Genomic DNA, 72,089 nt, shown 5'->3' with positions numbered 1-72,089 from the left:
ACACCCGAGCATAACCAAGCGTAACATGACTTGTCTTAGTTCTTACTGGATCTCTTCTCCACTAGTAACTCCACATATAACATTTTAGCCTAGTTTTTTATTTTCTGACGAAATTGCCAATATATTTTTTTTAGCTATATGTTGATTAGTTGATTAGTAGTCATCATATAGTTTTTATTTAGTTTTCCTCAGTGGAAAAAAGGTATTGTCGACGAACATTTTTCATCGCATGCAGTTTTTTAGTCGACGAAATTAATACACTGACCTGAAGGAGGTCTGGCGTCCGTCAGACCACACCCAGTTGTCTCGGACCAATCCGATCCACGCTTCATTCCCATTGGCGGCGGAGATGACCGCTCTGTTGTCTGCCTCAGAACTGATGGTGGCGAGGTCAGTGTAGTAAGTTCTGCAGTAGTCCTGGCCGCTTCGCCATGTCCGCTCTCCTCCCTCACGCACGTACCTCCGACTGCCATCACTCAAACCTTGAGAACATTTTAAAACGTATTAAGTCAGTATTTTACATACTGCATCCTGTTCTACAAACATAGACCGTATACATGCTGCAATGCTGCATGCATATATAATAATCTATTATATATAATGGAAACTTCCACATTCTATTTTTTATACTTATGTACTTATAACTTAAGTATTAAGTATTTTCTATCAATTACACACCCCATGAAGCCTTGAATTCATGGAGATTTTGTCGCATTCTTAAGACAATAATTTGATTGGTCATCGGTCAATAGGAGACTCAGTTGGAGACTCCACCGGTCATCAAATTATTGGCTTAGGAATGCGACAAAAACTAAAGAATCTCCATGAATTCAAGGCTTTATGGGGTGTGTTTAGAAAATACGTATTTTTTTGGGTGAACTACTTCTTTAATGTCTTACTGTACCACGTGCTATTTACATTTACAACTAATAAAGTATTCAATCAAAAAACAATAAATACAAATAAAATAAAGGCATAACACCTTAGGTTGAATAGGTTTGGGTAACGCTGAATGCTGGCTGATAATCTTTATTATTATACCCAACTTCTATATATGCCTTGGAGTGATTAAAGGACCTGCTGATATGGATTTTGATACCCCACTCTGTCAGGGAATCCCAGCAGGACTGTACCATTTCATTCACTGGGGCAGTTCCTGATTAACTGCAATGTTATTACATCTATTTATTAAATTAATTAAAGTCTTGATCAAATGCCATTTTCTGATTGTCTTTAATGAATAAGGCACATACGTATATAAATGGTATATTATGTGATAAACAACGCATTGTTTATCACAGGCAATGACAAATGTCAAGATGTAGTTTATTTTTGTTTTAGTTTTTTTTAAATAAATCTTTATATTAAAGGAGTAAATGAATCAGTAAGCAACAGATTTCTCAATTTAAAAAAAAGTTGTAGTTATATGTGTATATCCCCAGGTGAAGGAGTTTACGTATCTCAGGGTCTTGAAGGAGCAGGCTAGATCAGCCGGAGAATCAGAGCAGCAGGAGCGGAATTGTACCGCACTGTTGTGACGAAAATAGAGCTGAGCCAGAAGAAAAAGCTCTCGATATACCGAGCAATCTTTGTTCCTACTCTCACCTATGATCATGAAGTGTGGGTCATGACCGAAAGAATACGATTTTCTCACACGGGTGGCCGGCCTCTCCCTTAGAGATAGGTTGAGAAGTTCAGTCATCCGCGAGAGACTCAGAATAGAACCACTACTCCTTCACTTGGAAAGGAGGCAACTTAGGTGGTTTGGGCATCTAGTACGGATGCCTCCCGAGCATCTCCCTACTAGGGAGGTCCTCGCTACACGTGCCACTGGGAGGAGACCCCCTGGCAGACCAAGGACCAGATGGGGGGATTATATCTCCACACTGGCCTTGGAACCCCACGGGATCCCCCTGGAGGAAGTGGCAAATGTTCCTCGGGAAAGGGAAGTCTGGAGCTCTCGGCTGGAACTGTTGCCCCTGCAACCCGGTTCCGGATAAGCGGTTGAAGATGGATGGATCATGCAGAAATTTGTATTTTTCTCTTCTCTAAAAATAGATTGAACTGAAATAAATTAAAATAATGCACCGTGGCAGAGCAAGCTCATACAGTACGTCAACTCACGTGAGTAACACAGCGACCTCTTGGTTTCGTGGCATTTTTCATCATTCCACCGCCCGTTGTCCTTCAGAATTACACAATTCTCATTGCCGTCGTTGTTGGGCTCACCCTCTTCCCAACTAAAATACACAGCTGTGCCAGAGCCGTCGGACCACACCCATCTCTCTGGCCCCCTCTTCTGCAGACCTGGGACACATGGAGAAGTTCTCATTCTACCGCTCTGCCACCAACATGTGCAATGCCCTGACACCATCCATTAACGACCCATCAAGACCTGAAGCCGATTCTACAAATACCTTCTAAATCAGTAGTTCTCACAAAACCTTTCTGTGCCAAGGACCCCCAAAATTACATATATTTGGCCACAGACCCCTCCATCTGAAAATGGTGCCAGGGACCCCCCCTCCCTCCCCCCAAGAAGAGAATATTTCAAGATGTTTCCATTACAAAAAATAAATAAGCTTGAAGTGACCCGCTGTGAGGTTGTTAGAACCACTGTTCTAAATCCAAAGACTTTTTTGAAAAACGTATGTTGCTATATAAATTATATATATATAGAACGAAAAAGGGACTCCTGCACATCCAAAAAAAAAACGTTGGAGGTGCAAGTCTAGTCAGCAGGCATATAAATTGTAAAAAAGGGATGGACCTTCAAGGAAGGGACTGCACACTCCAGGGAACAGAGATGGACAACTTACTACTGCATTAAGTATTTTATTAGCACGACGCGTTTCGCTGTGAGCTTCGTCAGGTGCTATACAAAAGTGATATATATATATATATATAGCTAAACTCTAAAATGACACAGATGCTTTCCCGGTTTTAATGGGTTAAAGGATGTGTCTATCAGTAGACCAAAACCAAAACGCGAGGTAAATGTTTTTTTTTTTAATGTAAAATGTGTTTGTATTTGTTGATGACATGTATTATTGTGTTATGTTGTGTATGCTATATGTTGATGCATTGAATACATAGGACCACGATGTAAACAAGTCCCCAGGACTTTTTTTGTGTTATTCTTTTAGCTCTAATGTCTTGCTGTACCACGTGCTGTTTTACACGTCTGACTAATAAAGTATTCAATCAAATCAATCAATCAGACCTATCCAGAAGTTCCCAGCGATGGCACTGCTGAGCTGGTCCATGCTTGTCTTGTTGTCCACTGTGGTCAGGTCGGTGTGCTTCACCCTGCAGTAGGCCTGCGCGTCGCTCCAGCTCATGGCTTGGTCGATGAAGTGATAATGGTGGGAGGCTGATGATAAAGGAGACACATTAAGGTGCAACCTACAGTACCTCACCATTCAAAGGGAGATTTCTCCCCATTATTATGCCCTTTAAAAAAAAACACTTTCATCCCATGTCATCCCTATATTTCAGGCATGACAATATAGGCAAAAACGTTGCAAACATAGCAGATCTACAAGCTCACAACGTGCCACGTTGCAATACTTTGTGAGCTTGTATATTGTCTAGTTTCGCCACTTTCGCACAACACTAAGTATAGTACAAGGCTTAATGGCTTAGTGGTTATTGATTTGATGAAGGCCTGAGTAGCCGAAAGGCGTCTGTTTGTCAGAGACTGCTGCTGTGGTCAATTGCTGTGGTAAATTGTGGACTGTTTCTGCAGACTGATTGTACATAACCCCTTGACAAAACAAACCTCACTTGATGTTTATTATTTTCATATTTAGACATTTAATTTCTGACTTTTAGGTGAATTTACAGACAAGTAGGCAATTTGAAGATAGACTGAGTTGAACTCATTTTTAACAGATCTCAGATCAGATCTCTCCTCTGACCATGTGGCTGCATGGGCCACATGACATTTTGGTGAGAGGTGACAACAGCCTAACTCTAGTTACCGCACAAGAGAACTATATTTAGTGGTAGACGTTTAAATATGTTACATTTTGGGCAATTCGAAGATATACTCGTATCCTGAGCGACAAGTTAGATAAGGTATATAAGGTATACCGTTGAGGATCGTGTGTGTTTTGTTTTGTTTAGTTTTGTTTTGAGTCCCCTTTTACTACAGTATAAGCTACTTGCCTGTTTGAGTGACAGTCCATTTATTTGTCATCAAAGATATCAGGAATATCCCTGCAATTTAGGAAAGAGACATATATCATCTTACACAGCAATCACATTGATCTTTAGAAACATTATTTTTAAACCTTTGAAAAAATGTCTTAGGCTTTTTTTTGGTACTGAAATTGGCCCTATAATATACTGTATTATCTTATGTAATACAATACAATATAGTTTCAAATACATATTAAGGCAAACAAGAATACACTGTTAAGTCCCTTGAAGTAACCTTTTATTAAGGCATCACAAAAGTCAATTCAAGGGAGCTACAGTGTGCAGTCCGTCTTTTTTGACCTTTGATCTCGGTTCGTTTTGGGACCAGCACCTGCCTTCAAAAGGTTTTTGGATGTGTGTGACCTATTACTTTCATCTCAGGGCGGCTACAGTTGAGTGGGTATAGAGAAGGTCCCCGGGTTCACGTCCCGGCCCCAGCCTACGTGTCGAAGTGTCCCTGAGCAAGACACTTAACCCAGAAGCGCCCACTGCTCCTGTTACTTAGGATGGGTTAAATGCAGATACCTCATTTCACTGTATGCAAATATACAGTGACAAATAATGCAAAGGAGTGCAGACCAAATTATTATAATATTATTAATTATTATCTCTGTTTGTTTTGGGACCAGCACCTGCCTTCAAAATGTGACTTATTTCGATGCTGTTCAAATAAATATTTCAGGCTATACAAATATTTTTCTCCCATAATGGATGGACCAAAATATCTACTTTTATGCCATTCTGTTTTTGGTGTTTATTTTATAATTGGATAATTGGATATATTTGGAGACTTATTTTCCTTCATGGAACGACTTTGTTATCTTTGTTAATTGGCTTACCTGTAAAATATTCAGACTTACACCTCAACTCCATCGCTGTTGAGATCAAAATGGTGTCATCATCATCAACAACCCAATCATCATCATCATCTTCATTATCATCATGACCATCACCATCAGATTCACAGATATTTTTACTGCTCATTTCAGTTTTAACATCAATCAACATAAATGTATCTCTCTCTCTCTCTCTCTCTCTCTCTCTCTCTCTCTCTCTCTCTCTCTCTCTCTCTCCCTCTCTCTCGCATGCGTGTGTGAGAGAGAGCAAAATAAACAGAAAATCATTGTTACAATGGACATATTTTTCAGAAAATCTATGTTAGCTGATGGTCCTTTGCTCAGATGATTACTTATACTGTGCATTTACGGAAAGAGCGCTAATTACCTAATGCAACAACAGTATCAATAATAGCATGTTAATCCTTACTGCCCGCAGTCGATTTGAGTATAAATTAACTAAAATAAATCTATTAATAATTATTTAAATAAAAAGGATAATGATGACGACAATAATGTCACAGAGTGCCAGTTCTTATTAATAAAACCACACAAAAAAACTATAAATTGTAAGAAAACAAAGTGGATAAAACTAGATGTATTTACCTAATATGATGAGCAGTGTTTCCCCTTCTTGTGTTTTCTCTCTACCTCGGTGGGTGTGTGAGAGGCTAAAATCTACAATATCATCCCAGACTTAAAGGGGTGTGTGTGTGTGTGTGTGTGTGTGTGTGTGTGTGTGTGTGTGTGTGTGTGTGTGTGTGTGTGTGTGTCACTATACTTGTGAGGACCAACTGTCCACACAAAAAGTATAGTAGAATTTGAAAAATGCTTGTTTTATGGTTCAAAAATATTTTTAGAGATATGTTTACAATTAGTAAAAGATTCAGGTTGGGTTTAGGATTAGGATTAGACATTTAGAGGTCAGGTTTAGGGGTTGGGGTTGGATTTCACACACCGGAAAATAGCAGATCTATAAGCCCACAACGTGTCGCAATGAGGCTTTAGGCTTGTTGTTATGTTAGAACATTTTAAGAATGGCATTCGTAAAAGTGGCTTCCTAAAATGTTGATGTCCTCACAAGTAGTAATACAAACGTGCGTGTGTGTGTGTGTGTGTGTGTGTGTGTGTGTGTGTGTGTGTGTGTGTGTGTGTGTGTGTGTGTGTGTGTGTGTGTGTGTGTGTGTGTGTGTGTGTGTGTGTGTGTGTGTGTGTGTGTTTGTGTGCTTGTGCGTGCGTGCGTGCGTGGTAGCTACAGCTTATTTGGATACCAGTGTTCCGTACAATTTTACAAGAGTTTACATAAACTTCCTGCTGTTGACCTTCACACATTTAGAACACATGCAAATGCTGCACTATAGGTGCTGCTCTGTGTGAGTACAATATTGTCTCTAGGTGCTGCTGTGCGTGCGTAAATTAAAGTAAATAAATGAATACAATTGCGTGGCTATGGCTAATCTATATTTTTGACTACAGCCATGCTAGTCTACAACAGTGGTGGTTCTCAACCTTTTCAGGACGCGACCCCCCAAAATAAACATATTTGAACTGGGGACCCCCCACCCTGACAAACACTTGGAATTGTAAGAGTTGAGGCATTACATTTAGTTTGACTCGGTTCCACAGATAAATATTGTGAAAATATTTATCTGTGGAATATATATAACTATTTGTGAAAATAGCCGATCAGCTATCTTGTAGATAGTGATAGCTTGTAGATCAGCTATCTTCTTACTTATACTTTGCCTCTTACTTATATTATTTGACAATTTGTCTAATGTTTTACCAGTTTTCATAGTATAGTTTGTTGATTACTTTTGATGCAGTAATGGTCTTTTTTACTTAATTTCCCCTCTTTTTTTAAGGTATTAAAAGTCCTTAAATTGTCGTCTGGGGACCAACCCAAAATCATGTGGGGACCACCCCTGGGGGGTGTTATAGTAATAATTATCTGTGTAATAATGATGAATTAATTATTTTAATTGTTTAGTCATATTTAGAGTGTGGTGGACAAAGGAAAAGTTAAATTTCATTGTGTATGTAAGCATCTGCATTTTAAGCGTGCATATACAGTAGGACAATTTTGAATCTGGAATTTTCAGTTCTACACATTAAGATAAACAGCGCCTCTCATCATGTTTAAGCAGCTCTTTATGTTCTTCAATGTTTTGTCAGGTAAGTAGGCCTACAGCGTTCATGGCTATTTACATAATGGAAAAATCCACCCCAAACCAGAATTTAGGCTACATGGTGCTATTCCAATGATCTTGGACTACAATACTGTCTCCCTAAACTCAAAATCAGACCACGAATACTTTATGATTTATGATTACATCAATTTGGACTTTTGGAGTTTAGCCTCTCAACACACTCCATATTTGGGCGCAGCTGCATTGGGAACTCCTTATATGGTTATGGCTGAGTCACGGTGACATGAGCGTGATGTCAGAGCTCCGACTGCCTGCCGGCTGGCCAGCCCTCCCTTAAGCCAATTTGAATATAGGACATAACTTTTGTTTGAGATATCATGTCCAAATCAGTGGCAAATTAATATACAGTAAGTAGGCTTACAGCTTTGAATTAAGCATACAGGCTGCTTCTTCCATGTCAGCTTGACGTCTCAAAACACGCTCGCCCCGGGTCAAATCCGGCGACCTCGGAACGGTCGCCACCAGGTATTCCTAAACCTAACCTCAGTAAACTATTGGCTAAACCTAACCTTATTCCTAAACGAAACCTCAGTAAAACTTTGCTTAAACCTAACCTTATTCCTAAACGAAACCTCAGTAAAACTATGCCTAACCCTAAACTTATTCCTAACCTTAACCTCAGTATAACGAATACAAGAATACAAGAACCGGGAGGATGCCTCCTAAAAAGGGGTGTGTCTTTAGCAGAGATTGCCAGTCTGGTGTATGGCTTGTTCATCATCATCATCACCATCTTCATCAATATGGCCTATGTAAAACGTCTTATGATGTTTTACATAGGCCTATAGGATTAGATCGTTTTGCAATTGAAACGAGGGAGGAAGGGAGAGGGAGATAAAAAGAGTCAATGTCATGCAGAGTATAGCTAGTATGTAAACAGCGTTTACAACCTCACTGAAGTTGCAAGGAATCAAGGAATCAAATGATGGATTCAAATTCACGCTTTAAACAGGTAATAGTTGGTTTATTACACAGCTAGTTATGTTATAGACTCATAGAATGCTTCTATTTGTATTAGTAGTAATAATAATAATAATATCAATAATACTGTTCAGAATATTGAACTTCACTACCATGAATCTTGCATTCATGGTAGTGCTGAACTGACAAATATAGGTAATGTGTTCTCCTGGAATTTCGAGGTGCCATGAATCTTGCATGGCACCTCGAAATTCCAGGAGAACACATTACTATATTTGTCAGGCTATAATAACTTAAGCAGTGAAATGAATTGGGAACGGATTTATTATCATTCTTTATGGCTAATCTATATTTTTTACTATACCCAAGCTCTCTAAAACATAGATAAAAGGTTTTAATGAGTGTTTATATTTTAACCATTTTGTTGTTAGTTTTTTAAGTGAAATGTAATTGCGTGGTGTAAACACCTGTATTTTTACTCTGCATATAATTATGACAATACACTTCTTGAATCTTGAATTACAGTTCTGCACATTAAGACTGCACATCATGTTTGGGCAGCTCTTTATGTTCTTCAATGTTTTGTCAGGTAAGTAGGCCTACAACATTCATGGCTATTTACATAAAGGGTAATATTATTAGGCCCGATCACCTTTTGTTTTGGGATTTCGAGTAGAGCTTTGTCTGAGGACCTCAAATTGCGCTTTGGTACATATGGCTTGAGTAGGTCGGAGATATATAGGATGGAGCCAGACCAGAGATGGCCTGAAAGGTAATTAATACAATTTTAAAATCAATTCTGAAAATGTAGGGATGCCATGAATTGGTGAAATATGATCGTACTTTTTTGAGCCGGTCGGGACCCGGCTGCAGCATTCTGAACCAGTTGTAGACCTTGTATTGATTTATTGGAGAGACAGGAATACAGGAATTTACAATAATCAAGGCGTGAATAAATGAATTCGTGAATAACTTTCGTTAAATCGGGGGTGGATAGGAAGGGCTTGATTTTCACAATGTTTCTGAGGTGGTGGAAGGATATCTGAATGACCTTCTTTACAAGGCCTTCAAAATTGAGGTCAGGATCAAAGGTTGACACCCATGTTCCTTACGGAAGGTTAGAGAGCCCAGGTTTTTTTTGGGGTGTAGGGGGGGGGGGGGGGCTCAACTCAGGGGCTTGCACATGGAGGTACTTCATGACATAAGACCCATGAAGGCTACTAATGCGCCTGCTAAGGGAGCCCACTATGTCATCAAACCAGAGGGCCGGAATCGGAAGTACGGTGTCCCTAGGCACATAATGTGCTGGCTTAGCAACTTTCAATGAATAGGGCGGGGATTTTCCGTCCATCCTCTATATATTATATAGCTCTATGGTTTATCTGCAACTACCTGTTGCCTGTTGTAGCATAACAATGTAGCGTGATGTCACATCTGTACAAATAACATTGTGGTGCCGATCACATTGGCCATGGACACACCTGCTGCAGCATTGAGTTGTATGCACTGTAGCACAACTGACGTCAGCACTTGAACGCAGCGAGCGGACAAGTCAACCGTCTTGGTACAAACATTGAACATTGAATTAAAATGAAACAAACTTTATTCATAGAATACAAAACAACCTTTCCCATTAAAGGAGTAATTCACCCAACAAATGACTTATTTTCTATCAATTACACACCCCAGGTGCCCAGTGCCCACCTTTCCTGTTACCGGATAGAATGTTCAATAGAACTAAAAAGTCGACTCCGCCCCTCTGGTTCCTGAAAACAACCAGAAGACATGTTCCTATTGGGTTTTTTTCAGTCACTCGCTATGATGATATATTTTATGTAATAAGCAGTTAGGGGTTAAGGGTCTTGCCCAGGAACACTTTGACACATAGATTGGGGCCAGGGTGTGAACTGGGGAGCTTTCTATTTCCCAGACAGCCTCTCTGCCACAACACTGTTCCTTGACTTCCATCCATCTACTTTTCCCTGTCCTCAGCATCAGAGACACCTACCATCGAACCCGAGCTGACCTGCTACACTTCCGATGGCAAAAACTATCGGGGGACGGTTGCCAGGACAGTCTCTGGCAAAACCTGCCAAAGCTGGTCGGCCCAGACACCTCACACACACAGCTACACACCCGACAACTACCCACACGAGTAAGAACAACCTGCCAAAATATCTATCTATCTATCCATGCCTGCCTGCTTGCCTGCCTGCGCCTCTCTCTCTCTCTCTCTCTCTCTCTGTCTGTCTGTCTGTCTGTCTGTCTGTCTGTCTGTCTGTCTGTCTGTCTGTCTGTCTGTCTGTCTGTCTGTCTGTCTGTCTGTCTGTCTGTCTGTCTAGCTATCTATCTATCTATCTATCTATCTATCTACATACTACTGTACCATACCTACATCTTTGTCAGAGGCCTGGACCAGAACTACTGCCGTAATCCAAGCAGTGAGACGATGCTATGGTGCTACACCGCTGCCTCAGAGAAACGCTGGGAGAACTGCCCGGTCCCCAGATGTGATGATGCTCCCAGGCCAGGTAGCTGTACTCTTTTTTGTAGATAAACTGAGTTTAGCCGCCTTTGTAGATAAACTGAGTTTAGCTAGATGTCTACGTTCCCAGGCTTACCGTTTACTGTTCTGTCATTGAGCATCAGTAGCGTCCAATCTGGATTAGTGCAACTCACCGTACACGTGTGTGTCTCAACAAAGTCTGTTCAAATTACAACTGGTTAAAAAATGCTGCTGCTTGACGTAGAAGCAAGAAATAATTTAATATATTATATAATATAATAAATATACTTTTACTGCTCTAGTATTGATATATTTTTGTATAGTATTGTATGTCTTTATTTGTCTTGATTAATTGAATACACAGGACCACAATGTGTTATCCTTTTAGCATTATTGTATAAAATGTACCTCTGTACTTTTCGCAAACTCTTACAAATATTAATTCCTTTTCAATCAAACAATCAATCAATCAAAGTGCATGGCTTTCTAGCCATAGTTGTGGCTCTGGTCCGAGTAGGATAGTTCAATATAGAGCTTAGAAGTTGACCACCCGCCCCTTTCCCTTGCTGGCTGGCTGAAAACAACCAGAAGACATTTTCCCATTGGGGTGTTTTCAGTTGCTCTATATGATGATATATTTTATGTACTAAGCTTTAACATATCCATGATACAAAAGTGATAATACACACCATTGTGTTTAAATCAAATACAAAATTGATAATGACCAGAGTTTAAGCAAGATAATGGTGTCTGCCGATAGTTGAAAAACAAGCACAGAAGTCACGTCTGTGCTTGTTTTGTTTTGTCTTCAGGTTGTTTTCAGCCAGGTTGTTTGTTCTCTTATGAATTTACCCATAATAACTATTAGGAGCAGTGAGCGCTATTACCAGAGCAACTGGGGAGCAGTTAGGGGTTAAGGGTCTTGCTCAGGATTCAGGAACACTTTGACACATAGACCGGGGCCAGGGCACGAACTGGGGACCTTTCTGTTTCCCAGACAGCCTCTCTACCACAACACTGTTCCTTGACTTTCCTCTCTCCATCCATCTATACTGTCCTCAGCATCAGAGTCACCTACCATCAAACCCGAGCTGACCTGCTACACTTTGGATGGCAGAAACTATCGGGGGACGGTTGCCAGGACGGTCTCTGGCAAAACCTGCCAGAGCTGGTCGGCCCAGACACCTCACACACATGGCCTCACGCCCGACAACTACCCACACGAGTAAGAACACGCTGCCAAAATATCTATACATCTATCTATCTATCCATCTATCTACGTATCTACTTATCTACCTATCCATACCTATCTATCCATGTCTGTCTGTCTGTCTGTCTGTCTGTCTGTCTGTCTGTCTGTCTGTCTACAAACTACTGTGCCTACCTTACATTTGTGTCAGAGGCCTGGACAAGAACTACTGCCGGAATCCAGACAATGAGAGGAAGCCATGGTGCTACACCACTGCCTCCGAGACAAGATTTGAGGACTGCCCGGTGCCGAGATGTGATGATGCTCCCAAGCCAGGTAGCTGCACTCTTTGCATATAAACTGAGTTTAGCTAGATGTCTACATTCCCAGGCTTACCGTTCACTGTTCTGTCATTGAGCATCAGTAGCATCCAATCTGGATTAGTGCAACTCACAGTACACTGGCCCTCATTTATCAACGCGGTGCAGCCCAAATAATGGGTGTACGGCGAGATCACCGCACCTTTCGGCATTTATCAATATATCCTGACGTGGGCTTCATCCTACCATACGCTGAGATCTGGTCGAGACCAGTTGTTGACGTTGGCTGCGCCCGTTTATTCCATTCTAGACCTGCGGAGCAGCATTGTCTGACTGTCTGACAGGCATCTGGACACATAATCCACTCCTAAATGTATATCTACACTAATAAATAATCCCTGTGAAAATATAACATTTTATAAAGTAATTTAAACAAACTGCTTTAACAGTCATTCAGTTGCATTGGCTATTTTAAAATAGCAGATCTGCAAGCTCAAAAACGGGTCGCATCGCGACGCGTTGTGAGCTTGTAGATCTGCTATTTTCAAAATATACGAGCGCTTTTGCGTCGGGACTCGGGAGTCCCGCGGTCGGGACTCCCGACGATCTTTTCATGGACAGTGAGGTGTACAAACTTACAGTAGCTTGTCATATGTTATGGAGTTATGTCATAGAGAGTTTTGAAGACTACAACCTGGCTGGGTTAACGATATAAACCTGATGCTCCAATCTCTTATTAACGTGGCGGAATCACTGCCGCCCGTCCAAGTCTCACGGGGAATATCCTACATGACTGCTTGTGCACTGCTCGGTATGGGTTAAATAAATTAATATACAAACGTATTCCATTCATGGCGATGTGATTGGTATCATAATATGTCATTCATGTAGGCTACAAGCCTACGTGACAAAGATTGTACCGCTACGGATTACATGAAAGACACAGTTGGGCGTGGGCGTGTGTGTGTGTGTGTGTGTGTGTGTGTGTGTGTGTGTGAGTGAGAGAGAGAGAGAGGCGTGTGTGTGTGCGTGTGTGTGTGTGTGACTTGACAGGCAGCGAGGCGAGGCGATCGGGGGAAACTCTTTCTTATTGGCTTTTGATGTCTTTGGTCGTATTCTGGTTCTTCTTCATGTCGTAAAATCGGGGCGTTTTGAGAATATTTAAGGGCGTGTTATTTAAATGACGCTCGTTTTCAGACGTGAGATTTATCAAAGCTCCGACCTGATGTACGCCAGGATTGGCTGTGTAGGATTCGTTGATAAATGTGACTTCGACGTTGATGTACGGCCGAATATATGGAAAAATATAAGCCGGTTTATACGCTGCGTTGATAAATGAGGGCCAGTGTGTGTCTCAACAAAGTCTGATCAAATTACAACTGGTTAAAAATGCTGCTGCTTGACGTAGAAGAGGTTTAGCATCATCAACACAGTCTCCATAGAGTCCCCCCTCGTCTCCACAGAGTCCCCCCTCGTCCCCAGAGAAACGAAGCAGGTGTTGAAACTGAAGCTGACCCCAGACGACCCTACTGTGGACCTGAATGATCCTGCTGTGATGGAGGCCGTCTTGAAGCAGGTTAGTCACTAGACTGTAGGTTCAAGTCCAAGTCTAACATCACAGCTGGACCAGAGAGGACTAATGTCTGTTGAGGTGAATAACAAGACTCTTTGTCTCTCAGATGAAAGAGAAACTGAAGCAGAGAGGGGTGAGTGGAGACATCAAGCTGACATGGAGGAAGCAACCTGATGGAAAAGTCTTCAAAAAGGAGAAGGAGAAGAACAGGATGAAGACAGAGCTCTGAAACTAAATACATAAATAATAATAAATAATAAATAAAACAGGTAGTTCCGACGAAGCAATCTGATTGGTTGAAATAGGCTCTCTACCCGTGCTCAAACGAGCATGACAGCACACCTAATCAAAATATAAAAATCAGCTGTGCTGATCAGACGGAGTCTCGGCAGAGCACAGGTGGCTAAGTGGCTAGTCTATCAGTTTGCATGGGAAGTGTGTGGCCAATGGCCATAGTAGCTAAATCTGGCATTTATTTATTTATTTTTCTATCGAATGTCTTAAATACAATGAGATTGAGCTAACAGTTAAATTTTGTTTCTCTATATGTGTCCAGTCTGACAAAAGTTGTCTAGCGTGGCTGAGTAAACAGTGACTCTGTCTGTCTCTGTCAGACCGGACCCCATGTATTTCCAGGATAACAGAGATAACACTTTCTGAAAGGTTGTTATTTTGAGAGAGAAATGTCCCACAATATGAATACATTTTGATATGTTTCATTTTGATGGTAACTGTTGTATAATCTCAATCGAGGGTGTGCTTCATTTACCGTGACATGGCACTTCAGTGATACTTGCGGAACTCGGCTCTGCCTCGTTCCTGACCGCATCATTGGCGTGCCAATAAAATCAGTCCAAAGTTTTCCATTTAGGGCGTTTAATTTTTTCATTTAACTATTTGAAAGTACCCGAGTTTGTAGATCGGCTAATTTCTGAAACAAATCTAGAAAAAAAAAAATATTTTTTGAAAGATTTTAAATACACACATCTTGTATGGGGGTCCCTGGGGGGGGGGGGTTGTCGTTGTTGTTTTTTACCTTTATTTATAGCAAGGTTATGGTTGGTATAGGCTACATTAGCAATACATCGCTATCTAGTGTAGTTAGGTTGTTGTTTCCTGTGACCAAAAGGGAGTGGCTAATTCTCAAGAGATGATATGTCACTGGGAGATGACGCTTAAATTATTTATTATATGTTTTTTAAACAGGGTATACAGTATATAGTAAGTATATTGAACATCACAAGAATTTCACAATGTTAAAGTATTTTGGAAAGTTTGGAAAATAAAGTCTGCACACTTGATTATGCACCACAAGAGATTTTCTAATGGATTATCTTAGCATCATTAATGGAGCATTATCCAGTGTGCAGAATTTATTTCCCTATTTTAGACCATTCTTCTGTCCATTTGTATCGTTTTGGATCTGCATACTATGTCTACTTCATTGATACAATATTTAAGTGACACAAACTAAAATATTTAATATGGAAAGTTCAAAACAGATCACAATAATAATTTAAAAAAATGAACCAATAATACAAAGTGATATAGAGAGTCTGAGATCAATCAGTTGGATCATTAATCACAGTCTTTCACCCCCTACACCTGATGGAGCTCTATATAATAATCATTTAAAATTATAATTCATAATAATAGTTATTATAATCTATCCTTGAGTCCTCCGTTCTGAGCCAGTTGAACAGTGATGCTCTGGGTACAGGTTTTACTTCACTACCACCCCTCACACATCTGTGAGGAATTCACAGGAAATCATGTTTGGCCAATCACTGTGCCCAGTAGGCCTATTAGCCTGGGAACCAGACCAATCTGCCAGTTTAAAAAAGAATTGCCCTCGGCGGCTGTGATATTGTCTGGCCACGTGAGGCTAGCCCAGTATTTCAATAACACAACGTCCTTGTTTTTGTAGTTTTGTTTTTGTAGGTTTTTTTAATCAATAAATCAAATGTTTGGCAGCAGTGAAACAGGATGGATGCAGCTTAATAGTGAAGTGAATAAGTACAAATCAAAAAATAAAGCTTGTTCCAAAAAAATAAATAAAGCAGCACAACAATATTATTATCTCTCTACTTTCTCTTCGCCGTTCTGTTCGTCTCTTTGAAGAGCTCATGCCCTTCTGGTCCTCCAGGACAGCGAAACATCAGTCAGGCCCTGCGTGTCCAATAGAGCTTCAAGCTACAATTAAGCAAGAAAACACACACACACACACACACACACACACACACACACACACACACACACACACACACACACACACACACACACACACACACACACACACACTTTATATATAGTATACAGTATGTCCTGTGTGCCATTTAGAGCATGTGTGCATAATGCATATCGTTGCCGTCGGGCAGAAACCTCTTGTCTCCATATTCAAACTTTTTGTGTTTTTTCGTAAATGAATGCCCAACTTGATCATACTGCAGCGTCACACAAAAGTAGTAGATATACAAGCTCGAAACGCGGTGCGAAGCGACACTTTTCAAGCTTGTTGTCGATCTGCTATTTTAGCTGTTTTTGAATTTGAATCCTGAAAAGTAACAGTTTTGGACATATGAGGTTTCCACCCGACAGAGACGATATACAGTATGCATGTGTTCGTGCGTGCTTGTCACTCTTCCATTCTTTACCTGTTGTAAGACTTGCTGTTGGATGGTAGAATCCAGTAGATCAACGTTAGTTAGTACCTTCATCATCACCAAAGTCCTCTTCTTCTTCACATCTGAAAAAAACGTTTACATGTTTAACAACTAACTATACCTGCAATTCAGTCCTGCTCCATGTTATGAAGAAACGTCTTTCTTTTTTCCACCTCTTTTTACAGACCATTTGAATATCCTAGCGTTGTTAGTCTGGTGGTGAACATTTGCCAAAAACAACTATTCTACAAACTAGTGTAACCCAATTTTCGCTGAAGAGATTTTTAAGTGTCAATGGAAAAAAAGGATTGGGTCAAGCATTCAGCCCTACGGGACACTGGTCAACACTGGTTTATTTGTTTAAATGTTGACTGTGCCACCAGTCAACTCATGTTGTGCCATTTTCCGCTCAAATGATGGATATCTCTTGTTGAAATTGATTGATTGATTGATTGATTGATAAGAACATTTCTATTACTATGTACCATTTCTAACCAACATAAAGTACCAAAATGTTGAATGTGCAAAGAAACTCTTCAATTACATTATAGAGACTTCACAAGAGGGTTCTTAACTGGCAAATATTAACCAGAAAAATCTCACCACTATGACAGAAGAAGGGCAGTGTGGTGTCACACCGCAGGTCATCCCACTGGCCGCCATATTCCATCACAGCCGCCACACAGTTGTGACTGTCATCATCGCTGGGCTGATCTGGTCCCCAGAGTCGGAAAGACGAGGAACCGCTTGGGTCGGACCACCTCCATGCGTCCCTGAACATGCCGATCCATAAAGTCTCATACGACCCAAAAGCTTTCTGCAGTCGCTTGTTAAGAGCGTCACTCAGTATGATGGCCAGGTCTCTGTATTTCGCTCTACAGTGTAACTGAGCGTCACGCCATGACTTGGGAGATAACACTGCGGTGAACTTGAGATCCTTATAGCTTTCTCCTGTAAATCAAATCAGTGACAAGAAGAAGATGTATAACATTTGTTGATGTTCATTGTTCAATATAATTACATATTTTGTCAAATGATAGAATAAGGATGCTAGGGGTTCAAGTGGTTCATGTAAAATATAAATAAATATGAAAAAAGAATTCTTATAAATATTTGGCAGCCCCCCTGTAGTAACTCTGAGGACCCCCCAGGCGTCCCGGATCCCTTTTGAAGACCCATGCTATAGAAAATGATAATTTGGCGATACAGCAGATTCCCCACTAGACCAGGGCACCTACCCCTAACACAGATGAAGTTATTTTCCTTCCAACAGAGATCATCGTTCCATTTCCCGTTCCCTCTCATCGTCACACAGTTCTCCTGGCCCAGGGTGGGCTCTCCCTCGTCCCAGTTGCTGTAGCCGGTCTGACGCAGTCCAGGATCCGCCAGAGACCAGTGCCACTCCACGGTGTCTCCTCTCTCCAGTCCCATCCAGGCGGTTTCGGTGAAGCCAACGCCAGAGGCAACGATGAGGCCGTCTACGTCGGTCATGTTGTCTACACTGGCCAGGTCAGTGTGTTTGACTCTGCAGTAGATCTGGGCCTCAGGCCAGGATCTCTTCAGGTTGATGAAGTGGTCCTGGTGGTGAGTCGGTTCTGTTGGTTAGAGACATGCAATGGTACTGGTGGTGAGTCGGTTCTGTTGGTTAGAGACATGCAATGGTACTGGTGGTGAGTCGGTTCTGTTGGTTAGAGACATTCAACATACTAGGTCAGTGATTCACAACCTGTGGGTGCTTGGTAGCAAGATGTATAGACTGTCAAATGTGTATTTATTTTATTTATCTTGTATTCAACCTTGATGAATAAAGTTAAGGGTAAGGTAAGTGATATTCTTTTGTTAAAACAAAAAGCTTTATGTTAAAAGGTTAAAGCTCTATATTCTGATAGTGATTATTGCTATCGCTGTTTGTTTGTTCAGTCACAGGGGTCTCCCTGTCTCTCCAGATCTTTAATAAATACATTTTCAGGTACAGTAGGTGACAACATTTCAGCCAATCAGGAGAGAGTATCCATTTATCAGCTTCATTTTGATAATGATCCAGTTCCAATTTTGTCTGCTCATTTATTTGTGTCATCACTTCCAATTTCACTTGTTTAATCTGTATCCTGACTGAGTTCTCTATCCTGATTGGATCAAATTGGTATCCCGACCTGGACATGTATTTTCTGTTTAATAAAGAGCTGGAGAGACATGGAGACTTCTGTTACTGAACAAACACTCTATCTACTATCAGAATAGAGCTATTTAACACTTATTTTGGCCAAAGAAAATCACTTACCCTACCTTTAAATGCATGCTGACCACTTCACACGTTAAGTGGTCAGGTGGGTGGACCGCGAAGGCTTTTGAGATTGTCAACTGGGCCCTGGTGCAGAGAAGGTTGAGGACCACTAACGTAGGTGACCATTCGTGTCGGGTTAGCATTAGTTACCTCTGTTAAGAATCATAGCATAAGTACATTACGTGACGTATGTACAATTAACAATTTAAGCATTTAACAGACACTCTTATCCAGACAGAGTGAGCATGAGCTCTAGTAAACAAACAACAAGGTAACTAGTCACATATAGAGTGCAGAGAGAACAAAGTAGTGCCTCGAAGAAATGTGGATACCAGGTAAACAGGTCACAGGTGAACCTATAGCATCTGTCTAAACAACATGCTATCTAAATCACATTCTTAACATTTTGTCTTGGAGACCAAGATAATATCTGCATAGTAGGCCTGACCTCTATTAGTCGAATAGTCGACTAATTAGTCGAGGGGTGTCTGAGTCGACTGCCAATCTCTTAGTCGAATTATCAAATTTAAAACATTTTTTTAAATTATTCGACTGAGAGATTGGCCTAGTTTGTTATATTAATTAACTAATAGCTTGCCAAAACAATTATCACCAAATCATGTTCTATTGTATAAGGTCTGTCCATTTGAGCAGCATGAATGGACATTTACGTTTTTAAGATAAAAAATAAAAGAGTGCTGACATAACTATTCTTACCTGTCTGATGGGTGACTTGTAGAGTTATAAAAAGAGCCCCTATGAATAGAAATTGATATCAAAATGTAATAATCACACACAGCTGCATTTGCGTGCAGCCACGCAAACACGCACTCTCACACTCTCTCTCACACACACACACACACACACACACACACACACACACACACACACACACACACACACACACACACACACACACACACACACACACACACACACACACACACACACACTTTTACACAAAGTCAAAGGTGATATTCAGAGTATAGGCATGACATCACATAAAGCTCACCATAGAAAAGTAAGGGTTTTATTCTGCCGTCCATGGTTTCTGATATCCAATGCTAAGAGAGAAAATGATTGTGTTAATATTGTGTCAAATCAAAGAGGCTTCATTATAAGCAACACTCTTTAAGCACATGCATACTTAAGATGAATGATTAATAATATTGGCCGCGTTTCCCAAAGAGATTCGTAGAGATGCTGCGTTGAGCATCTGCGCAGGTTCTACGACGGGTCTTACGTGTGTCCACACAATCTTCGCAGTACCCTAGCAGGCACGTAGATTTCAGCTCATGCGTTGCCTCCGCAGCTTGCGTAAGAGCCTCCTACACAGCTGAGACTCGGTGAACCCTCATTAGTAGCAGTGTTGCCAGATTGGGCTATTTTAACAAAACTCATTGGGCTGGAATAAATAGCCTTGGACGGGCACATCAAATTTGGGCTTGTTAAGTTAAAAACAAGCCCAAATGTAATTATTAAATTAAATCAAATTAAAATTTAAAATGAACATATTTGGCGGGTTATTATTAGCCTCGATCATGTCACCAGACTACGCATAATTAAAGAAATAACCGAATTAAGGAGGGCTGTTTATTGAATTGGGCTGGTTTTAAGTTGTGCTTGAGCTGGAAACTGTCCATCAGATCTGGCAACCCTGATTAGTAGCAGCTGGTTGTGCCCAACGTGCAATCGCTTCCCACGTCCAGGCGTTACGTGTCTGCTAAAACTACATTTGGGAGATAGAATGGCGTATCCTACTCTCCTCCTACTTCTGCGAGAGGCGTAGCCCTGCAGTGCTCTCCTACGAAGCAGTTTGTTACTAGCGCCCTGGGGCGGTAGTAACACCGATCGTAGCGAAGCGAAATAGATCTATGAAAAGACCGACCGACCACACACACACACACACACACACACACACACACACATTTAATTTATATATGTATATGTATGTATATATATATATATACACACACACACACACACACACACATATATATATATATATATATATATATATATATATATATATATATATATATATATTGCGGCCGGGCCGGTGCGTAACGACAGCTTGCAGATCTTTTTTTTTTTGGGTAGGGTGAGCGTCCTCTATGCATGAACCCGAAGTTTACAAATTGTACTGTACTCTCACGAATGATCTCTGATCTGATCATCTGATAAAAATATTAAGCAAGCCAAGTTAACTAAAGGACGTAAGACCCCAGTTCCCCTCACAAAGTGACAGCTGACGTCTGCAAGATATAAATGTATATGAAAAAAATGTTTTTACCAAAAGTCACAGCGTTTAGTATGGGTCGTCCACTAGCCTAGCGGTCTAGGCGCATGTCACACAATTTGGGAATCCATCAAGATAGCTGTCGCGGGTTCGACTCTAGTACCGACTACCTTTACTGTGTCTCTCTCCCCTTTTCCTGTCAGTCTATTGTCCTGTCCAAATAAAGGCAAAAAAGCCCCTAAATATATATTTTTAAAAAAGGACGCAGAATGTCCCATTTCCCAAGTTTAATATGTATAAATATATTTTTTTAAATAGCAGATTGCAAGCTCACAACGCCTCTTAAGCTTGTAGATGTAATTTAATGCATAAATATATTCAAACGTTGTATTTAGAGTGGACTGCTTCAGGACATCTGACAGTTGGCTCTGTCACCTCTTATGAGATGATCGGAATTTGCTAGAATTTATAAACACCGGATCCATGCATATATAGGGAAGCAGTGAGCTGGGATTGAACCCGAAACTCCCACTCGCCAGCACGACACGTTACCAGTCATGCTAATAAGCCTGAGCTCGATAGCCAGGTCTTTTGCACGCCCTTTCTCGTTTTGTGTTGTTGAAAGTCTATTCTCGGAGGTGGGAAGCCTCTCAGCACCCCACCTACTCTGTAAAATACACTTTTTGGGCAGAAAATAAAATATGTCAGCGAGACGGAAATTATTTTTATTTACTCCACAGTGCCCTCTACAGATTTTGGTTAATGGTAAGTTCAATCCTACAGATCTGTAGAGGGCACTGTGGAGTAAATAAAAATAATTTCCGTCTCGCTGACATATTTTATTTGCTGCCCAAAAAGTGTATTTTACAGAGTAGTTGGGGTGCTGAGAGGCTTCCCACCTCCGAGAATAGACTTTCAACAACACAAAACAGCCTTTGCTTTGGTGAGTAGCGAAATGGTTTTGTTTATTTTTACTACTCTTGAGAACTCGCAGGGCAGCGGAATTCCTTGTACATGCGCAGAGCGAGGGGTCTTCCAGGGCGTTAGAGGGAACACACTAACGCTCTGAACCAGGGCTACGCTGCTTAGTCCTTTATGCATGAACCCGAAGTTTACAAATTGTACTCTCACGGATGATCCGATCGTCTGATAAAAATATTAAGCATATGGCAAGTTAACTAAAGGTATATAAATGATGCTGAGCTAAACATGTTTCCTAAATTTCGAAGTTTTATAGTTAAACGTTATGATGAAAGTCCCCAGTTCCTCTCACAAAGTGACAGCTGTTGCGCTCAACATTTTTATGAATGGTTAAAAAATCTTTTGAAACTAGCAGATCTACAAGCTCACAACGCTTCACAAGCTTGTAGATCTGCTATTTTCAAAAGATTTTAATACATATTAAATTTGGGAAATGGGACATTCTGCATACCTTTACTTTTGGTATTTTAAGTATATTTAATTTACTTGCATAATGGGGACACTTTAGTGTTTTATTTAACTTGCAGATGTCAACTCACCACTGTAATTTCATTCATAAATATATTATTCAAAAGTTGTATTTGGAGTGGACTGCTTCAGGACATCTGACAGTTGGCTCTGGTATTTTTATGATCCATTTCACTTTCGCAAAGGGTGTTTAAACTGCAGTGTAGCGGCAGACAGCACTACGTAGTTTACGTCGGCTTTACGTAGACTTCGTCCAGGAGGTCTTTACGTCTATGCTGTCTCGCGAATGTAGTTTTAGCACACACGTAATGAGAACCTACGACGATGGTGCCTCCTGAAGCCAGTTTAGATGCCACGTAGAGCACACACAGCTGCCACTAATGAAGATAGATCGTGGCGGGGTTGCTACTGCGCATGTGCGTGGAGGCTCTTACGTACCTTCTAGGCTGCGCATGAGCTCATTTTCGTTTGGGAAACCTGGCCATTGATAATATTAACCACTTAAACCCTATATAGTTCTTTGACCGGGATACCCCAGGAGTCTGTACTTGGTCTGCTCTTTTACCCCCTCTACACTACACAACACATTGTGAGCTTGTAGATCTCCTATTTTCACAGTATTATACGTTAAATATTACTTGGACAGGGACGCTAGAATACAAGTGGTTAATACTGTATTGTTGTCAGCTGTAAAAAATAAATTAAAAAAACTCAGTATATTTACTCAAGTATTTCCAATTTTCAATTCTTCTACACTACATCTCAGGGGCAAAAGTTGTACACTTTTACTACAATTATTAGAAAACTCTAGTTACTAGTTATGGCTATTTGAGATTTGTATACATTTTGAAAACTTGTGAAATGGGAAATTCTGCATGATTTTGATGCCAATACTTTTGTTCTTTTACTCAAGTAATTGTTTTATTCTGGACTTCTACAGTACTTGAACAGAGTATTTCTACATGGTGGTATTTATACTTTTACTTAAAGATGCACTACTGTATGTAACTTTCCTCTTCTACCCCGGATTTGAACCTGGTTTCCTGCACAAGTGCTAAAATCTTTACCATTGAGCTAATAGACCCTGCCTGCTTGCTCAGGGGATAAATTGAATCTTGAACATCAGGTCAAAATTTGTGTCAGTTCCTGTGTCTAGGTGAGACATGACCGTTGACACGATGTCTCAAAAGATCAGGGAGACTAAATACAACCAACCCAACCCAATTGTATACGTTATATTGTATTAACATACTCTACCATACAGATTGGACAAAATAAAAATGTATTAATTTAAAAAAAAGTTACATAGTGCCGCTTTTAGTAAAGAATATGAGTACTTTTTCTACCACTGATTGTTGTTTAATAATAAGACATTTTCAGAATAGCCTAGTAAAGACAATTAGTCAATTAGTGAAGAGCAATACAATAAAAAAAAAGCAGTACCTGAACGTTATCTGTTCTGTTGTCTTCTTTAGTGATGTCTGTCTGTCTGTCTGTCTGTCGTTGGATAACAAACAAACAAACATCACGTCTGTAGTTCCTGTGATTTCACTGCTGACTTTGGGTATTCAACAGTCCATGACCCCATGAGTACTGTGTGTGTGTGTGTGTGTGTGTGTGTGTGTGTGTGTGTGTGTGTGTGTGTGTGTGTGTGTGTGTGTGTGTGTGTGTGTGTGTGTGTGTGTGTGTGTGTGTGTGTGTGTGTGTGTGCGTGCGTGCGTGTACACACATGTATTAATATATTTGTGAGGGCCAAATGTGAGGACGTCTTCCCTGTGGAGTTTTGGTTTCTTTTTGTAAGGCAATCTTCTCAAGGCAAACGGGCAAATAGAAACACACTGGACTTCGGCTGTATCAAGACCTTGTACCTCGTGTGACCTATTGGTTTCCACAGGCCCGTTTTTTCGGTCCCGAAATGCAACCGGAAGCGACTGCTATCGGCTGCAACCGCAGCGAGGGCGGGTCTTCACTCGGTAGAACCAATAGAAGCCCTAGAAACATACCGCTAATGGGGCCATAATTTACTACACGCGTATCATGATAATTGGAAAAAGACTTTAAAGGTTTGACATTCATTTTCACAAATTTTTTTTGGGGGTTTTATGACCTCAATTACACCCAAAAAACTGAACTTTGAACATTCAGTGGATTTTCTGTGGTCTGGGGTTTTCTGAATAATTAGGCTGAAAAGTAATCTGAGCTTGGCGATGATTGACAGGCAAAATCCCTCACCAGCGACACCCGCAGGCAAAGATTTCTTTTTTCATTGCAGTTGAAAAGGCTTTAGAAATGTGAGAGACACCTGCCATGGATCAATGGAGTGGAATTTTTTGTTAAAACTTTCTATACACGTTTGAAGGACCATGACAAAGACTTTTAATGTGTGGTAAAACTGAACGTCATGAAACCTTTAAACTTGCGATTGAAAACAAAGTATTTATAAAAATGTTTACTAAGGTAATAAAATCAAGTGTAAAGTCCGGCCAAATCCCCATTCACTTGAATATAGTAAAAATGCTTCAGCAGCCCGCAGTAGCAGAAATAGCGACCTTAATTAGAACTGCATGCTGATAATAACTTCCTATAGACCCCTTAACAGACAACGTCACACTGATAAGAACCAGTATGCGTGCAACCAGTATGCGCCCAATGAAACCCATTTTATCAGGTCTCGCTAGGACGCGCCTCACCAGCCAACACACAAGAGGCGGTTGGGGTGTGCTGAAACCAGCGCACCCTGAAACAACAGGTTGGGAATTGATTGCGTGAAACAATCACCTGTGCATCCAGTCTCAATGTTAGTAAACAAATAATTGGTCTATTTGGTCTCAAATCCAGCGGAGCTTCCTTGCCGCCTGGTTGCAGCAAATGTCTAAGTTCCACCAGCATTGTTGTGAAATAGTTTTTAATAATAGAAGTGTTTCAAAAAGATTGTCATTTAGCAAAGCAGACAGGTTAAAGGACCACTTCACCCATTTTCAATATGTTCATATAATTTGTCCTCAGTAATGCTCATGATAAATGGTACTATTTTTTCCTATTCGGTCTGTGTCTCATAGGAGGGCTGTGGACACTTCAGAAACCCGCCTACCAGTGACATCATTGTAGGCAGAATTTTTTTTCAAACAAGATTTCATTTTTTTTTTTCATTTCTTATTTTATTATTGGGAGAACAATGGCATTCATTATAGCATGCTAACTTTCCAGGAATAGAAAGCCTGCTGTTTCTATTAGCTTAGATCAGGGGTTCCCAACCACCGGTCGGGACTTGTACCACCGGTCCGCGAGAACGCGGCCGGGTAGGCCTTTGGGGACCCTGTTTACCTTTTTTGTATTTGGGAAGGCGGTATCCAGGGTCCCTTGACGCTCAAACCACTCTCTCTCGTACTCGCGGCTACGTACCACTGTCTGGTCTCGGGCAAATATCTCGTCGCTTAGAAGTTGCAGAGATTCTCAAAGGCACCCAGAGCTGCAGTAGTAGCGCGCCAGAAAGCTGCATTAACCAATCGCGTAGATCTACACAAACCAAACCAAATTATATATATTTTTTTAATTTGACCCAAAGACCAAGGAGATATGATTTTTCGAAGATCTAGACTCCTATCCACTTCCTTGTTAACTTAAAACTTTAAAATTCTGTATCTCGGCTCCTGATTACTTTTTTTTTTTCAATGAAAAATCTCTGGCAGTGGGCAAACGCGGCCAGAAATAATTCAGGCAGTGAATGAGTTAATCCGCACGGAACGGCGATGCCGTTTAACATTTTTAATAATTTAGTAAAACTTCACCTTCCCAAATACAAAAAAGGTAAACAGGGTCCCGAAAGGGGCTAGCGGCCGGGAAGTCCAAGTTTTCCCCGTCGTAAATCTATAACCTTGCGTCGCCAGGATTTTCCACAGAGCAGAGAAAAGTTGAGTCGGTCACATGAAGATACCAAGGATTAGTCAGTGATGTCACTGAGGTTTATAAACAGCTTTGTCCGTGCTACTTCCTGTAGTGACATCACTGAATCCTTGCTATGTTTATCTTTGCCTTTGTTTCAACATGTGTTGACGTGCGCCGTCGCTACAAGTTGTAGGCAATGTTGTCACGATGATGATCGATTGGCTAATGAAACACTAAACAGGATTATTATTTCATGTCAACATGCAAGTACATCTATCAGAAGATGTAACTCAGGTAAAGTAATGCGTCACTCTGCAAGTTTAACCATAGAGTTAGAGTTTAACTAATGTTTTCCACCTGTCCAAAGTCATTTCTGATACAGACATATCCTTTTTTAAATCACCCCTGTCCTTGTTGATATATCGCCATTTAGGTCAATGATATAACATTATGTAGTGATATAATAATATATAAATAGCAGCCAGTGATGTGTCATTGACTGTCAGTCAACTTGTGTTTTGATACAAAGAAATCTTAAAATGACGTAGTACCTATCCTGTACAATTTACTAGGTTGTTGCAGCATTGCATCAAGCAGCCTCTGGTCCATCTCTCACTGTAACTGTGACAACGTTGAATGTCTCCCCCATGTGGTGGTCTCTGGAAATCACCAGTAGGAAAAACAACAAGTTATCATTCAGCAACCTTACACAATGGCAACAATGCCACATAACTGCAGTGGTGGAAAAAGTACTCAAATGTTTTACCTAAGTAAAAGTATCAATACCGCAATGTAGAAGTACTCTGTTACAGGTAAAAGTCCGGAATTCAACATTTGATTGAGTAAAAGTACAAAAGTATTGGTATCAAAATGTACTTAAAGTACCAAAAGTAAAAGCACAAAGATGTTGGAAAATAGCCGATCTACAAGCTCACAATGCGTTGCATAGCCTATGTATAAAATAGGGGTTAATGTATGTTTTATAATGTAGTAATTTATATCTGCAAAGTAACTAGTACATACCTAAAGTTTTCAAATAATTGTAGTGGAGTAAAAGTACAATATTTGCCTCTGAGATGCAGTGGAGTAGAAGTAAAAGTATTGAAAATGGGATATACTCCAGTAAAGTAAAAATAGTATACTTAAGTACGGTAGGCCTACTTGAGTAAATGTAGGCTACTTAGTTACTTTACACCACTGCATAACTGAAAAGCTTCAGCAATGCAGTGGTAGTTTTCTGCTCAATCAAAGTCACATTTTAATCAAATCAAACTATTGCAGACGGCCGTGATAAGAAGCTTTAATCCACTGGTTCTCTACTTCCAAATGGATCCTTACGCGTCTGTAACTCTTGAGAGTTTACAAATGGAACGTTACAGGTCCAGTTGGTTCCATTTGTACACTCTCTCAGAGTTAAATGAACACTGAGGAGTTTACCATGTAGATTGGGCTATCAGAGATTACATTGTTTTGTGATCAAATGTGGCCTAATGCATATCAAACTGGGGCTCCTTGATATTAAAAAAAGTTGAGAACCACTGCTTTAATCCATTATAATGGTGATGTATAAAGCTGCAGCCTGCATGGACGAATGTACAGGAAGCTGAACATCCAAATATGGTTTGGCATCCAAATATGTTTTTTGACATGACAACGAACATGTCAACTTGTGCAAAAAAGAATCACATTCGGATACAGTCACCACTAAACAATACACAGATTTCATTCTATTTGTATAGGTTTTGTTTTTAACTTATTTTTCCTTTTTTATTACCTGCTTGCTTTATCGTAAATTAGCTCCATTGAAAATGAGGTGAAGAGCCTTTTGTTCTCTGGATGCAACGTGGACATAGCCTCGCGTAGCCAGACTATATCACTGCGTGGATATGAGTCTGGTGCTTCCATGAGGAAGTTTTTTTCCCTAAGTGGCGGGATCAAAACGATGGCCCTCGACGCAATTGGTTAGACCTACAACCAACTACCAATTACAGTCTCCCATATTCGAATACTGGGCCCTGATTGGTCACCCACGTCTTCTGGAGCAGGAAATGGATTCTCTATGGTGCCAGACCCAAATCGCAGAGTGTAGTTTTTTTTTGCACTCGCAGTGTGTGTGTGTGTGTGTGTGTGTGTGTGTGTGTGTGTGTGTGTGTGTGTGTGTGTGTGTGTGTGTGTGTGTGTGTGTGTGTGTGTGTGTGTGTGTGTGTGTGTGTGTGTGTATGTGTATATTTGCATTATATATGTTTTGTGCCAGGGACCCCCATAAGAGAAGATTTGTCAACATTTGTAGCATAAGCTATAAGTTCACGTTTGGGAGCTTGTAGATCGAATAGCCAAAAAATAAAATAGGGCTCAAGTGTTTTAACTGTTTGTGATTTGGCTGGGGAACTACTGGAATCCCTTCAAGGACCCCACTTTGAGTGGTGACGGGTGAGGAATACAAGAACGCTCGCCCCGGGTCAAATCCGACAACCTCGGAATGGTCGCCACCACGTGTTCTTAAACGTAACCTCAGTAAAACTATGCCTAAACCTACCTTATTCCAGTGGTGTGTTCTACCGGGCTACGCTATATACGTAGTATACCGTCCCAGAACAAAAATATCGTATACCGTCTACTAACCGGCTGGGGGCATATGGACTTCAACAGCATTTTTCCATGTGATAATGTGGTATCCAAGGTGAAGGCTTATGTGTGGCTATTGAGGTGGCTACCGAGTGCCGCGCTATGAGCTTGTGTCATTTTTGAAAATCTTTGAATATATAGGCTGTACATGTTTTTCAAGCAAACATCTTTAACTCAAATCTTTGCTTCTGGGGGTCCCTGGAACCAAATATTTTGAGATGGGGGGGTTCAGCGGACATGAAAAAAAATGAGAACCACTGTAGCTTTGTAGTAGATTTGAGTAAAAAATGTTCGCTTTAAAAAAACATACATATTCAAAGATTTGCACACCTTTTCACGATTTCAAACAAAAATAATCTACAAGCTTGTAGCGCTATGAGCTTGTAGATCTGCTATTTTTTGAGTAGCCCAAAGTATAAAATAATGGTTATAGCTCAAATATAAAATGACACAGATACGTTCCCGGATTTAGGGTTATACTTATAGGATAACAGATAGTGTATCACACTCCCATTGAGAACACGCAGGCATAGACAGTCAGTGGGAGGATCAAGCCCAGGACTACTGTAGCTCTAAACCAGTGGTTTAGATAAATATTGTGGAAATAGCATATCTACCAGCTCACGACGCCTCGCAGTTGCAAGGCGCTGTGAGCCGAGGGAGTTCTGACGTGTGCTCAAATAACTGAGGTCCAAAAGTTGTCCGTGCAGTTCATATGAACAAACGATATTTATTTGTTCTGTAGCTTAGTAGTGCCAATCACTTTAGCATATAACAAATACAATACATAAATAAATAAACAAACACACAGGATTACAGACCCAGTGGTGGAAAAAGTACTCAAATGTTTTACTGAAGTAAAAGTATCAATACTGCAATCTAGAAGTACTCTGTTACAAGTAAAAGTCCGGAATTCAAAACTTACTTGAGTAAAAGTACAAAAGTATTGGTATCAAAATATACTTTAAGTACCAAAAGTAAAAGTACTAAATATTTGAAAATAGCAGATCTACAAGCTCACAACGCGACGCGTTGTGAGCTTGTAGGTCGGCTATTTTCAAATAGCCTATGTATAAAATAGGGCTAAAGTGGTTAATTTATGTTTTATAATGTAATCATTTATATCTGCAAAGTAACTAGTAACTAAAGTTTTCAAATAATTGTAGTGGAGTAAAAGTACAATATTTGCCTCTGAAGTGTAGTGGAGTAGAAGTAAAAGTATTGGAAATTGGAAATACTCAAGTAAAGTACAAATATCTCAAAATTGTACTTAAGTACAGTACTTAAGTAAATGTACTTAGTTACTTTACACCACTGTACAGACCACCATGCAGCTCCTCTGAACACGGTCAAAAGCTGTTTGCCTCTGCCACTGGCAACACCCATGCGCTCAGGAGCGCCGATTTATGTCCGTGCGAACATTTTCGTTTTTTCCCAGGTTTGTTACCTTTTTTCTTTTCTTTTTTTTTTTACTTTAATGCGGTTAATTCGGTTAATTTGGGTTTTTTTTTTAAATACTCCATGAAGTGTAGATGTAGGATTTTTTTTCTTTTTCTTTTTTTGCAATGAGTTTGTGATGGGTGGTCGTCATTTCTCCTGGGTGCTTTAGCCCCGAGGCACCCACAGTATCGCCGCCCTCACTTGATTACAGACCTGTTAAATACCTAGGCAACTTGGCCTTGACCAAGCCCTGCGGTGACATCAATTAACAAGCAATCATATATATATATATATATATATATATATATATATATATATATATATATATATATATATATATATGGCTCATATGGCTCTTACAGTAGTGGTTCTCAACCTTTTCAGGCCATGACCCCCCAAAATAATCATATTGGGACACCCCATCCTGACAAGCACTTGGAATTGTAGGAGTTGAGGCATAGCTTTTGACTCGGTAGATACAGTAAATATTGTGAAAATAGCCTCCGAGGTTGTGAGCTTGTAGATCGGCTATTTTCAAAACGTTCTATATTATTTTAATTTGGCCAATGTTTGACCAGTTTTTATAGTATAGTTTGTTGATTACTTTTGATGCAGTAATTCCTTTTTTTTTGGGTATTAAAAAGGTCTTAAAGTCCTTAAATTGTGACTTCACTGTCATCTGGGGACCTCCCCAAAATCATGTGGGGAAGGCGCTGGAGCAACTCGGATGATTGGAGCCAAGTGCCTAACGAGGGAAAATACATGGAAATGTATCTTGTTTGGATATCACGTAAACTGGATGCAAAATGTCAAGGCAAGGCATTGACAAGCAATTCACAAGGAGTGTGTGTGTGTGTGTGTGTGTGTGTGTGTGTGTGTGTGTGTGTGTGTGTGTGTGTGTGTGTGTGTGTGTGTGTGTGTGTGTGTGTGTGTGTGTGTGTGTGTGTGTGTGTGTGTGTGTGTGTGTGTGTGTGTGTGTGTGTGTGTGTGTGTGTGTGTGTGTGTATGTGAGTGTGTGTGTGCGTTGGCAAGATAACTTTGAGAACTGGCTGTTTGTGAGAATGATCAGTGGACTGTCCCATAAAGATGATTACATTTTATTACGTTACGTTTCCAGGTGCAATGGTCATGGTCACTATGAAGAGAAGCAGGTAGGGTTTGCACCTCCAGCTGCATTTGTTTAATAAATCAAAAAGTTAAATACAGCTTAGTAAAATGAACATGAAAAAAAAAAAGATAGACAAGAGTCTTCCTGAGTGATACTGCTGGGAGCATACAGTTAGTTAATAAGTATATGTCAATCTAAAATTCCCCAAACTATGCTGTATCTGCTATTATCCATACATAATAAGCAATTGGGGGGGGATCTTCTCCTTTTGGAAGATTTTGCCATCAGGTTGCTTCTTCCATGTCAGCTTGACATCTCCACTCACCCCTTGCTGCATCAATTTATCTTTAACCTGAGAGACAGAGAAACCGTTGTTATTCTCCTCAACAGATATTATCCCTCTGGTACCTTGTTATTGTCCTCCACTCCACAGACAATAGTCCTCTGGTCCAGCTGTGATGTTAGACTTGGACTTGAACCTACAGTCTAGTCGACTAACCTGCTTCAAGACGGCCTCCATCACAGCAGGATCATTCAGGTCCACAGTGGGGTCGCCTGGCGTCAGCTTCAGTTTCAACACCTGCTTCGTCTCTCTGGGGACGAGGGGGGACTCTGTGGAGACTGTGTTGATGATGCTAAACCTCTTCTACGTCAAGCAGCAGCATTTTTAACCAGTTGTAATTTGATCAGACTTTGTTGAGACACACAGTGTACTGTGAGTTGCACTAATCCAGATTGGATGCTACTGATGCTCAATGACAGAACAGTGAACGGTAAGCCTGGGAACGTAGACATCTAGCTAAACTCAGTTTATATGCAAAGAGTGCAGCTACCTGGCTTGGGAGCATCATCACATCTCGGCACCGGGCAGTCCTCAGATCTTGTCTCGGAGGCAGTGGTGTAGCACCATGGCTTCCTCTCATTGTCTGGATTCCGGCAGTAGTTCTTGTCCAGGCCTCTGACACAAATGTAGGTAGGCACAGTAGTTTACAGACAGACAGACAGACAGACAGACAGACAGACAGACAGACAGAGTCTTCTTACCCGTGTGGGTAATTGTCGGGCGTGCAGCCATGTGTGTGAGGTGTCTGAGCCGACCAGCTTTGGCAGGTTTTGCCAGAGACTGTCCTGGCAACCGTCCCCCGATAGTTTCTGCCATCCAAAGTGTAGCAGGTCAGCTCGGGTTCCATGGTAGGTGTCTCTGATGCTGAGGACAGTATAGATGGATGGAGAGAGGAAAGTCAAGGATTTACAGTGTTGTGGTAGAGAGGCTGTCTGGGAAACCAAAAGGTCCCCAGTTCGTGCCCTGGCCCCGGTCTATGTGTCAAAGTGTTCCTGAATCCTGAGCAAGACCCTTAACCCCTAACTGCTCCCCAGTTGCTTTGGTAATAGCGCTCACTGCTCCTAATAGTTATGGGTAAATTCATAAGAGGACAAATATCATGTCTGTGCTTGTTTTTCAAAGCAACTATCAGCAGACACTGTTATCTTGCTCAAACTCTGGTCATATCATTTTGTATTTATTTAAACACAGCGGTGTGTATTATCACTTTTGTATCATGGATATGTTAAAGCTTAGTACATAAAATATATCATCATAGAGAGCAACTGAAAAAAACCCAATGAGAAAATGTCTTCTGGTTGTTTTCAGCCAACCAGCAAGGTAAAGCCTTGGCTCTGGTCCTACTCGGACCAGAGCCACAACTACTAGCTAGAAAGCCATGCACATTGATTGATTGATTGAATATTATTAATATTTTGCAAAAGGTGCAGAGGTAGGCTACATTTATACAATCATTCTAAAGGGATAACACATTGTGGTCCTTGGTATTCAATTAATCAAGACAAATAAAGACATACAATACAATACTATACAAGAAATCATCAATACTAGAGCAGTTCAAGTATATTTACTGAAAAACAGTAGGGTGTAATTTCTTTTGGCAAGCTAGAAGATTAATTCATCCCCATGTTTGTGCCGAATCTGGGGTGAATGAGGTCAGTGGAACTCCCTCTGGCGTTGGAATTTGAGTATTTGTTTTCTTTCTGCGAGATACGCTTGGTTCCGGCCGAGGGTTTGGGCCGCCTGATGACATAAAGAAAGTTTTTTCCACTCCAGACCGGATCAACCCAAAATGGTATTGATCCCAGGCTAGGTTTGATGACATATGCTACGTTTTCACTACAGTGCCAGAATTTTCCAGCTAAATAATTAGCATATATATATATATAGCAAATAAAAAATAATCTGCCGTTCTCGCGAGACTATGGCGCATGTAACCTTAAACGGCAGCTGGTTTCCCGAGATCACAGAGGCAGAAGAGAGAAGTCTCCTCTCAAGGCTTTACTGTGTCACTTTGATTGATAATAAAAATGAATGGCAGATGTTTACAATGAGACTCAGCCGAAAAAAACAATGTAAAAACTATACGGATTGTCCATATAAACTCCCTCAATTGTCACATTTCTCTTGTAGCCTACGTTATTAATTTGATTTAAACAAATAACAAATAGATTTGGCCACTTAGGCCTTGCCTCAACCCCCACCCACCCACTCCTCAAAATTGATATGAGCTCAAAGTCCACATTGATTGCATCATAAATTCAAGTCTCTGTGGTCTGATTTCAAGTTTAGGGAGACAGTTTTTAATCTAGGATCTTTGGAGTAGCACAATGTAGATGAAATTCTGTATTGGGGTGGATTTTCCCTTTATGTAAATACTAAATAGCCATGAATGTTGTAGGCCTACTTACCTGACAAAACATTGAAGAACATAAAGAGCTGGCAAAACATGATGTGCGATACCGCCACTGAGAGGCACTGTTTGTCTTAATGTGCAGAACTGAAAATTCAAGAAAGTGTTTTGTCACATTGCATGCAAATAAACCTCTGGTACCTTGTTATTTTCCTCAAATACAGGTGTTGACAATTGAATGCAATTATAAAGAGATAGTCACTTTTAAGTAATTAGTGGTTATTATTAAACATGGCTCTTTTATTGCTACTTTTAGCTTTTTAATGGATCCTATGTAAGTAAAGCCTGATAAAAGTATCAAACTCCCAAAATCCACCAGAATACTGGAAATTACATCTACTCTGTTACAAATGTCCTGGAGGGGACCCCCAGGCCTCCCGCTTGGGGGGGGGTGGTCAGTATCATAGATATATATAAAGGCTAGATGGCTCAAGGGGACGGAGCAAGCGTAGCTCAACCGCGGCCATCTTGAAACAGTCATTCATAACATTATGTCTATGGTGCATATACTTTGAAATAACCATAGCGTGCTCAATTTTCATCCGATTTTCCAACGGTTTGGTGTGTTGTAAACACCAAAGATGTAGTTATGATACTGCATACTTATAATTATAATCATGTTTTTTTATTTTTTATTTTATTTTATAATTTTATAATTTATTACATCTTTGGTGTTTACAAAACACCAAACCGTTTGAAAATCGGATGAAAATTGAGCACGCTATGGTTATTTTAAAGTATATGCACCATAGACATAATGTTATGAATGACTGTTTCAAGATGGCCGCCATGTGGCAACGTCGTACTCCATTGGCCAGCAGCGCGGGTGAGTCATCTAGCCTTTATATATATCTATGGTCAGTATGACACCCCCCACCCCCCTAACTCCTGTTATCTGACAGTCTGAGGTTGGCAGGTATCGTTGACGTCAAACAGTGACATATTACTTTAAAAAATTGTTTAAAATATACACATATCTAAGTACATAGAATGTTTTAATGCGTTTAATTAATGATTTTCAACGTTTTAGAGCATGTGAAGAAATCTTTTTTTTTTTATAAATTAGCCATAGCCACAAAATTTATGAAAATATGTTTATATTCCTGCTAAATATTTCCTGCTTTGAAACATGTATCCTACATCAACTTTGAGGACCAGGCGAAGGCCTTTGGTGTAGAGTCTGCAGACATCAGGTCATCATGGGTTAATAGGACTAATGAATCCGTTCCCCATTAATTTGACTGCATATTATAGCCTATGTCAAATATAGGCAATGTGTTCTCCTGGAATTTCGAAGTGCCTTTCATTTTGCAATTTGCATACATGGTAGTGTTGAACTCACCAGTTCAATATTCTGAAGTTTGGAAATAAATAAATATGAGTACTGTACAGTATGATGACTTATTCTTTAACAAAATAAGTCATCACATAGGGTAGTTATTTACAGCAGGGTGAAATCGACATTGACCAAGCTTGTGTTGAAACACAAACACAAAATATTGGAATTGTATTTTAGAAATTTGGGCTCGACAAGATAGGCCTTTATTTTATCCCATATTTTCCCAACATGTCTAACTACTCATTCTTTGTTGAAAATGTTTAAAGGATGACTAGTTTTAGGCTGTATTGTGTTTCACAACACTGTAAATCTCTTTGAGGTCCATATACACATGAAATAATACTATACATAAATTATTATTTGTATTATTAGTAGCAGTATTATTATTATGATTATTATTATTATTATTATTATTATTATTTATTTATTTGTTGTTGTTGTTTTTGTTGTTGTTGTTGTTATTATTATTATTATTATTATTATTATTACTATTATTATTATTATTAGGCTATTACTACTAATACTACAAATAGAAGTATTCTGTATATAACAGAACTGGGCTGTGTAACGAGAGTAAACCAACCTGTTTAAAGTGTGAATTTCAATCCATCATTTGCCTTGATTCCTTGCAGCTTCAGTGATGTTGTAATCCCGGTTTACACACTAGCTGATTGATTGATAGATTGGATACTTTATTTAGAAGTTTGCAGAGAGAAATAGCACATGGAAGTACAGTTCAAAATACAAGGTCAACTAAAAAGGATGGAAAACCCAAAGAAGCCTTTCGGCTTGATTCAATAGGGGTCCTCACGTACTCAATTCATAAGAGAATGTTACTCTGCATGTCATAAGACTCTTACAGTATATCTCCTTCTCCCTCCCTCCCTCACTCCCTCCCTCGTCTCACATGTAAAACGATCTAAGAGCCTATATGTAAAACATCATAAGATATTTTAATGGCTCATGCAAGTTAGTATGGTCCCGCAGGGTGTGTATTAATCGTGATGGCATGGGCTCAGGAGGTGGAACTTCAGTCTTGGAATCGGATGGTTGCCGGTTCGATCCCCGGCTCCTCCTGGATCCTTGTTGTGTTGAAGTGTCCTTGAGCAAGACACTGAACCCCTAACTGCTCCTGATGAGCAAGTTTGGTGCCTAGCATGGTTTCCTCCGCCGTTGGTGTGAATGTGAAATACACTGAAAGCGCTTTGGAGAAAGGCGCTAAATAAATGCAGTCCATTTAGTAATTTATCATTTCAAATCATATTTCGTAATTAGGCCTATACTTTCAAATCCAATGTGGTCTTTGTTATCATAAACAACAATTTAGCCTGAATTCACGTTGCCCCTCATGATTAGAAAGGGCTTGTAACCCCATCTTCATCACCAGTGGTGGAAAAAGTACTCTAATTTTTTACTTAAGTAAAAGTATCAATACTGCAATGTAGAAATACTCTGTTACAAGTAAGTCCAGAAGTACAAAATATTGGTATCAAACTGTAGTTAAAGTACCAAAAGTAGAAAGTAGCTACTCATTATGCAGAATGTCCCATTTCACAAGTTTTCAAATGTATAAAACTAGAGGTGCAGGCCGCTGAGAGGCGTTGTTTATCTTAATGTGCAGAACTGAAATTCAAGATTCAACATTCTCCTATATGCACATGTAAAATGCAGATGTTTACACCACACAATGAAATTTAACTTTTCCTTTGTCCACCACACTCATAATAAATATGATATATATGATAAACATAAATATAATCGTCAAGAATGAGTATCAAAAGAAAGAAGAGCAGCAGTATATATTCCACAGATAAATATTTTCATAATATGTATCTGTGGAACTGAGTCAAACTAAATGTAATGCCTCAACTCTTACAATTCCAAGTGCTTGTCAGGGTGGGGGTCCCCAGTTAAAATATGATTATTTTGGGGGGTCGCGGCCTCTAAAGGTTGAGAACCACTGTTGTAGACTAGCATGGCTAGTAGTCAAAAATATAGATTAGCCATAGCCACGCAATTTTTTTTAGGAAAATATGCCAGTTTACATTTACTGCTTGACATACTTTAGCCTACAGAGGCGCCATAGCCTGTTTGCATTTATTGCTTTACATGCTTTAATCTAGAGGCCTATTAGCAAACCACGCAAAGCTACTTTGTGGGCCAGGTGAAGGCCTTTACAGACACCAGGTTCATCAAGTGCAGCTACGCACTATGGAGTGTGTTGTCTAACCTCAATGTGTCGTTATGGCATCAAGCAAACAGATCAGTCAGCTCCATATGGGCACGAAAGGGGGCATGCCCATATATGGGCATATCAGTCGGATCGACGGTGCAATCTAGGTGTGAGGGCCAGATAGCGGCCCGAAGTATTCGTGGTCTGATTTCGAGTTTACGTAAAGAGCTGCCCAAACATGATGCGCAAAAACTCTAATAATTTCTGTAAATAAATAAAAAACGTTTAAGTAGCTAAAAGGTTTGGGAAGCACTGGTCTAGAATTTGATCCTCGCCTCCTCCTCCTGGGCCGCGTGCTGAAGTGTCCTTGTGAGCAAGTCTCACAAGGACACTGCTCCTGATTTGCAAGTTTGGTGCCTTGCGTGGTTAGCCTGGTAAACCCCCCCACAAAATGGGTGTGGTAAACAAATACTTTCTGGCATGGCTGCCTCCTGCCAGTTGATGTAAATGACCTGTAAGAGAATTGAGAGAATTTGACTTGAGAGACTTGGACCCGTTTTGGAGGGGAAAACTGGGCACTTGTGTTTTTTTAGCAGAACTGTTTTGGCAGTAAGTAAATCGGTGGGAGCCGACACGGCAGAGGGTGGGTGGCATCCTACTGTTGATCGGCTCTTTGATATGCTTCAGAAAGCATTTGCTCACTATGGGGGTGAGAGCTACGGGACGCCATTCGCGACCTTGCTTTTTTCAGCAGTGAAATGATTCTGCCATTTGAAACAGGACGGTAGGCTACTCTACCCTCTGAGCAGGATTGTAAAAACTCCTGATAGATGCATGGTGCATGCTCTGAACATCCGGCATGGAATCCCATCTTGCCCAGCCGCTTTCTGAATGTTAACCCGCTCATCATCCTCGGCACATACCCAACTGTTGTTGGCAGTTCTTTGTTTGCTAGATCAGTACACACAGAGGGAGGGATATAAACACTATATTGGGCATTTAGCAGATGGCTTTATCAGGAGCGATTTTGAATACATGCAACAAAGTTCAATTTAAATCTCTCTATACAGGCACTCGTTTTTAAGAAGCAGAAGGCATTTTCATGAATCTTGGAGGAAATGATGTAGAGTAGACTATCCCATAGAGATGAGTAATGGTTCCGTTTAAAAGGTTACGGTCGCTATCAAGAGAAGTAGAACAAAGAAGAGATGAAGGCACTGGCAGGGTCTGCAACTCCAGGTGCATTTGTTTAATGCATTCCAATATTAAATACAGCTTAGTATAATGAACATGGAAAACAATATACATAAACTAAAGTTTTCCTGAGCTATATCAGCGATTCAGAAATCAAAAATTCTATCCAAACTATTCTTCACAAATTATAAGAAGTAATTCAGTGGAGTTCTCATTTTGGAATTATTATTATACTTTTTTTTCAGAGCTCCGTCTTCTTCTTCCTCTTTTTCTCTTCCTTTTTGAAGACTTTTCCATCAGGTTGCTTCTTCCATGTCAGTTTGATGTCTCCACTCACCCCTCTCTGCTTCAGTTTCTCTTTCATCTGAGAGAAAAAGAAAAGTTATTCTCCTCAACACAGACTCTGATACGTTGTTATTGTGCTCAACAGACATTCTGGTCCAGCTGTGATGTTGGACTTAGTACCTACAGTCTAGTGACACTCACCTGCTTCAAGACGGCCTCCATCACAGCAGGATCATTCATGTCCACAGTGGGGTCGCCTGGGGTCAGCTTCAGTTTCAACACCTGCATAGTCTTTGTGGGGACGTGGGGGGACTCTGTGGAGGTTGTGGGGACGAGGGTTTCACATCAGCAAAACAGAATCTTCTCACTTGTTATGTAAAATATTTGAACTGAATTGATGAGGTTCAAACAAAACAATACAGTAGCACTTGCTATGCATCCTATGTGTATAATGCATCATGAACATACTTATAAGGTATTATAATCTGCTCCTGTATAATCAGATTTATAAGAGCTCATAAATACTCATAATGCTTTATAACCATAACCATAACACATTATAAGGCATTTTATAATGACTTATAAGTATCAAGTGTTATAATACTTCATAATTGCTGCCAAACTGGTAACACTTGCTATGCATCCCAAATTAATTCTCATAGTTATAATCCATTATAAACAATTGGTAATGCTTTCTTATCACTGTTATAATGTGTCATAATCATGATAATGCATTATTATAATGCATTATACTACGATTATAAGTTATCATAAGTGGTCATTTGTTACTTTATGATCATTTGATGTGGCTTTATCATGTTTGTAATGCCTTATTATCACTTATAAGGCATTATACTGTGATTATATGTTAATATAAAGTGAACATTTGTAACATTATGATAATTTCATATGGTGTTATTATTACATTTGTATCGCCTTTCAATCACTGTAATAATGCACTATAATTACTGTTATAATGCATTACACTATGATCATAAGTTATTATAAGTGGCCATTTGTTGCTTTATGATCATTTAATAATGCTGTATTATAATATCTAAAATGCCTTATACTGTCATAACACATTTTAATCACTGTTATAATGCCTTATCACTTATAATGCATTATAACTGTGATTACAGTATAATGCATTATAGCAGTGATAATAAAGCATTATCAATTGATTATAATGGATCATAACTATGAGAATTAATTTTGGGTTGCATAGCAAGTGTTACAAAGTGGGGAGCAATTATGAAATATTATAATACTTGACATTATAGGTCATTATAACATACTGTATAATGTGTTATGATTGCATTATACGTTGTTATGAATATTTATAACTGTAACCATCACGTGTTATAAGCATAATACAATGCATTTATACTTGAACTTATAAGTTATTATAATAAGCTTTATAATGTGTTATGGTTAAGGTTATAAAGCATTATGATTATTTATAAGCTCTTATAAATATGATCATAAAGGATTATGATCAGCATTACAATGCCAAGTATGTGTATAATGCATTATACTAACGGCAACTCACCATTGTAGCAGACATATCCGTACTTTCTTGTGCAAACAGCATTCCACATCCCTGTGTTAGCACGATCAATTAATACACAGTCGTAGTTCTTTGACCTGGGGTAGAGCCACCCCGGATACCAGTGTCTGAATGAGGCGTTGCTCCCATCAGACCATTCCCAGTCGTTTCTGAACAGGCCGATCCAGACAGCAGATCCGTCGGTGAGTGTCTCAATCTCCTGGTTCTCTGCCTGGTTCCTCACACTGGCCAGGTTTGTGTATCTGTCCTTGCAGTAGAGCTGAGAATCCAGCCACGTCTTGGAGGAATTTACCAGAAAGTAACGAGCTTCACCCTCTACCATGCCTGTCAAATAAAAGTGTGTGTGTGTGTGTGTGTGTGTGTGTGTGTGTGTGTGTGTGTGTGTGTGTGTGTGTGTGTGTGTGTGTGTGTGTGTGTGTGTGTGTGTGTGTGTGTGTGTGTGTGTGTGTGTGTGTGTGTGTGTGTGTGTGTGTGTGTGAAAAATAAAAAGATTATTGCAGAACTTCTAAGACACAATCATACTGTCTAAACTTGGGCAAAGTGCGAAAAGATGGATGCGACAAAAGCACCATGTTCATATGTTTTGTTGGGATAGAAAATATGTTTGTATTCTAGCGATCTGTTTAGGCTGAAGGAAGCAGGAGAAGGACTGTAAAGCTGTCTTGACATATTTGTCTAAGATAAGTTTATTGTCCAACAATAATGCCCACATGTCTCTGTCAGGTTGAAACCTCATATGTCCAAAGCTGTTACTTTTCAGGATTCAAATTCAAAAATAGCAAAACCAGCAGATCTGCCAGCTCAAAAAGTGTCGCTTCGCACCGCATTTCTAGCTTGTATATCTGCTACTTCTGCTACTTTTGTGTGACGCTGTAGTATGATCAAGTAGGGCATTCATTTACGAAAAAACACAAACAGTTAGAATATTGAGATGAGAGGTTTCTGCCCGACAGCAACGATATGGTCTTTTGAGAGTGGACCAAGCAGGCTTGAATTATCATGTCTTTTACCGAACTTAATCTTAGCAGAGAAGAGGAATACAAATGTCAGTCACTCACCAACATAGCAGATGAAGGGCATTGTATTTGTACATGCGGTGGAGGACCAGAGACCTCCACTGACACGGACACAGTCATCACCAGCAACACTGCTGGGTTCTCCTGTAGACCAGTTCCTGTAACCAGTCTCACCTGGTCCATAGAAACCGGGATCTGCCAGAGACCAGTGCCAGTCTCCACTCACTAGACCAGTCCAGTAATAATCACCACCACCAGGCATGGACATGCATATTTTTCTATATTCCTCGGAACTGTTTATGGTGACCAGGTCAGTGTAGTTCTCTCTGCAGTGGCGCTGAGCTTCAGACCAGGTCTTCGGAATAGTGATATAGTGGTACACACGTAAAGCACTTGATGTCAGAACACAAAGGCCTGTAATGAGTAGAGATGTAATAAACGTATTTATTTACTATAAGCAAGACTAGAGTCTCAAAGTCTAAATACACACATTTGCCTACAAGTGCTGCAATTTTGTACTGTGGCTATCGCTGACTGTGTGGCGTATACGGTCTGTGTTAGCGGCGTAAGTTACAGTACGTCATTTTCACCTGAGGAAATTGCCAACATAACTCATTCGCTCTGGGGTGAAGTAATAATGAATTTAATTTTTATGGCGTGAAGTATCATTAGCCTGATACTAGTTATGAGTTAATTAGGGGAATGATGAGGTGAATTCACACCAGCAGTATTTCGCTGCTGAGTTCTGAGAAAGCGGCAAGGTTCAATGAGTGTCCATAGAGAGGAGCGACCGGCGCTTTTCCCACCGTTGCAGGAGCCGGAGCCAGCAAAAAGCGGAGCGAAAAAAATTCAGAAATGTGCAACTTTTCTCAAAAGCGACAGTCAACCAGAAGTGTGCTGTGCTCTGAAGTAGTGGACTAGGTGTATACACACCCGACACCGCTTGAGACGTATACAGAAATTGACTAGGATACATGGAAGTACCAAATATTGAAAACCCTTTTTAAATAGCAGCAAATGTTGGGTCGTTTACTAACAAGCAGGGGTGGAAAAAGTACATTTTTTTTTTACTTAAGTAAAATACTGCTAAATTTACTTGAGTAAAAGTACAAAAGTATTGGTATCAAAATGTACTTAAAGTACCAAAAGTAGAAAGTACTCATTATGCACAATGTCCCATTTCACAAGTTTTCAAATAAAAACTAGAAAAAGTGCTCCTCGGGCCAGGTCAGGTACGTTATTGTGGCCTCCTGTTGGCGCTATAATAGGCCAATGTGAAAAGAGTGCCATTTCTTCTTAGGCCTTTCACGGCAAGCAGACACTGCATTCAAGGGTGCCATTTCTTCCTCACCCTTGTGGGAATGTGCGTGTGAAATTTCACGGAAATCGCAAGCTGTGTTCATGATTTGAGGCATTTTGTTTAAAACGGACCAATCCTGCAAACTTTGGAAGCCAACCTTAGCCAATGAGGATGGAATATGGAAAATCGGACAGATCCGGGTTGATCACATGACTATAGAGATACTGTGTACCGATTTGCATGACGTTTGGATAAAATCTGTAGGAGTAATATAAAAAATGGGTTTTGCACAAATCGGCCTCCTGGTGGCGCTATAACAGGCCCATGTGAAAATTTGGGGCAGAGGTTCTGAATTGGCATTGAGGGAGTGTGTGTGCACAGTTTAGCAGCGACCGGGCCAACGGTGCCGGAGATTAGCTGCTCGCGGACGGACAGGACACACGGATGGACACACGGACTGACACAAGGACGGACAAACAGGGTGCAAAACATACTCTCTCGCCTTGCCTTTAGGCCTTGCGGAGACAAAAATGCATAAAAACCTTTAGAAAATAGCAGATCTACAAGCTCTACAAGCTACAAGCTCGCATCGCGACGCATTGTCAGTTTGTAGATCGGCTATTTTCAAATGGCCGAAATGTATATAGGGCAGAAGTGGGAAATGTATGTTTTGTAATAATAATCAAAATCTACAAAGTAACAAGTAGGCTAACTAAAGTTGTCAAATAATTGTAGTGGAGTAAAAGTGCAATATTTGCCTCTGAGATGTAGTAGAAGTTAAAGAGGTGGTGCCATGTTTTTGCACTTTTTCTGTTTTCCATGTGTCTATGAGGTTGATAGAACTTCATTAAGCCCCCCGGTGGTGTTTTTATGGTGTTTTATGTCTTCTCTGACTATTTGGAGTTTCTTCCTGGAGGCTGAAACCTTGAGGGTCAAACGTGCCAATAGAGAAACAGCGCTTTAGTGACATCACAAAGCCCACACCCTCCCCCTCATTATCATAACACAACAGGTGTGGGCATGAGGAGGAGGAGGGACTAGGACAGGTGGGTGGTGCTAAGGTGGTGGAGGAGGTGCTAAGGTGAGAACCAGGTATACTTAATGCACTGGTGGGTGTGTCTACATAAACATTTTAACACTTACTGTACACTTTTTTTTTGTTGAAAAAAATCCTTACATAATAATAATACCTTATGATCAGGTTTTAGGGTTGAAAAATATCATGGCACTCCATCTTTAAAGTATAGAAAAATGGAAATACTCCAGTAAAGTAATAATTCCTCAAATGTGTACTTAAGTACAGTACTTGAGTAAATGTACTTAGTTACTTTCCACCACTGCTAAGAAGCTTTCTCCTCTCTACCTGTGAGCTCAGCTGCCGGGGGGGGGGGGGCACTTGGAGCAGCGGAGCTCTCACTCTCGCTGGACCATACTCATTTATTTACAAGGGTGTCACTCGTACCTCAGACATGACCAATTTCAATAAAACAGCGGTTACTTGCGGTTACTACCTTTTTTCAAGTGTGGACTTGGTTATGTTCTGGCAAAAAAAACAGCTTGGGTTTCTGATCTGCCTCCCCTGTCTGCCTGTAGTCACTGATTATCTCTCCTTGCGTTTTGGTCTACAAAAAAGACAAGATGTACCTTTTTTGTCCCACTTCCCTTTCCTCTCTCTGACATCTGACTCCATTATTAATGTTATGCTAAACTGGGACAGTGATAGAAGTCAACGAATAAATCCACTCTACAATTGAATTTACATGTTATTTCTATAGCTTACAGTTTTAATTTGTGAATTTGAACAAAAGCAGAGTAATAAAGCTAATGTAATCAAGAGACAAATCCTGAAACAACTTCTAATCTATATTATCAATCAAACTTTATCCATATAGCACATTTCATACATTAAAATACTTTTTTATTTAAATAACATGAATTAAAACAAAGCAATTTATGACCAGTAGGTCACCCATGGTGTTTTTTTTTACAGGGATTCAAAGCTGTAAGCCCCTATATCTATATAGGCCCTAAACTCATCTGGACGTAGGCTAATATCTCACATGAAAATTATGTGAGCCCAACTCCAAATTCCACACTGATTGATGACATAATAAAGCCTTCCTGTCCTGATTTCCATCTTAGGGACTTGGGAGGTTTGCAAATATTTACTTGCTGTCCAAGGTCACCGGAATAGCACAATGTTAATTCTGTTTTGGGGTGGATTTTCCCTTAATGTAAACAGCCATGAATGTTGCATTCCTACTTACCTGACAAAACCTTGAAGAACATAAGGAGCTGCCCAAACATGATGTGTGTGATACCTCCACTGAGAGGCGCTGTTTGTCAGAACTGCAACTATTCCATAAACACAGAACATTTGCATTACAGTAACAAACCTTTCAGTAACAAACTTTAATAGCATTATACATTTTAACGGGTGACAACATGCATGATTTTCTATGTTTTAGAGCAGGGGTCAAGTTTTTCCGGCCAAGGAAAGAGAGGCCTTATAAAAAGAGATAATAAAATTGTGAAGTTTATTCAACTTTCATCTTTTCTTTCAAAGCTAGCTCAGTCACCATTTAGCTGATTGTCTCATGACTGTTGTGTTGAGAGATTTGAAACAAGTGGTGGAAAAAGTACTCAGATGTGTCCGTGTACTCAGAAAAAAAGTAACTAGTAAGTTTTCAAATAATTGTAGTGGAGTAAAGGTACAATATTTGCCTCTGAGATGTAGTGGAGTAGAATTAAAAGTATAGAAAAATGGATGTTGTATGTTTGCTTGTTTGTTTATTTGTTTGTTTGTTTGTTTGTTTATTTGTTTATTTGTTTATTTATTTGTTTATTTATAGTAAAATTTGCAAATGTTTTGAATTCATGGTAATGGACTGTATAGTTTCAGACAAACAAAACAAAACATTTTCATCACAGAAAGATTTGGAGTCTTACAACCCCATAGGGCATGGGTCTTCAACAGGGGGTCCTGGTCATCTAGGGGGTCCCCAGAGTTACACAGGGGGGCTGCCAAATCTTTTTTGTGATGGGATTTTTTACATTAACCACTTCAACCCTAGCATCCCTATTCTGGAGGGAATATTTGCTGAAAATAGCCGATCTACAAGTTATGTGAGCTTGTAGACCGACAATTTTTACTTCCAGAGCTCTGACATCTACCAACCAGTCTAGAAAACAGAGGTTATGTAAACATTTAAAAACTATTTGATAGTACAAAAAACAGAACATTTTCAAAAGTAAAAAGGTTGTGTTTTCTTAATATACCACAATGGTGCTATCTCTTCGGTTTCTGACCCATGATTTTTATAGCCTGTTTTTTTGTGGTTAAATGTCTGAAAATACACATTAACATGACCCATCATATTCATAAGATATTTAAACAAACGAAAACACCTGAATTTACACAACACTGATCAAGTCAAAGACTTCTACAAGGCTATCTATGAAATCTATGAAAAAGTTTAATCTGCAACACAATTGTATACAATATGTAGTGGGGGCCCCTGCTTAATCTTTCTCTGAGCTAAGGGGTCCTTGGCCTGAAAAACATTGAAGACCCCCGCCATAGGGGTCATGGACCCCCTGTAGAAGACCCATGTTTAGAGCATGGATTGTGACACACAATAGGTTATAGTCCAATATGTAGGTTACCACGCGGTTTGGTGGGCCTATAGGCGAAGGCCACAGAGATGGTTATTGGTCATTTGACTAATCAATAAATTCCCAATGCATTTCACTGCCTAATGCAACATGATCCTGGGGGTTTTGAGGTGCCATTAATGTTGCATTCATGATAGTGTTAAACTCACAAGTTTGATATTCTAAATGGTCTACTTAAGGTTGGAAAGATACAAATACGAGGATATATGATGACGTATTCTTTGACATAAGAAGTCATCATGTAGCTAGAACGGTGAAATCAACATCAACCAAGGTTGTGTCGAAACAGAAACACAAAACATTGGAATCATAATTTAGAAATTTAGGCCAAACTAAATTGTTCTTTATTTTATCAAATCAAAAAAAAAAAATTGCTACATTGTATTTCACAACACTATAAACTCTTTGAGGTGAACTTTTTGCAACTGTGCAAAAAAGGTATCATTATTATTATTATTATTATTATTATTATTATTAGGCTATTACTGCTTATACTACAAATAGAAGTATTCTGTATATAACAGAACTGGGCTGTGTAACGAGAGTAAACCAACCTGTTTAAAGTGTGAATTTCAATCCATCATTTGCCTTGATTCCTTGCAGCTTCAGTGATGTTGTAATCCCGGTTTACACACTAGCTGATTGATTGATAGATTTGGATACTTTATTTAGAAGTTTGCAGAGAGAAATAGCACATGGAAGTACAGTTCAAAATACAAGGTCAACTAAAAAGGATGGAAAACCCAAAGAAAGCCTTTCGGCTTGATTCAATAGGGGTCCTCACGTACTCAATTCATAAGAGAATGTTACTCTGCATGTCATAAGACTCTTATATCTCCTTCTCCCTCCCTCCCTCACTCCCTCCCTCGTCTCACATGTAAAACGATCTAATAGCCTATATGTAAAACATCATAAGATATTTTAATGGCTTCCTCCGCCGTTGGTGTGAATGTGAAATACACTGAAAGCGCTTTAGAGAAAGGCGCTAAATAAATGCAGTCCATTTAGTAATTTATCATTTCAAATCATATTTCGTAATTAGGCCTATACTTTAAAATCCAATGTGGTCTTTGTCATCATAAACAACAATTTAGCCTGAATTCATGTTGCCACTCATGATTAGAAAGGGCTTGTAACCCCATCTTCATCACCAGTGGTGGAAAAAGTACTCTCATTTAAAGTAAAAGTATCAATACTGCAATGTAGAAATACTCTGTTACAAGTAAAATATTGGTATCAAACTGTAGTTAAAGTACCAAAAGTAGAAAGTAGCTACTCATTATGCAGAATGTCCTATAAAACCTCTATAAAACTAGGGGTGCAGGCCACTGCACGGCCCTTCCGTCTAGCATATGACCTCAAAAGGTCCTAATTGATTTAATCATAAATCATAAAGTATTTGTGGTCTGATTTTGAGTTTAGCGAGACAGTATTGTAGTCCAAGATTGTTGGAATACCATGTATCCTAAATTCTGTTTTGGGGTGAATTTTTCCTATATGTAAATAGCCATGAACTCTGTAGGCCTACTTACCTGACAAAACATTGAAGAACATAAAGAACTGCCCAAACATGATGAGAGGCGTTGTTTATCTTAATGTGCAGAACTGAAATTCAAGATTCAAAATTCTCCTATATGCACATGTAAAATGCAGATGTTTACACCACACAATGAAATTTAACTTTTCCTTTGTCCACCACACTCATAATAAATATTATATATATATGATAAACATAAATATAATCGTCAAGAATGAGTATCAAAAGAAAGAAGAGCAGCAGTATATATTCCACAGATAAATATGTTCATAATATGTATCTGTGGAACTGAGTCAAACTAAATGTAATGCCTCAACTCTTACAATTCCAAGTGCTTGTCAGGGTGGGGGGTCCCCAGTTAAAATATGATTATTTTGGGGGGTCGCGGCCTCTAAAGAGTGAGAACCACTGTTGTAGACTAGCATGGCTAGTAGTCAAAAATATAGATTAGCCAATATGCCAGTTTACATTTACTGTACTGCTTGACATACTTTAGCCTACAGAGGCGCCATAGCCTGTTTGCATTTATTGCTTTACATGCTTTAATCTAGAGGCCTATTAGTAAACCACGCAAAGCTACTTTGTGGGCCAGGTGAAGGCCTTTACAGACACCAGGTTCATCAAGTGCAGCTACCCCCAAATATGGAGTGTGTTGTCTAACCGCAATGTGTCGTTATGGCATCAAGCAAACAGATCAGTCAGCTCCATATGGGCACGAAAGTGGGCATGCCCATATATGGGCATATCAGTCGGATCGACGGTGCAATCTAGGTGTGAGGGCCAGATAGCGGCCCGAAGTATTCGTGGTCTGATTTCGAGTTTACGTAAAGAGCTGCCCAAACATGATGCGCAAAAAATCTAATAATTTCTGTAAATAAATAAAAAACGTTTAAGTAGCTGAAAGGTTTGGGAAGCACTGGTCTAGAATTTGATCCTCGCCTTCTCCTCCTGGGCCGCGTGCTGAAGTGTCCTTGTGAGCAAGTCTCACAAGGACACTGCTCCTGATTTGCAAGTTTGGTGCCTTGCGTGGTTAGCCTGCTAATGGGTGTGGTAAACAAATACTTTTTGGCATGGCTGCCTCCTGCCAGTTGATGTAAATGACCTGTAAGAGAATTGAGAGAATTTGACTTGAGAGACTTGGACCCGTTTTGGAGGGGAAAACTGGGCAGAACTGGTCCTTGTGTTTTTTTAGCAGAACTGTTTTGGCAGTAAGTAAATCGGTGGGAGCCGACACGGCAGAGGGTGGGTGGCATCACACTGTTGATCAGCTCTTTGATATGCTTCAGAAAGCATTTGCTCACTATGGGGGTGAGAGCTACGGGACGCCACTAGTATACCTACTGTATATCTGGCACTGTCAGTATGTGATTGATAATAACTAGCCAATGGGGGAGGAGAAATGCTGAAACAAATAAACAAACACTTGAGTGGTTAGCCTGGTGAATGTTACAGTATAACAGAAGTCAAGTGAGTGTGGACAAGACACTGTCACACACATTTTGAGTAGCACAAATGTGGTGTGTGTGTGTGTGTGTGTGTTTGTGTGTGTTTGTGTTTGTCCTAACCAAATATGTAGTCGGACAGAAACCTCATGTCTCCATTTTTGTCTTTTTTTCGTAAATTAATGCCCTAGCTTGAGCTTGTAGATCTATTTTTGAATTTGGATCCTGAAAAGTAACCGTTTTGGACATAATGGTTTCCACCCGACAGAGACAATATATCTCCACTTGCATTGAGAGAAATTCTTTCTGACACCAGCAGGGGTAAAACAACGAAACTACAGGCCATTCATATGAACTGTCACTTGAACTCGCTTCCTGTATAGACTCTATATCAGAACAGGAAGCTGCACCCTTGGGTTTGACACAAATCTTGTCCTGAAGGTCAATTCAATGTATCCCCTGAGCAAGCAGGCTATAGTGTGGTATACATTTCAGCACTTGCACAGGAGACCCGGGTTCAAATCCGGGGGAAGAACAGGAAAGTTACATAGTGCAGCTTTAAAATGGCACCCCTAACCCCTAGAGATGTACCAATACCATTGTCACCATCCCGATACCGATACCGATACCGATTCCGATACCCATAACTTGCATATCGGTTGATACAGAGTACCGATATGATACCAATGTGTAAAAAAAAAGGATATCTAGGTCAGTGGTTCTCAAAGTGGGGTCCAGGGACCCTCAGAGTTCCTTGAGGGGTTTTCCAAATGGACCCTTACAGGTCTGTAACACCGATAGTGTACAAATGGAACCAAATGGATCATTACAGGTCCATTTGGTTCCATTTGTACACTCTCAGAGTTATGGGGGTCCATGAAAATAAAAAATCACACCCAGTGTGAAGTGGGCGGTGTGGTCATCACAGTGGTCATCATAGTGATGGAAGCTCACTTCAAAAAAGAAATACATTTATTGAAAAGAATCTTTATTGGTCATCATAGTGATGGAAGCTCACTTCCAAAAAGAAAGGATTTTTAGAAGTCCATAATCTTATTTATAGGTTATTATGTCATCATGTGTCTCGCTAGCCAATCACAGTGCTGAATAGAGTCAGCCAATAGAGTCAGCCAATCACAGTACAGCTAACTGGGCCAGCTGGGCCAATCACAGTGCAGGAAACTAATACTAATGAGATGTCCCAACCCCACTTATAGGGGCGGCTACACCGCCCAAAAATCCATTAATAATAGTTAAAGTGCAGCTTACAGTTAGTAAAATAACAATGTAAATTGTACAGTAAGAATACAAAACAGTGCAAAATCCTGTCCAAAATATGTAAATGAAATCTCATCATGTGATAAATGCCATAGAATCGGAATTCCATAGACTGGCATACTCGCCGACACCGATACCAGCATTTTGGGTAATATCGGCAACTTATCGGAACAACTCACTAACACCCTTCCCTCTTCTTATATCGCCACCAGTCTGAACGACCAACCCTCCCTCCCTCCCTCCCTCTTCTTATATCGCCACCAGTCTGAACGACCAACCCTCCCTCCCTCCCTCCCTCTTCCCTCCCCTACCTTCCTGCCCAACATGGCCTCCGCCCTGCTGCCCGACCAGTCCAGCGTCCTGAAGGAGGAGCTGACCTGTCCGGTGTGCCTGGACCTGTACCGCGACCCCCACCTGCTGCCCTGCGGACACAACTTCTGCCTGGCCTGCCTGCGCCGCCTCAAGCGCCAGGCGGACCGCGGCCGCTTCCGCGAGTGCCGCGAGAGCCACCGCTCCACCATCTCCCTCCAGAAGAACTTCAAGGCAAGGAAGGCAACAGACTTTTTTTTTTAACCCATTAAGACCTGAAGCCGATTCTAAAAATGTCTTCTAAATCACTAACAGTTTTCTGCAAAACCTATGTTTCTATATCAGTGGTTCTCAATCTTTTTCATGTCAAGGACCCCCAAAATTATATGTATTTGGCCGCGGACCCCCATCTCAAAATATGTTGTTCCAGGGACCCCCAGAAGCAAAGAGTTGAGTTAAAAATGTGCACACATTTTCACGATTCTTCAAAAATAGCCAAAGTATAAAATAATAGTTAAAGTGGTTGCACAGATGCGTTCCTGGTTTGAATGGGTTAAACATGCTTAAGACCCACGTTTTCACTGTAGGAGACTCCTAGGTTCACTTGTTGTTTTGTGGGTTGTGTGTGTGTGTGTTTAGTTTATTTTCCCTCCTGTTGTGATTGACTGACAGTGTGACTGAGGTCTTGTTGTCCTAGTCTAGTCTTCTTTGTCTTGCACTTTTTTTTTGTTGGGTGCACTACAAATCCCAAACCTGAGTTTGAGAACCACTGACTTATCTGACTGTTTCCCTATACCTTTTCAAGCTGGCCAACATCGCAGAGGATTACCGGAAGAGAGGCCGGGCGGCGCCGGCGGCGCCGGCCGCTTCCTCCTCCGCTGGCAGCTCCACACACAGGGGGGGGCCCTCCTCCTCCTCCTCCTCCTCGTCCCATTGGGTGCAGCAGCCGGTCAGGACTGTGTCGGCGGTGCTGTGTGACTACTGCTCTCCTCCAACAGCGGCTGAGGCCCCGCAGGGGGCCGAGGCACGGGAAGAAGAGGCCTCGGGAGGCGCCTCCTCCTCTTCCGGGGACGGGTAAGGTCCTGTCTTAAGTTATGACATAATATGACATCGCCTGATCACAATTATTAATTATAATTATTTGCTGTTATTTTTCGCATTATCGTCAGAATCGTTTCCAGTCATCTGAATAAATTCATCTGTTGCGAAATAGTCGATTTACAAGCTTGTGGCGTGAGTTTGAAGATCGTCTATTTCAGTATTATTAGTGTTATGATTTATTAAATGCATGGCCTGGCTATTGTACATTATTTATTTTTGTTATGTATACCAGTCATTGTCAGTAATTTCTTTGTATATTTAAAGTTATTTTTCATATCTGCCCTGTGCAATTTCTCTTTACAAATCCATCCTAAAAATGCAAACAGAAATGTAATTTTGATTTATTTGTTCCAAATGTTCAATGCCAAAACACAAGCTTAAATTGTTCATCGCAATCATTTGTATGACAATTAATCGCCAACAAAAATCCATGTCATGACCGTAACATCCCTTAGGGACGTGGTGACTCCAGGGGCCTCCGCTGACGCAGTGGCGTCCGCATCCGGCGCGTCCGCTGAGTGTCCTCCGCTGGCGGTGAAGATGTGTCTGAAGTGCGAGGTGTCCATGTGCCAGGAACACGTCAAGCCTCACCTGGAGCTGCCGGCGTTCCGAGAACACGTGCTGACACACCCCATCATGCACTCAGACGACTTCAGGAGGAGGAAGTGCCAGGATCATGATGAGATATACAGGTACTAGTCTCGCTTGGCCAGACTGTTGCCTCCCACAATTTTCAAATGCTTCGGTCATACAGTCTGGAGCAGTGGTTCCCAAACCTTTTAGCTCAAGACCCAAAAGAAAATGTATTTTATTAAGTATCCTAGTGAAAATAGCAGATCTACAAGGCAAGCTCACAAGCTTGTAGATTGGCTATTTTCACTTCTTATTAAAACATTTTTTTCCCTCTAGTTAATGGATTCATTAATTTTGTTACATTGTTTTTAATGGAATTCATAAAAAAAAAAAAATGAATTCGTTTTTAACTCAGTGCATTTTTTGAGATTTTTAAAAAAATCTTTTGAAGAAATAATAATTAAAAACTAAATCTAGGAAACAAAAAATAAAGGGGTCCACGAGTCCCACATATGGGTCCCGACCCACTGTTTGGGAACCAGTGGTCTGCAGCACGGAAGCTCTGAAAATGATCAGAGTGTAGGAGCCAAAATATATATTTTGTTTGTGTTGATCTTATTTTTGTTTGGTTTTTCCCACGCTTTGTTTTGATGTCTCATTTCCTAATTGATTGATTAGCTCCTGCTGTGTGTCTGCTCATTATCTTTGGTTTATGTCAGCTGTGTGTCTCGGGTAAGGAGGCATTCAGTTAGTGAAGGGGGGTGAGCTGGGCTCAATATTTTCTGTTGATCATTTACGTTTGAAGTTTTTTGCCTTCAGTTTCATTCATCTAAATTTCAGTACAACATTTTTGGATCTTATTATGTTGTGTTAATAAATCACCTTTACAGCAAGAAGTTTTCTTGCTTTGTTTGGAGTTGGAAACGTGTCACACAGTTCCTGCTGAAGCTCAGTCTCTTAGCGCTACTTTTAAATGGTTTTGAATATTGGGAAGAAGTAGTCACTACACAGAGGATTAAGCGGATGTGGAATCCTGGGAAGAACATACATCTTACAGATTGCAGCTTTAACCACTTATATACGTACCTTATTGACGGGTGGTCGCAGGGGTCTTTTTTTCCCCCTTCTATACCAAATCTCTGCACTGCAAATGGCTGATCTACGAACTGACAACATGTGGCGTTGTGAGCTGTTTTTTGCAGAATGTTCGCACCAGACACTAGCGCAAGGGTTCCCAAATTTTCAGGCCGTGACCCCCCCAGTGATTTTTTTTTTCTTTTAAAGGTAATTTCCCGGTGCTGGAGGAGGAAGAGGAGCAAGAGGAGAATGAGGAAGAGGCCGCAGAGGAGGAGGAGGAGGAAGAAGACGACGATGACCTGGACGACAGCAGCGAGGAGGAGGAAGACATGAGGAGCGACGCAGAGGACGACGAAGAGGAGGTGGCAGAGGAGGAAGAGGAGGAGGAGGAAGGACAGGACCAGAGCGAGTCCGCCGACGACGTCTACAGCCCCGAGGGCGAGGAGGAGGAGGAAGAGGAGGATGATGAAGAATGTGAAGAGGAAGAGGAAGAGGAGGATGAAGTGATAATGCCAGCTAGGGTTCGTGTTTCCAGACCGTAGCGTTTTTTGTATTTGTTTTTCGGCACGTTCTTTTTCTGCGACTCCCTGACTAATCGATGATATAATCGCTTGTGTCGATATTAGGGCTGGGCAATAACGGACAAAATCAAATATAATATTTTTGACCAAATACCTATATATTGTGATGATAATACCATATAGTGACATAGACATTGTATTACATTTTTTCAAATCTACAAGCTCAAAACATGATGTGTTGTGAGCTTGTAGGTCAAGTACTTGACAATTTGACAAAGTACTTGACAAATTGGCTCAAGTGACATAACACTTATGCCATATCACGTTATTGCAACATCGAAAAATCCCAGATTATATCTAGTCTTATATGATATAGATATGGTATAAATATATTGCCCAGCCCTATCATATCGTATAATACTGGAATGTTGCATAATATAAAGCTAATGAAAACAGCCATTGCCACTTTTTCTTTTTTTTTCTTCTCTCAAAACCTCCAACATGCATTTGTATAGATTATTTAATTCACGGGAGCCAAAACACATTTTGCACAGACGGCACTATCCAGTGTGAACCTCTTAATTAATGTATGATACTGCTGTGTATTATGGTGCTGTATTACTGCTGTATATGGTGTGTTTTGTATTGGGCAATATTTGCTTGACAAGAATGTTTGATCCAAGAGGGTGCAGTGAATAGCACCCTCTTTGTTTTTTCCAGAGGGACTGAAATGCCTCAATCTCCATATATTAACTTCGTGTTTTTTCGTAAATTAATGCGTTACTTGATCATACTACAGCGTCTCACAAAAGCATCAAAAGTAGCAGATCCACAAGCGCAGCGCGATGCATTTTGAGCTTGTAGATCTGCTACTCTCGCTACTTTTGAATTTGAATCCTGAAAAGTACATTTTAGACATGAGAGGTTTACGCCCGACAGAGACGATATATAGCTCAAATCTAAAATGACACAGATGCTTTCCCGGTTCTAGCGGGTTAAGCCCAATTCATACTTTGTCGGCTTGTCGCACAACAAAAAAAACTGCCGACCTACAAGCTCATAGCTTGTAATGTCGGCCTGTTTTTGGCACACAATGCCGTCGTGCGACAAAGCATAGACGAGGCATTACTCTTTAGCCAAGGGAAAAAAATGTTTGAGGGATACCAGGGTTTTGTTTACAATGTTCACGTACAATCCCCAGATTTGTTGTAATTTCCCCTTTTGAGGGGCGTTATAATAATCCACATAGTTTTCCTATACGTTTGATTTCAATACGACCAGCACCTTGATAATCTCATGGTGCACACATAAAGTGGTGCTTTTTCCTAAAACGTGACTCGTAGAGAAGAGGGGACTGTACAAATGAATGTTCTGGTAGGATAGAACAGGAACCACAGGTTGATGTACATGGCCTTGTTGGCCATGCTAAATGGTTCACTCAAGGTTTGATTCTATGTATACATGTAGTTGCACACTGCAAACCAAAGACTTAAACATGTGTGCACCGCACACTATATGTATATATTGGGAAAGTTGAGTACCAGACATAATGTAAAAAAGTTGCTCTGAATTTTCTGTATGCTAATAGTTCAATTGCAGTTTATACAATGTAACTCTGTTGTGCTAAAAAGAAAACCTATTGAATTTGTAAAAGTCCAACATACGCAGATTTTGAAGCTGAATCCTATCTTTGGTCATTTGTTGTGTCTAGACGACACAGGGAAATGTTCTCCAGCTAAGGTACAACAATTGTTTCGACGCGTACACGTCAATACGTAGGGTAACAGGTTTCCCAGCATTGGGAAGATGTTCATGTCCTCAGAATGAATGATAGAATTCTGGTTTAAAAATCTGCGGAGTTGCTTTTAACTTATGTCTTTTGATGTGTTTACTAAAACAGTTACTAAAATATTCTGTAAATGTAAATTTTTAGGTGAGGTGGTGGGAAGTTTGCACTTTATTACACATAATATTCTATGATGTTTACATTAAAATATTTGAATGTAAAAAAAGACAGTGCTCTCAGTGATGAATTGTGTGATTTTTGAGAGAGGCCAAATTTTGAATAAAGCCTGTTGTGTTCAAATATGTCCTTGGTCCAGCCCTTAAAATATGAAAAAAGAACCTACAGTTTACACAGTATACTACTACTACTACTGTAATGGCAATTTTAACCTTCCATTGTTCCTATATTGCCCATTACTTTAATTAAAAAAACGTTAACATTTTTTTTTTTTTTACTTTTTTATTTTATTTATTTTTGCAGGGGGGGGGGGGGGGTGCCCCATATGCACCCCCCCACAAAAAAAAAAAAGTTAGATAGATAAGATGTATATCTCTGCATCATTATGGATTGTGGAAGCAAACCAACTTCAGTCCACAAATTATTTTTTAATAAAAATAAAAAAAACTTTAAAAAAACTTTTTTTAACTTTTTTTTTTTTTCAGTCCACAAATTATTTTTTAATAATAATAAATAAAAAAAACTTAAAAAAACAAAATGTTAACTTTTTTGCAGGGGGGGGGGGGGTGCCCCATATGCACCCCCCCACAAAAAAAAAAAACAAAAAAAAAGATAGGATTTATATCTATTTTTCGAAATTGCAGGGTTTATTCCAAGTTTTCAAAACCCCCCCACTCCTACACCCCCCCATTCCGAAAAAAATTCGGAATGGGGGGGTATAGGAGTGGGGGGGGGGGGTTTCGGAATGGGGGTGTGTAGGAGTGGGGGGGGTTTAGGAATGCGGGGGTGTACCCGTGTTAAAGTCCAGAGGCACCACTTCACGGTAGCCGTCTGTGTTTCCATAGAACCTCACTGTCTGAGGTGTTTTGCGAGCCAGGGCTGGCATCTTCTCCTCCCTGTGTTTCTTTGATGAAAGTGGTTCAGTGTTTGTCGAGAACTTGTTGTCTCTCCTTTTCCTGTCCTCAGTTGGCTGTCTGTGGCCACTTTTCCGTTGTGTGTACTTCCTGTTGCTCTTGTTGACTTTCACCACCTTAATGGCTCTTTCACAGAAGTCCTGATTGTTCTTCAGGACGGCGATTTGATCGACAGCAGCAGCAGGGCAGCCAATCTCATCCCTGACATTGTAGTCTCCTATCAAGGGACCATAGATGACCCACCCCAATAGGGTCCTCACAGCATATGGTCCTTCAGTCTGGCTGTTGACCACCTCCAAAGGTTCCAATAACTTTGACGAATTTCCGCCAATCAGAAGGTCAACACCAGAGTCTATTTCATGTAGTTTGATGTGTTTAAAATAAGACCATTTTGACAGGTCCTGTTGTCTTGGGATATTGCGTTGTGAAACGGGCATGGTTTTATGAGTGAATACATTAGGGAGTTGTATGAAATCATTTGTGTTCATCTTGGCTATTTCCAAACTGGTGTATGGTGACTGGACTCAGGCTTCACTTGGTTCATGGTACGGAGTAGAATATTGTTTTTTTTTGTCCGGGAATGTTCAGCCTTCTCATTAGGTTTTCAGTGCAGAATGTAGAAGTCCAAAAAAGCATAGGTTTGCAACACTGCGTCTCCCTTGTGGCTCTTCACCTGAACAGGTACGATTGAGAAGATGGAAGTTTCATCACCGGCCCCAATATGACCACAGGTGTGAGGCGAGATGACAGCATTGTTTCCTATTGATTTCTGTTCCGTTTGTTCAATGTGGAGCATATCAGGATGGTTTTGTTTACATTTATCACAAGTTAGACGACTTCTGCAGTTTCTGCTTATGTGTCCTCTCTTCAAACAGCCAAAACAGACTCCCCTTTCCTTTAAGAAGTCTATCTTCTCTCTGTGTCTTCTCTTCATCATCTGTGGACACCGCTCCAATGTGTGACCACTTTTATTGCAGCACAGACAATAATTATGAGAGCTGATGAATACATCTTTCTCCAATCCATTTGACTCCATGGCTGTTTTTATGGGTGATAATGTTGTTGCAAAACTGCTTCTTTGACTTGACCTTTCTTTTGGCTTGATGATGGTTTTGCTAGTTGGGCTCCTAGCATCCTGGATGTTTCCAAACATAGGGTCAGACAGTATTTTTACATGTCGTTCAATGAATTTTACCAGGTCTGAGAACTTAGCACGATGTCCATGCTTCTCCAGTAGCTCACAGGCCTTGTTCCTCCAGTTTTCTCTGAGCTTGTATGGCAGCTTCTTTAGAATGGTCCTCATGTGTGAAACAACATTCAGCTCCTCCATATAGGCTATATGTCCCATTGCATTGCAACAGCCTCTTAAGAAGAGAGAGAATGCCTCCAATCCTTTCACATCCTCTGGCTTAATAGCTGCCCAGTTAAAGACCTTTTCCATGTATGCAGTTGCAATTTTGTGCTCATTTCCTAAATGTTTTTTTTAACAGATTTGCCCTGTCATAGCCTTGTGATGATGGTAGATGCTGGCAGCTGCGGACCAGTTGTTTTGGATGCCCTCTTGTGTATTGTTCGAGGAAGTGTAGGCAGTCACTGTAATTGTCAGTCTTTCTTTCCACTCCTCTTTCAAATGCTCTGATAAACCCTTCATATTCTAATGGGTCACCATCATAAACAGGGATATCTCTTGGTGGTAAAGTGGAATACAGATTCTGTTTAACCAATAAAGCAGTTATGTCATTCTGTTTTGTTAGCACATTGAAAACATCACTTGCAGGGGGTGTAGTATGAATGACATGACCTTGAACAGCCCTTTTCCCATGAACCTGTACATTTTCAGTTTGATGGGTTATATTTTGGGTTTGAACATTTTGCCTGGGGAGAGAATATTGCATTAGAGGAGTCATGTAATGAGCTTTGGCAGATTTTTCCTGAAGTGGTTGTTTTGGCCTCACAACCTGTGGCTGGGAGGGAGGAATTGTGGTTTCCATTGTCACATTTATTTTTTGTTGATCAGGTAAGTATGTGGTTGTTTCCCTTGGAGCAGCGGCTTCTTTCTTCGAGTTTGTCCCACTTGACACTCTAGATGAGTTCCTTGATCCCATTGTTTCCAGTACATTTGCTTTTGCATTTGCTGCTGCCAGCCGAGTCTCCATTTCCAAATGTTCCTTTTCTCTGTTCAGTTGTTCCTGTTGCATTTTGAGTTGATCCTGTTGTGCTTCTATTTGATGTTTTTTGTGCAAGGCAGCAACCTGTTCCATGAGAGCAGCCTTTTCAGCCTGAGCCATGATGCGAGCAGATGATGTTGAAGATGTTTTTGATGCAGTGGATTTGTGTGTGGATTTTGACTTTGAAACATTTGATATGCTGTCATGGGGTCCAATATCATCAGAATGTACAACACTCAATATTTCACCTTCAGCAGTGACCTGTGTTGGTGGTTCATTTTCAATAGTGATATGCATTGGTGGTTCATTCTGAGCAGTGACATGCATTTGCGGTTTCACCTCGGATAGCTACAGGTGTACATCCTGTACAAAACCTTCGAGAATATAAATTTTTGGTTGAAACCATGTATTTTGCCTTTCAATTTCCTCCTCAGGCAGGGGCAAAACCACTAATGAGGAATGACTTCCCCTTGCTTCTCCACACAGATTGATTAATTCCTCCAAATGACATTTTACTGCGTTTACATTTTCATTGGAATTCATGAGCTCTTTCAATGTCTCTCTGGATTTAGCAGCCTTTTTTACACACAGCCTTTTTTACACACAAACTTCTTGTCTTCTTACCTTTTTCAATCAACATTTCCAAGCCCCTTATGGTATGTTTGACAACTCTTTTTTCCTTTTCATGATCCTGTCCAATGTCGCCATCTTGTGGCTGGGCATCGTCATTGCCCTCAGACATGATTGCTCATTCACAGTTTTCCAACAGCGTCTGCGTTCACAACTCACCCTATAGAGCTGCGCAGGTGTTTCCAATCACCCTAATCGGCAGTAGCGTTGGCTGTAATAGACCATATTCACACGGCGGCCATATTGGAATTTAACATTGAAAGTGCCGCCACCCGGGGTGGCTACTTTCATTGACTTCATATAAACATGGCCGCCGTGTGAATGTGGTCTATACAATCTGTCCTTCTGAGTCCTTTGATGTCCAATCTTCACTCGTCCTTGTAGAGCATCGTTTCTACTGAATGTAATGGCAATTTTAACCTTCCATTGTTCCTATATTGCCCATTACTTCAGAGGAGTGGTGTATGGGAGTGATCCTACGCAGTAGAAAAGTATAAAACATAACAGATCCAGTCCAAAAATCCAGTTTAGGTGCATTCATTGTAGTTGCAGTTGATGATGAACACACCATTGAATATTGCAGGGTTATTTCAGTGACTCTTTGTATTGTGGTTCTGTCTGTTTTCCCTTGCTGCTGGTAGAAACGGTGTGGCTCCTCACCACCCTGTGTCCTATGATCTACCTAATCAGTGCACCTGTAACCCCTTAAATAACCACCCAGTGCTGTCCAAACTAAAGCCCGCCACCCAGTGTCCAAAAGTAATAATGCCAACCTACAAAATAATATACTACCATCAAAATGGCTCCTACAACTACTATATACAACTACCAGTTCAAATTTACCTTATATAGTACTCAAAAAAAGTTTAAATGATGTTTCACATAAAACCAAATCAGAGTGTAAACATTGAAATAAATGGAAAAAGTTAACTGTAAAAGCAGGAGTAACTTTGTGGCATCTTAAAAACCCTTTGGATTTTAAGAGCAGCTTGCATCCTTAGTGTTGCATTACTGCCACCTTCTGGACTTATTTAACTCCTACTATGTCCAATGATGTTTCTCAGATTTTCCCCACCCCATTGACCCATAGACTGTTAAAAATGAAACCAGCTCCTGTTTGTCCAAGCTCTTACGGTTACCTCCCAAGGCATTTTTTAAATTGGACAACGGCTCCTAGTTAAAAACCAGGAGTATATTGAACATGTCATTGGGAGATGCAGGTGGAGCTGGTATGATGGCATGTGATTTGAGTGATTGCAATTTGAGACAATTGTCAAATAATCAGTTCAGGAAAATAATAATATAACGATAATTGATAATAATGATAATACAATAATAATGGTGCCCCCTGTTTTATATACTCGTTGGTTAAATGGGATCTTGCCGGAAAGGGAATTAATGGTTGTACGTTTTTTTGCAAGTCGGACCAAAAACAACGACGGAACCACTTCCGTGTCCCATGTTATTAGCATTAGTTAACAGTGGAAGCTAAGCTAGGCTGCAACGTTAACACAGTTGAAGTTGTGTCATATTTGCCCTAGAATGGCTGTGATAGTACATACATTTCATGTATTACCAGGTATCTGGAATACATGAAATGTAGGTTATAGCCATTCTAGGGCTAAGTGACAACATGATCTTAGATGACATCTTTGAAATACACAAACACTTTGAACATACAGCCAAAAAAAAAACAGCTCTATGGAAATAACTGTAAAATTCCATACAATTCATGAGTTAAATTCATTCCTATAATTAAATGTACAACATTCATCGTCCAGATTAATATCGACTGGACAGCAGCCAAAAACAGCCAAACTATTCATCGACAATGGGCTTAAAACTGCAATCTGGAGTATATTTTATTTTATGTTAACGCAATATAACTAGCACATCTGCAGTAGTGGGAGGTGAAGAGTGGGGTGTCGGGTAGGACATACTGGTTGGCAAGTAGCCCTACCCTATAGCTCATATCGTCTCTGTCGGGTGTAAACCTCATATGTCCAAAACTGTTACTTTTCAGAATTCAAATTCAAAAACAGTAAAAGTAGCAGATCTACAAGCTCAAAACGTGTCGCGCCACCTTTGATGCTTATGTGTGACGCTGTAGTATGATCAAGTAGGGTGTTAATTTACGAAAATAAAAGTTAAAATATGGAGATAAGAGGTTTCTGCCTGACAGCAACAAGATGCACGATATATCCCCTGGCCTTGGTCTAGTGGTAGATATTTGGTATTTCATACAGGATCCTGAGTATGAAAGGTCCAGATTGCAGCTTTTAACACTGAATGCAAATTGTTGTCTAATACTTGTATTGTTTTTTTTAAAGGGCATCGGCATCTCTCCTGCATCCAGTTCATGGTGAGACTTTAGTACAAAGACTTGTTACTGCTTTCAAGCTAATTAAAGTTCATCATTTTCACTTAACCTTACTGGACTGAAGATGAGTGGGTGAAGGTGGCACCTGTGTGTGTGATTGAGTTTAGTGCATTAGTGCACGCGGGTATGAATGAATTAATGAGATTAGGCGTGCACGTGTAGGTGTGAATGAATGAGTTATGGTGTGCAGGTGAGCAACTTCACGAGGCAGGTTTGAACACCCTTGTTTCCTTTCCTCGTCTCCTCTCCTTGCGTCTTAGTCTCTCACCTGCGATTATAGTGGTCGGAGGCAAGGAAGACACAAGGAGAGCACGCTGGGCAAGACCTGGGCTGTTGGTTGTCTAGGCGGAATCATTCGTGTCGGGTTAGCATTAGTTACCTCTGTTAAGAATCATATCATAAGTACAGTACGTGACTTATGTACAATTTACAATTTAAGCATTTAACAGTCACTCTTATCCAGACAGAGTGACTTTTAAGTGAGACATTGGCATAAGCAGAGGAAGCATGAGCTCTAGTAAACAAAGAGACATTGGCATAAGCAGAGGAAGCATGAGCTCTAGTAAACAAACAACAAGGTAACTAGTCACATATAGAGTGCAGAGAGAACAAAGTAGTGCCTCGAAGAAATGTGGATACCAGGCAAACAGGTCACAGGTGAACCTATAGCATCTGTCTAAACAACATGCTATCTAAATCACATTCTTAACATTTTGTCTTGGAGACCAAGATAATATCTGCATAGTAGGCCTGACCTCTATTAGTCGAATAGTCGACTAATTAGTCGAGGGGTTGTCTGAGTCGACTGCCAATCTCTTAGTCGAATTATAAAATTTAAAACATTTTTTTTAATTATTCGACTGAGAGATTGGCCTAGTTTGTTATATTAATTAACTAATAGCTTGCCAAAAAATAACCACCAAATCATGTTCTATATTGTATAAGGTCTGTCCATTTGAGCAGCATGAATGGACATTTATGTTTTTAAGATAAAAAAAAGAAAAGAGTGCTGACATAACTATTCTTACCTGTCTGATGGGTGACTTGTAGAGTTATAAAAATAGCCCCTATGAATAGAAATTGATATCAAAATTAAATAATCACACACAGCTGCATTTGCGTGCAGCCACGCAAACACACACACACACACACACACACACACACACACACACACACACACACACACACACACACACACACACACACACACACACACACACACACACAAAGGTGATATTCAGAGTATAGGCATGGCATCATAAAGCTCACCATAGAAAAGTAAGGGTTTTTTTTCTGCCGTCCATGGTTTCTGATATCCAATGCTAAGAGAGAGAATGATTGTGTTCATATTGTGTCAATTCAAAGAGGCTTCATTATAAGCAACACTCTTTAAGCACATGCATACTTAAGATGAATGATTCATAATATTGATAATATTAACCACTTAAACCCTATATAAAGTAGTTCTTTGACCGGGATACCCCAGGAGTCTGTACTTGGTCTGCTCTTTTACCCCCTCTACGCTACACAACACATTGTGAGCTTGTAGATCTCCTATTTTCACAGTATTATACATTAAATATTACTTGGACAGGGACGCTAGAATTGTAAAGTGGAAAGAAAAAGAAAGTGGTTAATACTGTTGTATTGTTGTCAGCGGTAAAAAGTAACTCAGTATATTTACTCAAGTATTTCCAATTTTCAAAACTTCTACACTACATCTTAGGGGCAAAAATGTTACACTGATGCCAATGATGCCAATACTTTTGTTCTTTTACTCAAGTATTTTTTTTATTCTGGACTTCTACAGTACTTGCACAGAGTATTTGTACATGGTGGTATTTATACTTTTACTTAAAGATGCACTACTGTATGTAACTTTCCTCTTCTACCCCGGATTTGAACCTGGTTTCCTGCTCAAGTGCTAAAATCTTTACCATTGAGCTAATAGACCCTGCCTGCTTGCTCAGGGGACAAATTGAATCTTGACCATCAGGTCAAAATCAGTCAGTTCCTGTGTCTAGGTGAGACATGACCGTTGACACGATGTCTCAAAAGAGCAGGGAGACTAAATACAACCAACCCAATTGTATACGTTATATTGTATTAAAGGGATTGTTGGCAACATTAAGCCTAAATTTGAAAAATATCTATATATATTTTGCATTTTTTCCCCTCTATCAGGCACTATATAATGATGCTGGGGTGTTTTCCTGCATTGAAACACAGTCCTCTTTCTGAAATCCGTATATCCCTGTTTATGTTTGTCTCGGGCCGTAAATTAACGCACGCATGTGCGCATCCGTGCGCGTCCGTGTCCGTGTGAACTTTTTACTTTCGGTTTTAAAACGCTCTCAAACTTCGTTTTTGAGGCACATAATTTACTTTTCAGATAGCGTTTGGATAGAATTTAGTTGTTTAACTTCATATATGTGGTCAATTTGTCATGAAAGAGCCTATTTGGTATCCGAATAAAGTAACCTATATTCGGCATGGCCCGTTTAGAAGTCCCCTTAAAGGAGAATTTTGGACTAAAGTTTTCTTACCTTTTCTATGACGTTATGATATCTTAGGATGAATGGTACAGTAGAAAAATTTCATAACTCCACCCCTGAGCCGCCACAGCTTAAAAGGTGCGCGGATAGGCCTTAGGTTAGATCACATATTTTAAAAGCTTTTTTTTTTTGTTTTTTTTGTTGTGAGATCTGACGTTCATAGTGACAGAACACTGTCCCCAAAAAAACAAAAAAAAAACAAGCCTCTCTAGACGAGATTGAAATCTCGAGATTTCAATCTCGTCTAGCGAGACTTCTGTTTTTTTTTTTTTTTTTTTTTTGGTTGCATAGTGTTCTGTCACTATGAACGTCAGATCTCACCAATTTTTTTTTTTTTTAAAGCTATTAAAATATGTGATCTAACCTAAGGCCTATCCGCGCACCTTTTAAGCTGTGGCGGCTCAGGGGTGGAGTTATGAAAATGTTCTACTGTACCATTCATCCTAAGATATCATAACGTCATAGAAAAGGTAAGAAAACTTTAGTCCAAAATTCTCCTTTAACTCTATGGAAGTCCTCCCTGCGTCACCCCCTGGTGGTCGGGGAAACGAACTGCTGGAGTTTTTTTCTTTGTTAATCTCTGAATCGCCTACAATCCCTTTAACATACTACCATTCAGATTGGACAAAATAAAAAATTATTAATAAAAAAAAAGTTACATAGTGCCGCTTTTAGTAAAGAATATGAGTACTTTTTCTACCACACTGATAGTTGTTTAGACACACATTTAGACATTTTCAGAATGACAATTAGTCAATTAGTGAAGAGCAATACAATGAAAAAAAGATCAGTACCTGAACGTTATCTGTTGTCTTCTTTAGTGATGTTTCCCTCTGTCTGTCTGTCTGTCTGTCTGTCTGTCTGTCTGTCTGTCTGTCTGTCTGTCTGTCTGTCTGTCTGTCTGTCTGTCTGTCTGTCTGTCTGTCTGTCTGTCTGTCTGTCTGTCTGTCTGTCTGTCTGTCTGTCTGTCTGTCTGTCATTGGATAACAAACAAACAAACATCACGTCTCCTGTAGTTCCTGTGTTTTCACTGCTGACTTTGGGTATTCAACAGTCCATGACCCCATGAGTACTGTGTGTGTGTGTGTGTGTGTGTGTGTGTGTGTGTGTGTGTGTGTGTGTGTGTGTGTGTGTGTGTGTGTGTGTGTGTGTGTGTGTGTGTGTGTGTGTGTGTGTGTGTGTGTGTGTGTGTGTGTTTGTGTGTACATGTATTACAATATTTGTGAGGGCCAAATGTCCCCACACGTACAGTATAACGTTGCTGTCGGGCAGAAACCTCTTATCTCCATATGTTTTGTTTTTTTACATTAAAGGGTTAGTTCAGATTTTTTGAGTATTTTCTGTAGGAAATACTTACCATTAATGTAGTGGTTGCAAAGGTATTAATTGATTCCGAGTCCCGTGGTCAGAGTTAGGGTCCGGTTGTCGGTAGATTAGTAGATTTGTTGGGGGCCGCTCATTAAAAATAAATTAATAAAAAAACTAGCGTCATTTGTATTGTTGACCTATTTCTACCATATAGAGCAGGTTTCGTTCAATTTCGACCCCTCTGTCACATGGTACTATTTTTTGTGTCTTATATTTTGTGCGTGAGTAGGCTGCCGCGGCGCAGTGATTCTGGACACAAACATTAAGGTATGTACGTATTGAATATATGTATGTTCATATACTTCACTATACTTCACTATACTATAATTCACTTCATTAATGCTCCATTAATTATGCTAAAATAATCCATAAGAAAATCTCTTGTGGTGCATAATCAAGTGTGCAGACTTTATTTTCCAAACTTTCCAAAATATTTTAACATTGTGAAATTGTAATGTTCAATATACTTACTATATACTGTATACCCTGTTTAAAAAACATATAATAAATAATTTAAGCGTCATCTCCCAGTGACATATCATCTCTTGTGGGGAGAATTAGCCACTCCCTTTTGGTCACAGGTAATCTCTCAAGAACAGATTCTGCTCTGCGTTGGAATCTGTCGTGAAGGTTCGTCATAACGTGTACACACTGGGCTACAAGTGGGCGTGCCTTCAGATCAAGAAGCAGGCCGCGCTTTACCCAATCAAATGTAGTGGGCGGGATTTACGTGTCCGCCGATCCTTCCCCACTCGAAACCAACCAAAACTAATTTAACAATAGCGTCCACGGAGCAGACAAAACCACGAAAAGATATTCACATTTTAACTTGCTCTTTCATCATAGAAACAAGTGGGCTTATAACCAAAACGATCCATGTTCTCTGGGAGAAGTGGTGTTAGTGTTCCGTGTAGAAATATTGTTAGTGGGAATGAAAACATAGTCGCACCACCGGAAGTGAAACGCTGAAGGCAGACCAAAACCCCGGTTTCCTTGCGCACGGGTGCTACGTCGTCATTGTCCCAGAGCCAAGTGAGATAGTACAAACAGCAGAGGGCGCTGTTTTTCCTTCTCATTTGGTTCTGGGTTCCCAGATTGGGTCACAGGAAACAACAACCTAACTACACTAGATAGCAATGTATTGCTAATGTAGCCTATACCAACCATAACCTTGCTATAATATTAATAAAGGTAAAAAACAACAACGACAACAGCCATGTCACGGTAAAGCACACCCTCGATTGAGAATATACAACAGTTACCATCAAAATGAAACATATCAAAATGTATTCATATTGCGGGACATTTCTCTCTCAAAATAACAACCTTTCAGAAAGTGTTATCTCTGTTATCCTGGAAATACATGGGGTCCGGTCTGACAAAGACTAATCTGAGTTCCCAGAAGTTTTCGCCAGCTCTCGCATACAAACGGGAGGGGCGAGGAAACTTCTGGGCCAGAGCCCTGGTATTTCTGTACGGGATGTAATTTACGCTCAGAATCTCTTACCGGTCTGAGAGCTGTACAACTCGTCTAAACAGTCCGACGAGAGGCAAACAGCAGTACACAACAATGGCGGCCGAAATTGCTTCCCGTCGCTCCTATTTACATGCAACACCCACTGCATGTGGATCCCGCCCCCTTTTCTTATTTGGCTGTTGATTTGAATCAGAACGCAGTGGCCGCGCCCCTGCTGTCCAGGCTCTGAGGCGAAGTCTCCCAGACTAGACAGAGACAGACAGAGTCACTGTTTACTCAGCCACGCTAGACAACCTTTCTCAGACTGGACACATAGAGAAACAAAACTTAACTGTTAGCTCAATCTCATTGTATTTAAGAATAAATAAATAAATGCCAGATTTAGCTACTATGGCCGCACACTTCCCATGCAAACTGCTAGACTAGCCACTTAGCCGCCTCTGCTCTGCCGAGACTCTGTCTGATCAGCACAGTTGATTTTTATATTTTGATTAGGTTTGCTGTCATGCTCGTTTGAGCACGGGTAGAGAGCCTATTTCAACCAATCAGATTGCTTCGTCGGAACTACCTGTTATATAATTATGATTACAATTATTTATGTATTTAGTTTCAGAGCTCTGTCTTCATCCTGTTCTTCTCCTTCTCCTTTTTGAAGACTTTTCCATCAGGTTGCTTCCTCCATGTCAGCTTGATGTCTCCACTCACCCCTCTCTGCTTCAGTTTCTCTTTCATCTGAGAGACAAAGAGTCTTGTTATTCACCTCAACAGACATTAGTCCTCTCTGGTCCAGCTGTGATGTTAGACTTGGACTTGAACCTACAGTCTAGTGACTAACCTGCTTCAAGACGGCCTCCATCACAGCAGGATCATTCAGGTCCACAGTGGGGTCGTCTGGGGTCAGCTTCAGTTTCAACACCTGCTTCGTCTCTCTGGGGACGAGGGGGGACTCTGTGGAGACGAGGGGGGACTCTATAGAGGCTGTGTTGATGATGCTAAACCTCTTCTACGTCAAGCAGCAGCATTTTTTAACCAGTTGTATTTTGATCAGACTTTGTTGAGACACACGTGTACAGTGAGGTGCACTAATCCAGATTGGATGCTACTGATGCTCAATGACAAAACCGTAAACCGTAAACGGTAAGCCTAGGAACGTAGACATCTAGCTAAACTCAGTTTATATGCAAAGAGTGCAGCTACCTGGCCTGGGAGCATCATCACATCTCGGCACCGGGCAGACCTCAAATCTTGTCTCGGAGGCAGTGGTGTAGCACCATGGCTTCCTCCAATTGTCTGGATTCCGGCAGTAGTTCTTGTCCAGGCCTCTGACACAAATGTAGGTAGGCACAGTAGTTGACAGACAGACAGACAGACAGACAGACAGACAGAAAGACAGACAGACAGACAGACAGACAGACAGACAGACAGACAGACAGACAGACAGACAGACAGACAGACAGACAGACAGACAGACAGACAGACAGACATTTTGGCAGCGTGTTCTTACCCGTGTGGGTAATTGTCGGGCGTGCAGCCATGTGTGTGAGGTGTCTGGGCCGACCAGCTCTGGCAGGTTTTGCCAGAGACCGTCCTGGCAACCGTCCCCCGATAGTTTCTGCCATCCAAAGTGTAGCAGGTCAGCTCGGGTTCCATGGTAGGTGTCTCTGATGCTGAGGACAGTATAGATGGATGGAGAGAGGAAAGTCAAGGAACAGGGTTGTGGTAGAGAGGCTGTCTGGGAAACAAAATGGTCCCCAGTTCGTGCCCTGGCCCCGGTCTATGTGTCAAAGTGTTCCTGAATCCTGAGCAAGACCCTTAACCCCTAACTGCTCCCCAGTTGCTTTGGTAATAGCGCTCACTGCTCCTAATAGTTATGGGTAAATTCATAAGAGGACAAATATCATGTCTGTGCTTATTTTTCAAAGCAACTATCAGCAGACACTGTTATCTTGCTCAAACTCTGGTCATATCATTTTGTAGCTATTTATTTAAACACAGCGGTGTGTATTATCACTTTTGTATCATGGATATGTTAAAGCTTAGTACATAAAATATATCATCATAGAGAGCAACTGAAAAAACCCCAATGAGAAAATGACTTCTGTTTGTTTTCAGCCAACCAGCAAGGTAAAGGGGCGGGGTCAACTTCCAAGCTCTATATTGAACTATCCTACTCGGACCAGAGCCACAACTACTAGCTAGAAAGCCATGCACATTGATTGATTGATTGAATATTATTAATATTTTGCAAAAAGTGCAGAGGTAGGCTACATTTATACAATAATTCTAAAGGGATAACACGTTGTGGTCCTTGGTATTCAATTAATCAAGACAAATAAAGACATACAATACAATACTATACAAGAAATCATCAATACTAGAGCAGTTCAAGTATATTTACTGAAAAACAGTAGGGTGTAATTTATTTTGGCAAGCTAGAAGATTAATTCATCCCCATGTTTGTGCCGAATCTGGGGTGAATGAGGTCAGTGGAACTCCCTCTGGCATTGGAATTTGAGTATTTGTTTTCTTTTTGCGAGATACGCTTGGTTCCGGCCGAGGGTTTGGGCCGCCTGATGACATAAAGAAAGTTATTTCCGCTCCAGACCCGATCAACCGAAAATGGTATTGATCCCAGGCTAGGTTTGATGACATACTGTATGCTACGTTTTCACTACAGTGCCAGAATTTTCCAGCTAAATAATTAGCATACCTGTAACTCGCTGGAATGGCAATGGGAGAGACATGCCCTCATTGGCAGCAAAAGTTCTGGTATTGCCTGATAGGCCACCGTTTTCACGTGTTTATTTACGGTACAGTACTTTATACTCTCGCGAGAGATGACTGTTAGCACGCAAGATTTATTTTTCTCTCTCAATCATTCATTATCACAGGGATGCTGGGGTTAACAGGTGGAGTTTTTTTAACGGCCACATTAAATCATACAAGACAGCTGTGTGTCGGTGGTCAACAAATAGCCTGCTCCATATTCGAATATTCCTTCGAATATTAAAAATAAAAGAATGTTCGACTATAAAACTTAAGGTACTTCGAATCAAAATAAAAAATAATCTGCCGTTCTCGCGAGACTATGGCGCATGTAACCTTAAACGGCAGCTGGTTTCCCGAGATCACAGAGGCAGAAGAGAGAAGTCTCCCCTCAAGGCTTTACTGTGTCACTTTGATTGATAATAAAAATGAATGGCAGATGTTTACAATGAGATTCAGCCGAAAAAAACGATGTAAAAACTATACGGATTGTCCATATAAACTCCCTCAATTGTCACATTTCTCTTGTAGCCTACGTTATTAATTTGATTTAAACAAATAACAAATAGATTTGGCCACTTGGGCCTTGCCTCAACCCCCACCCACCCACTCCTCAAAATTGATATGAGCTCAAAGTCCACATTGATTGCATCATAAATTCAAGTCTCTGTGGTCTGATTTCAAGTTTAGGGAGACAGTTTTTAATCTAGGATCTTTGGAGTAGCACAATGTAGATGAAATTCTGTATTGGGGTGGATTTTCCCTTTATGTAAATACTAAATAGCCATGAATGTTGTAGGCCTACTTACCTGACAAAACATTGAAGAACATAAAGAGCTGGCAAAACATGATGTGCGATACCGCCACTGAGAGGCACTGTTTGTCTTAATGTGCAGAACTGAAAATTCAAGAAAGTGTTTTGTCACATTGCATGCAAATAAACCTCTGGTACCTTGTTATTTTCCTCAAATACAGGTGTTGACAATTGAATGCAATTATAAAGAGATAAGTAATTAGTGGTTATTATTAAACATGGCTCTTTTATTGCTACTTTTAGCTTTTTAATGGATCCTATGTAAGTAAAGCCTGATAAAAGTATCAAACTCCCAAAATCCACCAGAATACTGGAAATTACATCTACTCTGTTACAAATGTCCTGGAGGGGACCCCCAGGCCTCCCGCTTGGGGGGGGGGGGTGGTCAGTATGACACCCCCCACCCCCCTAACTCCTGTTATCTGACAGTCTGAGGTTGGCAGTATCGTTGACATCA

The 72,089-nt window shown here is 40.4% G+C and overlaps 1 protein-coding gene and 1 long non-coding RNA gene across 2 annotated transcripts; one reads left to right on the top strand and one right to left on the bottom strand.

Annotated features, from left to right (window-relative positions):
• Positions 1–41,843: 41,843 nt before the first annotated feature.
• On the bottom strand, positions 41,844–47,529 carry LOC308102397. The gene is made up of 3 exons (XR_013934648.1): positions 47,314–47,529; positions 45,352–45,439; positions 41,844–42,198 (listed from the first exon to the last, which is right to left on the bottom strand). It is a non-coding gene; the product is annotated as an uncharacterized lncRNA (long non-coding RNA).
• A 3,811-nt stretch (positions 47,530–51,340) lies between these two features.
• Positions 51,341–55,963, top strand: LOC308101395 (E3 ubiquitin-protein ligase Midline-1-like; the record flags this gene model as incomplete). The annotated part of the gene is made up of 6 exons (XM_080450818.1): positions 51,341–51,559; positions 52,131–52,399; positions 52,882–53,118; positions 53,719–53,731; positions 54,304–54,514; positions 55,941–55,963. The coding sequence occupies 6 exons, from the start codon at positions 51,341–51,343 to the stop codon at positions 55,961–55,963; spliced, it is 972 nt and encodes a 323-aa protein (XP_080306944.1).
• Between the last annotated feature and the right edge of the window lie 16,126 nt (positions 55,964–72,089).

This window comes from Gymnoscopelus braueri (assembly GCF_963280865.1).
Source record: "Gymnoscopelus braueri genome assembly, chromosome: 15".
NCBI classification, from domain to species: Eukaryota; Metazoa; Chordata; class Actinopteri; order Myctophiformes; family Myctophidae; genus Gymnoscopelus; species Gymnoscopelus braueri.
The sequence above is the reverse complement of the archived record's forward strand: the minus strand, read 5'-3'. Positions and strand labels throughout refer to the sequence as shown.